The 72,089-nt window shown below is 34.1% G+C and overlaps 3 protein-coding genes and 1 pseudogene across 3 annotated transcripts; 3 read left to right on the top strand and 1 right to left on the bottom strand.

Moving 5' to 3' along the window:
• Window positions 1–3,966: 3,966 nt before the first annotated feature.
• On the top strand, window positions 3,967–8,320 carry LOC143531424 (tobamovirus multiplication protein 1-like). The gene is made up of 11 exons (XM_077026726.1): window positions 3,967–4,080; window positions 4,170–4,260; window positions 4,336–4,388; window positions 4,473–4,565; window positions 4,655–4,726; window positions 5,241–5,313; window positions 7,466–7,511; window positions 7,613–7,676; window positions 7,785–7,838; window positions 7,919–7,996; window positions 8,067–8,320. The coding sequence occupies exons 1-11, from the start codon at window positions 3,967–3,969 to the stop codon at window positions 8,157–8,159; spliced, it is 831 nt and encodes a 276-aa protein (XP_076882841.1). The 3' UTR covers window positions 8,160–8,320.
• A 271-nt stretch (window positions 8,321–8,591) lies between these two features.
• On the top strand, window positions 8,592–11,203 carry LOC143531434 (tobamovirus multiplication protein 1-like). The gene is made up of 11 exons (XM_077026734.1): window positions 8,592–8,684; window positions 9,038–9,128; window positions 9,205–9,258; window positions 9,299–9,369; window positions 9,458–9,529; window positions 10,067–10,139; window positions 10,264–10,309; window positions 10,406–10,469; window positions 10,606–10,659; window positions 10,964–11,041; window positions 11,120–11,203. The coding sequence occupies exons 1-11, from the start codon at window positions 8,592–8,594 to the stop codon at window positions 11,201–11,203; spliced, it is 780 nt and encodes a 259-aa protein (XP_076882849.1).
• Window positions 11,204–16,016: 4,813 nt separating this feature from the next.
• LOC143531423 (derlin-2.2-like) lies at window positions 16,017–19,040 on the bottom strand. Its single transcript, XM_077026725.1, has 6 exons — window positions 18,931–19,040; window positions 17,751–17,850; window positions 17,433–17,647; window positions 17,253–17,336; window positions 17,086–17,139; window positions 16,017–16,304 (listed from the first exon to the last, which is right to left on the bottom strand). Exons 1-6 carry the CDS (start codon window positions 19,027–19,029, stop codon window positions 16,122–16,124), a joined length of 735 nt encoding a protein of 244 aa, XP_076882840.1. The 5' UTR covers window positions 19,030–19,040; the 3' UTR covers window positions 16,017–16,121.
• Window positions 19,041–29,180: 10,140 nt separating this feature from the next.
• Window positions 29,181–50,910, top strand: LOC143531433 (BTB/POZ domain-containing protein POB1-like; annotated as a pseudogene).
• Window positions 50,911–72,089: the final 21,179 nt, after the last annotated feature.

Raw genomic sequence — 72,089 nt, 5'->3', positions numbered from 1 at the left:
AGTGCCGCTCCCCGATTTGTTGGAGCGAAGTGGGTGAAACTCAAATCACAGGACCCGAACTTGTTCAAGAGACAACCGATAAAATCGTCAAGATCCGTGATCATCTGCTGACTGCCAGAAGCCGACAGAAGAGTTACGCAGATCGTAGGCGAAAGCCTCTCGAATTTCAAGTTGGTGATCTTGTTCTCCTCAAAGTGTCGCCCTGGAAAGGTGTTGTCCGCTTTGGGAAGAAGGGTAAGCTTGCTCCTCGTTATGTTGGTCCATTCAAGATTCTCGCGCGTGTGGGAAAAGTTGCCTACAGACTTGACCTGCCGCCCGCGCTCAGTAATGTGCATCCAACGTTCCATGTATCCAATCTCAAGAAGTGTTTAGCTGACGAGAACCTTCACATTTCACTCGATGAAGTTCAAGTTGATGAATCTATGCATTTCGTTGAGAAGCCTGTTGAGATTATGGATCGCGAGGTTAAGCAAACCAAGCGCAGTCGTATCCCTATCGTGAAAGTTCGTTGGGAGTCCAAGCGCGGAGCCGAGTTTACATGGGAAAGGGAAGATCAAATGAAGATCAAGTACCCGCACCTGTTCTCTGCGCAACCTACTTCGAGATAAATTTCGGGACGAAATTTCTTAAAGTAGGGGAGACTGTGACATCTGCCCTGATCCGACCCGACCCAGGTACCCGTTTCTCTGACCCGATCTCTTTCTTTTATGACTTAATATTTATTTATACTTATATTTTACTTTTAATAAAAATATATATTTCCTTCCCGCCTTTTTCTCTTTCTTTCCGCCGTTCCCCCCCCTCTTCCTTCTCTCATTCCGCCTTCTTTTCCCTCTTGTCGCCGTCCCGCCCTTAAGCCTTGTTTCCCTCTAACTCCTTGCTTGTCCTTTGGTTCTTCCCGCCTAAGGATGTCTGCAGCTCCACGCGCCAGACTCCTTACATGGAAGCCCGCGTGAAGACATCTTGTTCCTGCGATGCGTGAAGAGGACTCTTCTCGCAGCGCGCTAAGAATGCATGTTCTTCCCGCAATACGCTAAGAATGTATGTTCTTCCCGCGATGCGCTTAGAATTCTAGTTCACGCAGCACGCTAAGGATGTGATTCTTCCCGCAGTGCGCTAAGGATTGTTGTGCCAGCCTTCGCGCTCGCGCACTCAGCCTTCCCGCGCTTAACCCTTGTATCTTCTGTTTAAATCTAGCCGTTTGCTTTTGTGTTGTCTTATCTTTTGAGCCGTTGACCTAACCCATCTAATGTCTGAATAGTTACTTTCGGCGCAGCATGCGCACCAACCCCATTGGTTGACAGATAAAGTGACTGACATAATCTTTTGAGATCTGCTTTTGCCATGCTTGACCAGTACCTTTATCTGATCCGCCCATGCTTTTTACTGTTCCCTGTCAGCTTTATCTTGCCCCCTGCAGCTGCCATATCTTTTGATATCTTTACTTTTCAGAACTTTTTACCGTTGATATCTTTTCTTTTACTTTTTGAGATCTTTTCCCCTTTTTCTAGGGTTTATGTCTCCTAGGGTTTCTCTATAAGTAATAATAATATTTTCTTAACACTTCACACACAAAACACTTAATCTCTCTTATTATCTCTTCCTCCCTTTTTGCTCTCTGCCGTTGTCCTCCTGCCGTCTCCTCTCTTGCCTCCGTCTTCCTCCTTGTTCTTCCCTGCTTTTCCGGTAATATATATATATTATATATAATAATTTACTTATTAATTATGCTAACTTATAATCAAGACTTAAAACAGATCATTAAAACAATAATCTTATTTATAGGTTAACTTGTGCTTGTTTAAAGTTGGTTCTTGCTTTATCTTACACCGCATCGTTTATCAAGTGAGTTATCTCGTATCTAATCCCTTTTTATTTTAAATGCTTTGGGATGTTCATGTGTTCATACAAAACTTGAGTCTTAAACTGTTTATGAACTTTAGTCGCGCAGTATCCCATGTGTTGAGGACGTAGACTTGGCTGTTTATTTGTATGTGTGGATCATTAACCGTATGGACGGTCTATTCCGCAGTTTTCATGGTACCATTAGATGAACACGGGAGAACATTCGTTTATGATTTTCTCTTTTGTTTACACATGCACAGTTAGTCTTGTTTGTGAGCTCAATTGTGAGCACTGGCAGTCTTGTCTCTTAGAGTTGGTCCCGATCAGATTACACCCTTGTTGAAAACCAGACATACACATGTTGCGCGCAGATTTATTGTTATCTATGTATTGTATTAAACTTGATTCCTCACCAACACGCAAGTGTTTGACGTTTATTTTAACACATGTTTAGGTTTGCAGTAGCTGTTTTGGAGCTTGTGGACACATAGGACGTTTTTACTTTTGGACCTAGATTAAAATGTATCAAGACAAGTTAATGTTGTTTGAATGTTATAATTTAAAATATATTGTTTTATGTTTGATTTATGTTCTATATTTTCCCCGCTGCGCGTGCGCGATAAAATGTGTATTAATAAATATTGACACCAATAGTGTCGCGAGTAATGAAGCAATATGTGGCGCCCCGATGTATAATCCGCCTTTGGTCAGGGTGTTACATGTATGTACACTCTCTTCTATAAATAAAGAAGAGATAAACATTTGTAACATTCATTCACACTCAATACAATACCCACTCCACACAACACACCTTTACCTTACATTGATCCCATTCTTGTGATCGTTAGGAACCTCCCCGGTCAGCCGGAATAGGATCCAATAGGAATGGAACGATTCATTACGTGGGAATGAAAAAACTGGTGTTTGGTTGCTCAATAGAATGGAATCATCCATTTCACATGGAATCTCATTCCATCAAAACAATTCATTCCCACCCCCTTCTTTTATTCATTCCATTCCTCCTTCACACTACTTTCTCAACAACAACACCACCTCCACTACCATCGGCACCACTGCCGCCGCCACCATTTTCATCGACGGAGCTACCACCGTCGCTATTGTAGAGGTTTTTTTTTTTTTTTTTTTTTTTTTTGTAATTAAAAAGTATTTTGAGATAGAAGTGTTTTTATTATTTCTATTTTATTTCTACAATTTTTTTTGGATGCCAAACAATAAAAATTAATAATTGATTTCATTCCTATAGCTTAACCAAATAAGACAAAGGAATGGTAATGATCTATTTCATTCCCTTGTCCATTCCATTCCTTCTCCCATTACATTCCCTCTTCATTCCATTGCCTCCAACCAAACATACCCAGGATAAATGTGTAACTATTTAATAAGATAACAAAGCTTATCCTTAAGTTTAAGGATCATTATTGTAAGTAACTTTCAAACTAAGTTGTTTAACAATTTAACCATACATTTACAAAGACTACATTATTCATATATTTTCAAAATTGTTTGCATTAGTGATTGTAATTTATACAATAATGATTGTACCTTTTAAAATATGAGAATAAAATATAAGAAGTACTTCACTCATGCATTATATATAGTATATAGATTATTAATACACAATATAAATGTCTTATGTAGTTGTTAATATAAATATAACAAGTGTTTTTACAAATAATACTTTTTTTTTTTCAAAAAAATAAGTATAAATATTGAAGTATTGCATGAGAAAAATAAAATAAGCATTAAACATTAGTCACATGATTTATCCAACCATGTACATCTTTTGACGAAGAAAATAATAAAAATATATTGTATTATAAATATAAATATAAATATTTGTAAGTAATGTAATGGTATTTATTTGTTTAGATACTGAGATCACATAAACAAGGGGATCTCATTTTCATTTTCATTGTCTTTTTCTTTATTATTATTATTATTATTATTAGTATTTGAATAATAATAATAGTATGTGAAGGTCGGTCGACATATCCAATGTTATGTTGTAGGTGAAGAAGAAGAAGAAGAATTTGATTTGATTGACGCGTTTGTAATTAATCGAACAACAAGAGCATCCCGTGGGCGGAGGAATATAGTTGGATGAAGATGATGTTCGGCAGCTGGTGGGATGAAATTAACGAATCCAGCAAGTGGCAAGACGGAATATTCTTCACCCTCTGTGCCTTTTATGCCCTTGTGTCCGCCATAGCTCTCGTAAGTCAAACTCACCCACCCGGGTTCAGGTTAATTGGGTGTTTGGAACTGTAGAACTAGTAATGATTGTTTTGAGTCTGTGATTACAGATTCAGTTAATTAGGATTGAAATCCGGGTCCCCGAATACGGTTGGACGACACAGAAGGTTTTCCACCTCATGAATTTCATTGTTAATGGAGGTATAAATATTTATTTATTATCTTAATATGTCTGCATCATGTATTATGTGATTATTATTATTATTATCTTTGCAGTGCGCGCCATTGTTTTTGGATTTCATATGCAAGTCTTCAATCTGCATCCACAGGTGATCATGCTCATTCAGATTCTATCTTCAAACAAATTGGATCATTAGTTTATTCAAACATTATTTACAAATATTTGTTGTTAGGTTTGCATATGGGTGCTACTCGAAGTTCCGGGACTGCTTTTCTTCTCGACATATACTCTCCTTGTCCTGTTTTGGGCCGAGATATATCATCAGGCATGTGAATCTGAAATTTGTATTATTCTCCTTAATCTTAAATATATCATTTTTTTGATTTGGTCTTGTTGTTTTCTTATAATAATCAGGCTAGAAGTTTACCAACAGATAAACTCAAGACTACTTACGTTTGTGTTAATGTGGGAGTTTATGTCATTCAGGTTAGCTACATGTACATTTTACACATTCTATGTTTTATTTGAGGTGTCAATTTTGATACATTTACCTATTAATCGGTCGATTTGGTTATGTTTTCCTTTAAAGAAAAAGAGGTAAAAGAAAGCCGGGGGTCTCACCGGAAGCAGCCTCTCTATCCCCATGGGGTAGAGGTAAGGCTGTCTACATCTTACCCTCCGCAGACCCTACCATAGCTTTGCTATTGGTGGGATATACTGAGTACGATGATGATGATGAGGTAAAAGAATAGCTCAAAAAGGAAATGAATACATATGTTTTCAAAGCATAAAGCCTTTAATCACTTTATTCAGGAAATTAGATCTTTGTTGAAATAATATGATTACGGTGTCATATTTGTAAAAAACTATGCTTTCATAAAACATCTAAAAGATTTCAAGACATTGCGTTTCTTGTAAAACCACCTCTAGAAAAGACCATTTGATGTGTCATTTTGGTTTATGTTTAATTATTTGTACTTAACATACTTGTTTGTGTCAGGCTTGTATTTGGATATACCTCTGGATAGATGACAACAGCACGGTTCAATTTGTGGGAAAAATATTTATTGCAGGTTAGTTAGTTTTAGCTATTGTTTAATATCTCAAGCTTGTGTTATAAAGATCTAAACTTGACCCTTTTACCTTTCCTTGAGCTTATAAAAAACGGAGCTAGTTTAATGAATAAATTACACTTTTCGTTCTTTAGTTATATAGGAAGTTACACAATTTTCTTCATTAATCACACGAATCATCCTTTTTGTATAGGGTTTGTCACATTTCTTCCTTTCTAGTTCTCACTAACTGACGTTAAATTTTTTGGTTAGTTTTATTTTAAATGACCGATGTACCCTTTCTAATAAATACACTTTTGACTACTCAAATTTTACACATTTTTATTTTTATTCACATGGACCATTTATATAGTTTGCTAACATATAGAATAAAATAAAAACCTTAATTTTTGTTTTACTAAATCTGTTAACATAAATAAAATAAATTTGTTTGTTTTTTGATTGTTATTTCTTTAAAACCTTACTATCAGTCACAGATTCATTCTGGTGTGTTTCGTGCGCCAAGTCTTCAACCACAGTTGTTTTTCATGCATTTGTGACATCGGATCCACCACTCTGCCCTCAATGCCATCTTTAATGTCATCAATTTGTCAAGAACTCATGCAATGTTAATTTTATATAGTTTATTGGTGAACGTAAATATGGTATTCATGGTAGAGTGGTGTCTAATGTCGCATGTGTGAGCGGCCACTGTGGTTGAAGACGTGGCACATGATATACACCAACAGTTATGTGTTGACAACTAACTGGAATGACGCTGTGGATGGTAATAAGGTTTTGAAGAAATACGCAATGAATTTCGATCTTCTTCACCTTCAATGATTTTTTTTTCAAGATTTCAACACCAATCGAAAATCAAACCCATGCTGCGTTAGAGAAAAATAAGATGTTGATTGAAACCCATTTATCCAAAGGGGCGGGGTTGGTTTTGGTCCGAACTTATTTGTATTTATGTAAGCATACTTAGCATACTTTGTAATTGAAATATTAAGGTTTTTGTTTTATTTTATGTTATTTTTTTTAGTATATTACATACATGGTTTAACACCAGTTAGTGGAAAGGATGAAACGCGTGACAAACCCTATACATAAAGGATGATTCGTGTAAAATGAAAAATTAAGGACGATATGTGCAATTTCTTATATACTTTTAGGACGAAAAAGTGTAATTTATTCTTATTTTTGAAAGCAACTTAGGCTATGTTTCAATTGATTACTTTGTGCTTCAATTCATTTCAAATGTAGCACTGACAGCTGAGTTTTTAATTGAATCAAAATTATCGGTTTCCAATGAATTTTAAACTGTTGCAAAACTGTGATATCCCAAAACTGAACGAGTTTGACTTCTTGATCTGTTTAGGGGTTTGAATTCACATTTTATAATTGATTATCGAAATATTGATACTTGTAGCCACAATAATCAGTTTTCAAGATTTGGATGAACAGATTTTGCTTCTGATTATCTCATTATTTACGGGTCAAATAATGAGTTTGATACGAACCCAACTTCTCTATGGGTGGGTGTTGAAAATAAAAATAAAAATGTGAGGATGCTAAGGGGTAGGATGAATTGATACGAACCCAACTTCTCTTTAAGGCCGGATCTAAGGGTGTTGAAAAGTCTCGACTTTGGGGAGATAAAAGGGTGAGGAGGCTAAAGAGTCTTAAGTAACCGCATTATTATTAATAGAATTAGGTCTATTTATAGGTTCGTGTTTTAGTTAATGGATCATCGATGTTTATGTATTAAAAATATTTGGGTTTATTAACCTTGTATTTGGAGAATTGCCATCTCGAATCGGCTAACCGGAGACTAACCCATCTCGAATCGGGTCAACTATCCTTTAATTTCCTGTTTAAGTTTAGGGGTTCTATCAGAGTTTCATACCAAGCTGCAACAAAACTATAAAATATTTTACTCTTTGCACAGAAAATGTCCTGTTTGGTTATCTTATTAGTTAGTTCCTTAAAGAATTAGAATTTACCAAATACTAGCATATGATAATCTGACAATTACAACTTCAAACGACACAAACACATCCAAACACTATTAACATGTATTAATATCACATTATCACTTTCAAACGATCATCCAAGCGCCCATCGTAGTCTCGTTATGTGGTTTTTAACTCATTCATATTGTATTCTGCAGTTGTATCATTTATGGCAGCGTTGGGATTTTTGATTTATGGAGGAAGGTAAATCTTATAGGCTCAGATAAACACACATTATTAATAAATCCATTACGATTTTATTTTCTTGTTAACCTCATGAATTGTTTTTATATTCAATGAGTTAGATTATTTTTCATGCTGAGACGTTTTCCCATTGAATCAAAAGGAAGAAGAAAGAAACTTCATGAGGTCGGTGCTTTGCGAATACATGCTTATTTCTTATATAAATGTTTTCCATGTATGTATGCTTTTAATGCTGTATCTGTTTACATAAGTCATAATATGCTCAATTTGCAGGTTGGTTCCGTGACAGCAATATGCTTTACCTGTTTCGTTGTAAGATGCTTTGTGGTAAGTTTCTATTATATTTCCTCATCTATAAAATATATTGTATCAATTGATACACTATTAAACTTAATATTGTTCTGCAGGATGTTTTATCAGCTTTTGATGCTGAGGTGTCACTAGATGTTCTTGATCATCCTGTTCTTAACTTGATCTTTTACATGGTAAGACTGACACCATAAATTACACGTTTCCCATTTGATTATGCGACTTTGACATTTTTTTGGTCAACAGCTAACGGAGATCCTCCCGTCAGCTCTGGTGCTGTTCATCCTAAGGAAGCTGCCACCCAAGAGAGTTTCCGCGCAGTATCACCCGATTCGTTAGGCAGCATATTCTTTGTATAATACATGAACGCACAAACATACGTTATTTGGATTTGGGGATTGCAAGAAACCTAAGTTTGTTGTAATATTTTTGTGGGAAGAACAAAAAAACATTATGGTTTTGCACTTGATTGGTTGATTTTTTTCATGGATAACTTAATAATTATGGGACATTTTCTGTGTTCATTTGGTTAGCTGGCAATTTTGCTATTGTTGAACAAGATAAAGTAATTAAAATTGCAATATGGTTGTTTTTAATTGGTGCAGTTAATAAATTAGTTGACTTATACCTTAGATCAGTAAAAATAACATTAGTATACAAATGTCCTCTTTCCTTTGCTCCTTACCACTCCTACTGCTAGTTTACTCATCATAAACAAGATTATAATCCAAATTTCAATCCTAAAGATTAATTTTTTTGCGTTGGTTGAAGATGTTTGACGCGTGGTTGCCTTCAAGCTGGTCAGAAGATGGGATCTTCTTCACTCTTTGTTGTTTCTATTTCCTTGTATCGGCCATAGCTCTTGTAAGCTTTCTGTCTCTATGTATCCGTAATGGTGTGTAAGATCATGTCCCATAGTCGGCTCAATACTTGTCGTATTTGTCCGGATACTTGACTTGTATTGGGAAGACCTGCTGGTTTGCTTACATATTGTGTTTCATATATTACATAATTACAGATCAAGTAACTTTATCACATGATAATTTAAAACCGGTGATGTTATATGTTACGTTCGGCCTTTACAAAAAAATTTTTTGGCATCCTAACCGAGACTTGTTCATCCTATCATAGACTTTATAAACCATATTTGCTATATGTTAAGTGACAACACTAGGAGAAGGCTTTAGTGATTTTTTTTTTAATCTTTGCTATCACAGATTCAACTAATTAGAGTTGAAATCGGATTGGCAGAATATGGTTGGACAACACAGAAGGTTTTCCACCTCATGCATTTCATTGTACATGGAGGTATAAAATAAAGAATTCATCAAACTATCATCATCATTATATTTGAGTAATATGCTTGACACTATTATTTCTGCAGCGCGCGCCATTGTTTTCGGATTTCATATGCAGGTGTTAAACCTGCACCCCAAGGTGAAAATGGATCATTAGCTTATTCAAACATTAAAACTGATTATTGCAAATGGAAGTCCAAACATTAAATAATATTTATAAATTTTGTTGTTGGGCTGAGATATATTACCAGGCATGTGAAATGTGTAATTTACCCTTCTTTCTTTTTATCTTGTATATGCAAATTTTTTGCAATTTTGTTATTTTCTTATAATAAGCAGGCTAGAAGCTGGCCAACAAATAACCTCAAGATTACTTACTCGCTTATTAATGTGGGAGTTTATGTCATTCAGGTTAGCAAATTTGATCCATGTATTTATTAATTGGTTATCGTTTACTTTGATGGGTAAAACAGGTAAAAAAAGAGAGGGGGGGGGGGGTGTTAAATTGGCCATTTTGACAAGAAAAAACCCTTTATTTTTTTCTTTTACAAAAACATCATTTGACTTTTCTTGTTTTATTTAAGAGACTGTTTTAGTCAACGAGACTCTTCCACATGGCACCCTAACTGCGCAACATATTTCCGTCTACATACAAGAATTAATTTATTAATCTATTTAAAAAGTAGATAATGGGTCTATTGTGCCAAGTGCCAACATTGAAATCTTTTGCGCTAAAGGACACTTGTCACACACCGGCTGTTTGGAAAGAAAAAATAAATTAAAGTCAAGGCTATGTTGTGAAACTTACTGATCAATTAAGAAGGCAATTTTGGTGATTTTCTCTAATAGCTTATAAGGAAATGGATTCAAAATGTTGATTGGAATTTTTTCAGGTACTATTTTGATTTTTTTACAATTATTGATATCTAATGTACTTGTTTATATCAGGTTTGTATCTGGATATACCTTTGGGTAGATGACAGCAGCATGGTTCATTTTGTGGGAAAACTATATATTGCAGGTTAGTTTAGTTCTAGTTACTGTTTAATATCGCAAACTTGTGTTTTAAAGATCGAAACTTGACCCTTTTTTCAAGCTCATAAAACCGAGTTTGTTTAATAAATAATTTGTGCTACATTCTGCAGTTGTATCATTCATGACAGCATTGGGATTCTTGTTTAATGGAGGAAGGTGAATATTGTAAATCCTATAGGCCTATATTAACATGTATTATTTATTTATTTATTTATTTATTTGTTCGTTATGATATTCTTTCAACCCCTTTAGATTATATCACATGCTGCTACGATTCCCTGTCGAATCTGAAGGGAGGAAGAGGAAACTTCATGAGGTGTGTTTCATTATGTGTATGGCATAATATTGTATATAAGTTATATACTTATATGAACAATGGAAAAACAAAATGTTTTTAATACAGTTAATTATCTAAATGTTTAATTTCATTATGAACTATGCTAATTTTGTAGGTTGGATCCGTGACAACAATATGTTTTACCTTCTTCCTTGTAAGATGCTTTGTGGTAAGTTTCTGCAGAAACTCGTCTTCTTTTAACACTTTTAAATGAAAATTAAGAACTTTTATAAATAAGTAGTGTCAGATATAATTATATTATTGCAATAATATCCTAGTTTCTTCAACAAAAATTGATTTAAGAGGATGCATATATTGAAAATTAACTTTTGGATACTTTCACTCATTTGACCAAATTAAAACCTGAACGCGCCCATTTAAAAAAAATAGGTCGAAATTGCCACCTCTTAAATATGATATTTATGTTGCGTCAAATGATAAACCATTACTAAACTTAATTTTGGTAACTGCAGGGTGTTTCATCAACTTTTGATTCAGAAATGTCATTAGATGTTTTTGATCATCCGGTTCTTAACTTGGTCTTTTACATGGTAAGACAACATAATTCCATGTATTACAGGTTTCCCATTTGACCTTTTGCTTTTGATGTACTTTTTTTCGGTCAACAGCTAACGGAGATTCTCCCTTCGGCTATGGTGTTGTTCATTCTAAGGAAGCTGCCACCCAAGAAGGTTTCGGCGCATGTTCATTAGGCATCATATTCTTTGTATAATGCATGGACATGGGAACTTATGCTATTTTGTTTGGGGATATAACCTCTATAATATTTCATGGATGCTAATAATTTTTATTCTTTTTTATCTCGGCCACATTGATGGATGTTTGTATCAATTTATCTTCCAAAGCGATTAAGTGACAGGTAAGTATTATATTAAATCTAAATCAACATTTGAATTATAACTAAGGGTGGTTTGGAACTTTGGATAATGATCTTGTGGGGCGGTGGTGGAGGTCAACAATAATAATTAGTTTATTATCTTAAACTTTGGCTTGTCATTTAAGTTTTGTTATTCTGTTTGTTACTTTGTTTTAGAATTTGAGTCCTATTTCAAGTTGAACTAGGATTTAGGACCCGCGTTTCGTGACGGGACCGTTAAATCAAACAAAAACATTTACGTAAAAAAGTTAAACTATAAACTCCGTGCCGAAACGAAGTCATTCTGTATCAAGTTACGACATCGAAGCTAAACAAAAGAAACAAAGCCGTCTATGCCAAAATACAACAAATTATATCATATGTAGAATCAAAAAAACCGGCGCGTTACAGCTGAGAACCAACACAAATTCGGTTAGTATCAGCGGTACCAACACAAATTCGTAAACATAACTTAGTAAGCAAAAAAAAAGTATTTTAAAGGCGATGTGTCAAACGTTGAAACTTGGGTATAAAACCATGCGAAGATGGGATATTTTTAAATCATGAAAAAATTTCGGTCATTGTAAAGGCAAACTATAAAAAATATAAAAGCAAAGTTTAAGAAAACCATTTAACCAAAAAATAAAACATGTAAAACCGACACTCACTTAAGTTTAGTGTTTAACAATATAGTTTGTTAAGTATTTTATTTAGTTTAAACAAAAAATAAAATAAAGAAAATAAAATCCATCATTTTAATTGGACAGAATTACAAATTTTGTCCTTTAAAAAAAGCCAAATTACGGTTCGTGTCCTTTGTTAAGTTTCCTTGCAGGCGGTGTACTTTAAACATTTTTTTCCTACACGTTATGTCCTTTACGCTAACTGGGTTAGAAAAACTCAGTTAAGTATGACATGTGCCAGACATGTGATGGGCATAATTGTAATTTTAGTGTATCTTTAAATTAAAAAAAAAAAGAAAATATATATAATCCCCTCCTTTCTCTCTTCTTTCTCTCTAAGCCACCACCATCACCGTAAACTCCGGCCACCATAAATTCCGGCCACCGCAAACGATCCCTATCACCCGAACCCGACCCATCCTTTTCCAAAACTCGTATCCCTATCACCCGAACCCGACCCATCCTTTTCCAAAACCCTCCACTGAGATCTGCCCGAATTTCGCACCGCCGACTGGGACGCCGTCGCCGAACACCTCGGCCGGTTGTTTCCCGGCGCCGTGCCGCCGAAAACCTCCGCGCAGTGCCGCCATAAGATGGAGAAGCTCCGGCAACGGTACCGTGCTGAGAAGCAACGTGCTCTTGCGTTCTTCGTTGGCCGGTTTTTGTCCACGTGGTTCTTCTTTCAAGCTATGGATTCTATGGAGAAAAACGGTACCGGATCTGGATCTAATAATAATAATGATGATGACGTCATCAATACCGGTAACGATGTAAGCAATTCGATTATTAATCATCAATTGAATATGAATATGAAGATGAATGTTGATTCGGTTTATGGAGGATTGAATCCTGGCTGTGGAATTAGATTTAAACCGGCTGCGGTTGCGACTGCGGTTGCTGTTGATAGTAATATGGTTAATGTAGCCTCTAGAGTTAGGGTTTCACAAAATTATGATGATAATAATAATAATAATACTGAAACCAAGAAACAAGAAACCCAGTAGTCACAGTCACAATGAAACACTAACCCACCATTTATTTTGCTCTCTATGTGGTGGTGGTTGTTTCCGGCGAGATTCGGGAAGATCTCGAACCACCAATGATTTTCCGGCGAGATTCGGGCAGATCTCAGTGGAGGGTTTTGGAAAAGGATGGGTCGGGTTCGGGTGATAGGGATACGGGTTTTGGAAAAGGATGGGTCGGGTTCGGGTGATAGGGATCGTTTGCGGTGGCCGGAATTTATGGTGGCCGGAGTTTATGGTGATGGTGGTGGCTTAGAGAGAAAGAAGAGAGAAAGGAGGGGATTATATATATTTTCTTTTTTTTTTTAATTTAAAGATACACTAAAATTACAATTATGCCCATCACATGTCTGGCACATGTCATACTTAACTGAGTGTTTCTAACCCAGTTAGCGTAAAGGACATAACGTGTAGGAAAAAAATGTTTAAAGTACACCGCCTGCAAGGAAACTTAACAAAGGACACGAACCATAATTTGGCTTTTTTTAAAGAACAAAATTTGTAATTCTGTCTTTTAATTGTGAAATTATGGATAATGATTTAATGGTTATAATTAATAAAATATTAAAATAATGCATAGTAGAAGTAATAGTAATTTAATATTAAAATAATGAATAGTAAAAGGAATAGTAAATTTGTGAGGGGGAGAGAATCCTCTATTTAATATATATATATAATAAATAGGTTTTGTGGTAGGTATATATACCCACGTAGACTTAGGTTATTATATATGTTTATTTTGAGTTAGCTGTTAATAAACAAAAGAGTCTCTTTTGAGTCTGAAGCATCTTTTTGTTTTTTCTGTTTGTCAAGGAGTCGAACATACAAGGATGAGCTTTTGTTTGGGTTTACGATTATCGCTTGTGAAACGTCAATTGTTTTGTCAAGTTACGCCACAAATAAAAAAAAAAAAACTGTACTCTCAATAATCATGCCCTCTAATAGGGTTTAACTAAGAACGTACGCCTCACAACTCACACCACATCCCTCTTTCTCACTCTCAATTTTCACTTATTTCTTCAAAAATTGTTTTTAATTAATTAACTTAAATAAATAAAAACTAAAGTAAAATTATTTTTAAAGATAAATCAACATTTAAATTCATTAACATTTAAATAAACCTAATTTAGAAAGACATTAAAATATAACTAGTTATGGTGACCACCTCTCGAAACTTTGTGATGAAGATGAACTAGAGGATGAACTTTTATAAAAGATACGTGGAATAAACCGGTGTAGAGATATACGTGTCTATTAACTGGTGTGAAAGAATAAAATTTGATGTGAATATTTATAGGGTAAATAAATTTGTTTTTTTTTTCTTTAAGATAATTGAACTGTTTGAAAAACAAATGGTATTTAAGTATTATAGTAAAAAGATAGTTTTTCGGGCAAAATTTTTTTTTTCACGACCGGAGATTAACAGAGTTCATTGGCTTATTGGGAACAAATAGGTTAAAAGATGGAATCGTTAGCAGCTAACTCATTAGTTGAGACTTGAGACTGTTATAATTTACCAATAATCCATAGTTGAGATTATTTAAATCCAAATTTCCTTTTATATATAACATAGTATATATTATTTAGTCATTTTTAATCAGTATATATATTAAATAAAACTATTATATATATAAATGATAGGCTCTCTTAGGCTCGCGAGTGGTACGATCTCGATAAGTGAAGCCCGAGATCGGTCTCGTTTATTAGACGAGCCTACTTTTAGGCTTGAGCTCGGGTTTGGGCTTGTTTAAGTTTGGCTTGATCGAGCCTTTTCAAGATGATGAGTTTAGATTTAGATGAATTTAAGATGAATTTAGATTTAGAGACAGGTAGGATAAGATGAATTTAGATTTAGAGACAGGTAGGATAAAACGATGGACACTAATATTTATATTCCTAGATACTATAAATGCGGGTTACGTTAAATACTAGTCGGAATTTATCAATATAATGTTGGTAAACCGTGTATTTGAATTAGCTCGTTAAAATTTTATAAAGCCTTAAATATAGAAATTTTTTAGGAAACGAACACGAACACCAAACACATTGTATTTAGAGGTTGAGGTTTAAACTTTATATAAAGGCAAACAAACACGTTGATACCGCTAAGGCGCATGCCCTTTGGTTTGAAAATCTATGTCCGGCCTGTTTCATTTTCAACCAAGGGTTGTTTGTTATTTAGACCCCATTAATTTGTTAGTGTTAGTGATGCTGCTGGGTTACATAACATAGTACATTAATTTTAGCCAAGTAAAGTATCAAATGGGATGGTTGGACAAGTCGAATGGCTCCAAAGTTGGCAGGTTCTTGATGAAGCAAATCAAACTGTTGATTCCGGTGATGTAGACACCTCCATATTTTTTTGTATACTACATGGACTGCACAGGGATAAAGCAAATGGTACATGCCGAACCGATAACGACGCTTCAATGCTGGTACCAACTTTGTTATGTTTCATGACCGGTATGGTACCCTACCCAGCACAATTCGGTTCGATATAGGTAAATATCAGTACCGGTACCAAACCAAGCATTTTCTGTATTTTCTGAATACATGGGGTTGTGCATGAGCAAACGGTACCAAGTACTTGTATCGAACCGGTAACGTTTCAGTACCAGCTATTTGGTGTTTCAAGATCAGTACGGCCATAACTAGCACAATTCGGTTCGTTTCAGTACCGGTATTTCATTTTTGGTACCGGTACCTAGTTTTTAAAAAAATCAGGAACGGGAAATTTGGTATCAGCATCGATCGATACCAAGCTCATCCCTAAAATAAGTTATTATGTTTGGTGACTAGAAAATCAGAAACCTTTGTTCACTTGTAATATTTCATGTACAACTAAAATTAAACAAGACAATTGCACCATGTTTTTTTTTTTGACAAACCAAAAAGGCTGTTACGCCTTTGCACATGGATGAAAGTTATATAATATTGTAAATCTATACTAGCTGTTAGTAACATAAACATCCTAAATACTTGATGTCTTAAACCATACTCATAATATGTGCATATTTAAACTTCATGACAATAATATTACTATTACTATTTAGTCACGTCTCATTTCATTAATGGCCAGGGCAGCAAATCTCACTTCTGCAGCACGTGCCACCACGACTGGTTCATCAGCGAAAAGTGACTTGATAAATGACGGTGTTTTTAGAGGTCGTCTACCCGTCATTTTTGGATAAACATCTTCAAAAAAATAGTAAACATGCCCCGCCACCATTCCCTATCACATCAAACACTTTTTAATACATACAGAATAATATAGACACGCGCGCGCACTTGTATATAATACAAAAGAAGTTTTAATAAGAGAGCTGCAAGAACAGCATACCCACTTGTCCCTTACAAAGTTAATATGATTGTAAACAAACTGAACGTTTAGTGAATTGTGTGGCAGAAAGTTAAACAAACGAACAAGCATAAGCAATTTTTTTTCTGAATTGTGTGGCAGAAAGTTAAACAAACGAACAAGCATAATCAGTTTTTTTTCCTTTAGTTAACAAACGAACATGAACACATGTCTCGTTCGTTCGTTCATTCAAGTTTGTTGGCGTTCATTTATGTTCGTAAGTTTATATTTGTATAAGTTCTTCGTTTACATTCGTTAATACATAATTAAATTTTTTAGGAGCATTACAATTTAGTGCAGTTTTGGTAACTTTTTAAGACAAACATGTTGTTCACATTAACTTTTAATTGGTTTTAGCTCAGTTATTTACTGTTCATCTATGTTCAGTTTTGTTCGTTCGTTTATGTTCGTGAATCGTTGGTTTATACTGTTAACGAACTAACATGAACACATTCATTTTGTTAGCGTATGAACACGAACAAGTAAACCCTGTTCGTTTAGCTGTTCGTGTTCGCTCGGTTCATTTACAAGCCTAACAGATAAAGCAACATGCAAAAGTGTATACGCAGTTCTCTACTAAATATTGGTTCTGTATGATGACCCTCTATATACACATATAAATTATATTTTATATTTATATCTTTCACGGACTTACAAGTAGATCGGCCCAAGCACTTGCACCAACAAGGACAGAGAAGCCCAACAAAACCTGTGACCAATTTGGGTTAACTTAGATCACAAATTCACAATAGGGTCAAACAGAAGATTAAGGCTTGGAATGAAACAAATCAAACGGTTCAAACTTCGGTCAACATGACTAACCCATGGAAGATAAGCTGCAGTAAAGGTAAAAAGACCCAAGAAGCTCATATGAATATATGGATTTCGCTTACTCCAAACATAAACCTGAAAAATATAGAAAAGATCAAAACTTTACAATTTCGATATATTGATATCGCCATTAAATACAAAATGTTGGACAAATGCGACACAATTGCATACCATCATAAATGTCAACGAGTTGCTGAGAAAAATGATTTTGGCAAAAGATTCCGAAACATAAGGTATCATCCCACCAACAAGCACAATGCTTGTCAAAACCGTTGCACCGAATAATAACATGTAAAAGAAATCTGCAGTTCTTCCTCTAAACGAGTTTTCTTCTAGAAGCTTGCAGTATCGAGCCAGAAAGAACATGTGAAAAAGGAAATCCAAATCTGCAACACAAAATGTTACATTTGTTAGAAAGCTAACTGATTATTTATGTAACAGTGCCTTTTTGGTCGATTTACCCAATTAGATTCTTCGATAATTACTTACCCATCTTGCGAAAATAGAGAAAATTAGTAATAAGCCGCCAAATTTGGTATTGTTTAACAACAAGCCTCGGGTTGAGATACAAGTTGTAAGGTGAAATTATCTGTCAAAACACATCATATAACCAACTTTAATAGCTAGTTTAATAACATTATATGCATTTATTCAAACTTTGACTATATGCATAACTCAAACCTAATAAAGCAATTTAGATAAATAAAAGTTACAAAACCTATAGAAAACTGGCCAACTGTAAAAGAATAGTATGCAAAGAAAACCCTATAGATAACATTCTATTGTTTTGAAGATGCAAGAGTAAATCAAAGAACCAATTGGAAACCAATCATAATTTAAGTTTCGCAATCATTCATATTTTCAATCGCCTGTACGATAAACAATCAAAATTACAAAAATCTCGCATATGGAAATGCCCTAACGTAAGTAAATTTCATTCAATTACATAATCAATCGAAAAATCAAATTTTGAAGCTATTACGATTAATAACAAATTCCTTTAGATATCTAATATGTAAACAATCAATATCCGGTTTACCTAAATTCTCAAAATTGTTTTTATTTTAAACGTAAACGATTTTATATTTACTTTAGCTGGATGCCGGAATCTGTGTCAGAGCGTTGTGTTCCCCGCCACATCACTCCTCTAGTATGTATTAAATTCAAACTATTGTACTGATTCATTAACAGACCCCATAAAAATGAAAGAACATATGCGCAAATCAAACCTAATAAAGCAATTTAGATAAATAAAAGTTATAAAACCTACTTCACGATACGGTTTAACCTTCTTACTTTATTCGTTGCAACATTCTTCTTTATCACTAAAACTTCAATCGGTTATTTTTAACCACGATCATCATATGTTTCATGTACAAGTCATCTAAACTACTTTATAATTTTGAGTGTCCTTGATAATTTTACGCATTGCAGCATTCATCTTTTTAAGACTACTCATTAGATGTAAATGAAAGAATATATGCACAAATCAAACCTAATAAAGAAACTTAACATTGAAATTATTAATAATCAAAGAAAGCCGTAGAGATAACATTAACATTGAAATCAAAAGTAGATGAAATAAACGTATGACAAACGATCAAACAAAATTAAAACAATAGAATAATAACGTAAATGGTGAATGAAATTAGGGCAAATGATGATATACCTCAAGGGAGCATCCGACGGTGGTGAGAACAGCAGCTGTGAGGTAGGAACGAGTAATCACAGGCATCTGTTTGTACCAATCTTCAACAACTTGTGCCATTGAAACCCTAATTCTTCTATTCAACAACGATCTACAATCAATAATAATATGAACACAAAACAGATCAAGAATCTAGAGAGAGAAATAAACCTGTCAACGGTAGATAGAGACGTACAAGCAGACATGCATTTGGTACAACCGCTGATTTTTTTTATACGCAACATGTAGGACAGCACAGTTTGCATAACGTGGACCAATAAAAATGCGCCACGTAGGATTGAGTTTTAAATTTTTACTTCTGTTATATTGTGTTAAATTTAAATGAATTTAAATTTAATCCCTCGAAATCATTTATATTCTGGTTCATAAAAATGCCACCCCTGGCTTGTAATTCAGCAGGTGCTCAGGATGATTATGAGATTGACTAATATTATTATAATCGTTTACTATAGGGACTAGTAAACGAGTCAAAACAACTGCGAACTTACATTGTACCGTTGTGTTGATTGTCTTCTAAACCGTGAGTTTCATGACCCCATTTTTAAACTGTTTTTGCGAACTTTCGTGCTGAAAAACATGTTGATACATATCTGTATACTCTGAATTGTTTGATTATGGGAATTATTTAAGTGCTAACACACGAAAGTCCCTACGAACACAGTGATTAACTTTGAGCCGGTGGCTTGTGAATAGTACTATTGGTTTGACAAACCAAAACGGAATCGGCCTGGTTGCCGTGTCACATAGTGCCGTTTGCACATGGCCATACTTATACAAACAAGCTATGTAGTGTTAGACATAGCTACCGGGCATGTTGTGGGTGAAAGGGGAGCCACGGTGGTTGATTGGGCGTGGGAAATAGATGCACACAGCACAGGCAGTCAAGGCTTTACTGTTGCTTAGTATAATTACATCATAAACATACAAACAAACATACTTGTGAACGTACATACATACATACTTGCGTATTTACAAATTATGATTGTTATACGCACAACTGATTTCTTGAAACTCGTGAGACTCACCAACTGTTTGTAGTTGATCCGTGTTAACATGTTTTTCAGGTATACCGGACTTGGACTAGAAAGTCAATGTGCTACGTGTTTGACTTGCGATCAATGCTAGGTGAATTGATGCAAGTATGCTAGTAAGAAGTAAAGCCGCTTAACGGGCTGAATTTAGTTTATATCACCTAGTTGTAAACGAAGCTAGATCAATGTAAAATATTGTAAACTAGTTTGTATTGTTCTTTATAAACAATGTGGTTGATACCAGAGGTGTCTGTTACATTTCCGTTTTACGCTTTCGCGATTTGCTAATGGGGTGTGACAGAAATTGGTATCGTTACAAACGAGAGCTGCTATCAACACAAAAGCCGGGAGATTGTTGGGCCATTTTTTGTTATGTTATTATTAGACTTGTGTATTAGATAGCACATCTATACTGTATAATAAATAAAGGTTTACCAATGCCACATGGTTATCACACAACATAGATTCTTACAAATTTCCCCACCCTCTCTCTCTCTATCTCTCTTATTAAATACATTTCTATTTCTTATTAATAGTTTTATTATATTTAACTTTTTTTTCTTTTTAATCTATTATTTTCTTTTTTTAATAATTCTTTTTTAATTTAAAAATTTACTACCAACATAAATATATTATATAGTTTTATATAAAATATTGTATTTATTAAGCTTTTATAAGTAACGATTTTCACGTTATTTAGATAAAATAATTAATTTCAAATTTCAAAGAATAAATTTTTACTATTGTTTGTTTTTCAATGAAGATTAATAAAAGCTAAAGCCTATCACTATAGATGTTTGATTAGTTTTTGAGGCAACATGTTTTAACGCATGGTAAGTTATTTGTTTCATTATCTAAAGTTGAAAGAAAAAACAAAGTGAAACTACTAATTTTGATATAGAGGTTAAAATTATAAATAAAGTTAAAAATATTGTATACAAAAAATTATTTATAGATATACGAATTTTCAACAACATTTTATTTTCATATTGTGTAATGTATAATTTATTCTATCATATATTATATCTTTATATCTTTTAAACATTTTTGTTTCACATTGTGTTATTATTTAAATAAATTAATTTATTCTAACTTGTGATTTACACGGGTATCTTAATGTCATATGCCATTACACATGAGTGATTCTTACAAATTTATTCCCACCCCTCTCTCTCTCATATAAAATATATATTTCTTTTTCTTATTAATAGTTTTATATTTTATTCTTTTTTTCTTTTAATCTGTTATTTTTTCTTTTCAACAATTATTTCCTGATTTAAAAAATTTACTACCAACATAAATATATTAGTTTCTTTTATATAAATATATTGTATTAGTATTAGTATTAAGCTTTTATAAGTAACAAATTTTCACGTTAATTTAGAAGAACAAATTTTAAAGAAGAAAATTTTCTTTTTATATTTGTTTTACAATGAAGATTATAAAAATTAATGCCAATCAATTTAGATGACTTGTTTGTTTTTGTGACAATCTATTTTAACACATTGTTAGATATGTGTTCCATTATCTAGAATTAAAACAAAAAACAAAGTGAAACTACTAATTTTAATATGGAGGATAAAGTTGCAAATAAAATTAAAAATATTATATACAAAGAAATATTCAAAAATTTATGAATTTTCAACTTTTTATTTTTATATTGTGTACTGTGTAATAAATATTATATCTTAATATAATATTTTTATAAAGAAATATTTTAATTTTATATTGTGTATTGTTTTTATTTTTATTTCCATGTTTTCAACTTTTCAAAGAAATATTTTTATTGTGTATATTTTAATATTCAACCATATATTATATCTTTATATATGTACGTTGAACATAGTTTTTATATTTTACATTGTGTTATTATTTAAATAAATTTAGTTATTTTAACCTGTGTTCTGCACGGGTATCTAACCTAGTCTATATATATATAAGAAATATTGTTTTTCCTATTTCTATTGGTTCAAATACTCATTTTCATATACTAGTAGGAGTGCCCGCGCGTTGCGGCGGGGGTAGCAACGGAAATTCGGTTTGTAGTGTTCAGTTTGTTATGGGGCCAATATCACTTGTGCATCGCAACGGGATTTTTTTCAGCATATAATGAATGTCTGAAGTGATGTTCTTGGTCATGTTTGGTTTAGAGAAAAATGAAAACAATTGAAGATAAATTATTGAACCCAATAGTATTAGGGTTTAGTAAGAGGCCAGGTGCTCGATTTAGGTCGATAGTAAACCCTAAATACTATCGGGGCTAATATCCTAAGACGTTAAATACGGATGAGCTCAGTACTATAGCAGAACCTATCCCAAATTTGGCAATCCCAGTTTTCTTAAAATCTTGGCACTGGTATAAAAGAAGCTCGGTTCGATGCCATCCGCATTTCGCGATCTTGATTACCATAAAAACTTGTCCTGACATTTGTTCCAAAATGCTCATTCGATATCGAGACCACTTGATCATCCTTATTGGTACGAGTGATTAGTTATCTAGTTAGTAATTCTACTTGTTAAGCATGTACACAAGTAGTAGTTTAGTTAGGGAAAGATACCATGTGTCATATGTTTAGTTAATATAATATGTTTTTTATTCCATGTAAATAATATGTTTTCCGACCAAAAAATAGTCTCTAATCATCATCATCATCATCATCATCATCATCATCATCATCATCATCATAGCCAAGATATGATTGAATACATGATGATTAAACAGAAAAAATAATTTAATACAAGTATTGATTAAACAGACAAATATAATTCAATAAAACTGTGGATTAAACAGAAAACATAAATGAATGAGTGCTGATCAAATAGAAATCCAGAAAAGTTAGGGTGTAAGTGCTGATTTAACATAAAACATAGGATGCGGTGAACATGGAATAATGAACAGGGGTTAACAGTCGTTAAAATCAAAACAGCAATTGTAGACTGATTCTAATGGCTAATGCAACATAAATCAATAAATCTGATATGCAGTAAATAGTGATTAAAAAAAGCAATTGCAAACTAATAGTATATTATAAATCCAACAAAAAAACCACAAATCACACACACACACACATATATATATATATCCTATAATACTAATCAACCAGGCAACATCAAATTGACCAGTGAGAATGATTATAAGCTAATGCATACAAGGAAACTTCTAACTACATACAACAGGCAAAAATAATATTAATGGTAAATCTTTTTAGTTGCTTAAAAAGAAATATGCAATACATTTTACTTGGAAGTGATTAAAATAACATTTTGCTACATATTAGAATGCCAATATTAACACCTAAAGTTTCAAACATAGTGGCTTACAATTGTGTACTTCACCAATGTCTTCTCAGCTAAAATGGATGGGAGCTTCTTTTTTATAGCAATTACAACCCAATTAGAAGCTGCAATAAATCAATAACCAAAACAAATAGTAGATTTTTAGATAAACAAAAAATAACAACCGTCACAACAAACATCTAGACCATATGCAAACATAAGAACATGCATATAAAAACCAAAATTTCGGATCAGCTTCAACTGTGCATCTGATTAAAACAAAAAAGTCCCGACCCGAATATATATTGATTCTCCTAAAAACTGAATCAGATGAACCGCACCAAACCGAAACCAACGATTTTGATTTACGTTTTAGTAAAAACCTTGCTTCAGTTTCTGTTTGCATCTAATTAAAACTGAAACAATATAACTAAAACCAACATTTTTGTTTTATGCTTATTTAAAAACCAAATTCCGGTTCTGTTTCAGTGTTGCGTCTGATTAAAACAGAGAAATCCCGACCCGAATTTATAGGTTCTCATTTTTTTTATTTTGAAGGTTAAGTTATAAGATTATTTATTTTTTTTTTAATTTTGAACATATAACAAGCCGTGTGTTTTTGTCTAACTTTGGTGTTCACGAAATTACTTAAAAACCAAACCGACCCGAACATTTGGAATTTGATCAAAAAGAATAAGATGATGGTCATACCTACAAATAGTCGCAGCACCAAACGAATTATTATCCAACTCGGCTCAAATCGTTTACGCGAATATGAGCTTCATCCAAACCCAATAAAATTAAAATGTAAAAAATATCATATGAACCCATTTCAGAATTTAGATGAATAGTTAATTCCATATTAATATTTGCATTATTTGGCTATAATATCCTGTTAATAAATAATATCCATATTTAGTTACATTATCCATTTTTCAAAGTTAAATATTTGTTTACTTAGCTATATCTTCCTGCTGGAGTTAAATAATAGTTAACAATTATAAAGAACACTTGGGGTGTTCAGTACCAAAATCAATCACACTGTTTCTTTGTAGTGATGATAATGGATAAATAAGTAAAATTTCAAATTTCAAAGTTTGGTATAAAGAACATATCTAGTGCATAATAGAAGCATAAAGGACAAAAAAAATAGATATAATGAAACAAAAATATAAAAGAATGCCAATTTTTATTTCTAATATCATACTTCAGATTACATCAATGTACAAGATGAGGGTCAATGCTTGACTTTGGTGGTCAAACTTGAAACTTTTAGACCAATCAACAATCATTTTGTGTCATAAAAGCAACATGAAGAAATTATGCAAACAGCACCTGATTCATCAAGATCGTAACAGTTTTCATTCCAATGGGCATGCGCCGAATACAATTTTTTCACATTTTTTTCCGATTACTTTCTAAGTTACATTTCTTTAAGGATCCATTTACATTATCCTAACTTAAGGTAATGCAGATATAGAACATATATTTAAATTTACCATACACCATGTGCCAAATGAAACATACCAGAAAACAATTATTTGGTTATAAATTGTAAACAAAAATCATCTATACATATTATGCCAAAGATATTGATTACCACAAGGTAAACATACCAGAAAAACAACAGGAGGGGAAGAAACGATACTTTGTTGTAGTTTTGAAATTTGACGTTGCAAGGCAGCTATGCCATTGCTTTTTAAATTGACAAGTGTCACTTCATCCTTAACCGATTTATCTTCACCTGATGTTGATAAGTTACCAGATGCTTCAAGAAAAAAGATCTGGATATTTGTTCTCTCTTCCAAATTTGGTATCTTTTGTTGAATCCTGACTGTGGTTTAAGCCCAAATGCATTTGTTGAAACCTGATGCTTCAAAAGAAAAAGGAAAAATGGTTTTTATTGGTCCCAACTTTTTCATTTTTACCGGCGCTGGTCCCAACTTTCATTTTGGCTGGCAACGGTCCCAACTTCAACATTCGTTGCTTCCACCAGTCCGCGACTGACGGAGCACTAACTCCGTTATGTTTTTGCTTACGTGTCAATCTGAGTTGTCAAAAACATATTACGTGGCAGCCAACGTGGATTATTGGTTTATTACGTGGCAGCCACCAGAACCCTAACTCTTCAACGCTCACTCAAAACCACCGGATCCGCCCTCTCCGTCGTCGCTTCCGGCGAACCCCTCGCTGTCACCGACAAACTCCCGCCGTCCTCCTCCCCACCCTTTCCTCCACCTCCACCAAACCCCCTTCACACACAAACACCACTGAGTCGCCACACAACACACAGAGAAAAAGAGAATGACGAAGTTCGATCCATGGCCCGTATTCTTCAAGCGAGAGTTCAACCGGAACTGGCCGTTCCTCGTTGGATTCGCCATCACCGGCACCATCATCACCAAATTCTCCCTTGGTCTTACCGGTACGCATCCAATTCCTCTTCAAATCAGATTCGATTTAAAACAGGTTCATTGATGGAGGTTAACGGCGGCTGCCAGAATCGATCTGGGTTTTGAGCTGATGGAGACCGGGTCGGCGGCGGCGGCGGTTGGTGGCGGTGGAATGAAGGGGGTTTGGTGGAGGTGGAGGAAGGGGTGGGGAGGAGGACGGCGGGAGTTTGGTCGGCGACAGCGAGGGGTTCGCCGGAAGCGAAGACGGAGAGGGCGGATCCGGTGGTTTTGAGTGAGCATTGAAGAGTTAGGGTTCTGGTGGCTGCCACGTAATAAACCAATAATCCACGGTGGCTGCCACGTAATATGTTTTTAACAACTCAGATTGACACGTAAGCAAAAACATAACGGAGTTAGTGCTCCGTCAGTCGCGGACTGGTGGAAGCAACGAATGTTGAAGTTGGGACCGTTGCCAGCCAAAATGAAAGTTGGGACCAGCGTCGGCAAAAATGAAAAAGTTGGGACCAAAAAAAACCATTTTTCCAAAGAAAAAATAAACAATAGAAGCCAGAATTAAAAACTACTAAAAACAAACTTAACGTGAAAACAGACAAACAGTAACAAAACATAGTAAATGAACGATTAAGGTCGTATTAAGTTGTTCAACACCTTGCTTACGTCCATGATTATTGCCGGGAACTTTTTTATGTTGTAAAGAATTTAAGTAGCATAATGGAACAAAAAAGAATGACCCGTGTCATTATAAGAGTCATGGTAGTCATGCATGAAAGCTTAAGTTTGCACATGCATAACTTAAAAGAGAGTGCAGTATGCATATTGTTTAAAAAAATATTTTTGTAACCAAGTTTCTTAAATGTTCAACTAAATCACTCATAGTTTTTGTGTTTCTCTATTGGTAATTAACTTCCATCAGGTATTCCAGTAATGTTGGTGCAGTTCTAGCCTCGCCAGCAGCTGCTCCTTCATCAAATACAGCAACCTGAAGAGCCTGCAAACCACATACGATCATGATTTAATCTAATTACAAAATTTTCATCAAATATAATTCAAAATTATAATCATAATCAAGTAAAGATGGTACCTTTCCACTGAAATGTCAATACGACTTTGGATCAATGGTATCAAGAAGCCGTTGCATCTTAGTACACGTCATACTGACTTCTAAACTGTCAGCTTAATCCATTGGACTTGTTAGATGTAAGCATATATGATACGTTCCCGGTAGTTCAGGGGCGGTTGTGGCAAATAACCGTTTGTAGCAATATTAAATTAGAGTTTACATTCATTTGTGAGATGTCGATGCTATTATTATAAAATTTGGGTTTCTTTAACCTTGTATTTGGAGAATTGCCATCTCGAATGTCGCTAGTTATGTTAGTTTCAGTACTTTAGATTTCCGGTTTCTATCATTATATTAGTTGAAAAAAATACCTTTTTTTAGATGATTTGAATCTCCTATTAAAATCACGAGTAAAATATAAGCCTTGCTTCCTTGTTGTGGCGGTAAATGCTAGAGGTGGCAAGATGGGTGGGATGAATGAGTGAGGTAACGGGTCAAAACGAACCTGGTCGGGTTCACGGGCTGGGCTTACAAACACTGTTGTCTGTTTTTATAAATAATTAATGAAGTATTAGTAATTACACTAAACTAATAGGGTTATGATAATTATCTAAATCATTTTGACCTGTTTGATCCGTTCAACTGATTCAGCCCATTAAATGTCACCTCTAGCAAATTAAAAATCAAGTGGCGGTGTACTAACCGAATACATCAAATAAATGAACCTACTGTTTATAACGTCACCACCCGCAAAGAGAAGTCGCGACACCAGCACCAACTCATCCAGTGATGACCCCGGTGGCACTATTGCCTATCAAAATAACATGTCACCCAAACCATTATGTAGAGCTTTTGATCATCCAATATCTATAAGCTCATTACTTAATATTAAGGCATATATGATATGTCAATTAGTATCTCAATACTCAATATGCATCACCCAAAAAGTTTTCTACTAACTTTTTCTAAACTAAAAAAAATGAGAAACTTGAAACATAAAAAGGTTTAATCACTAAAAAAAATAGAATAAAAAATCACATAAGCAAATTTTAGTTTTCAGAACATCTCAAAGAGGGTAAACATATGGCCTGCAGCCTGTTTTTTCATATATATTTCCATAGCAAATATGTGTGCATACATTTTTAACAGAACAGCTATGAGAGCTTATTGCTACTAAACTTCAAAAAATCAACTGAAGGTTCAAGTAATGCACAATTCTGATTTCTGATTTCCAACAAACATTGCAGCTTCTGGCAAATCAATAGTCAATAAAAGCATTCACATCAGCAATAATATATGATAAAAGTAAAAAAAAAAATAATAAGGAACTAAACTGAACAACTAAGGATGCTCTCATATAAAACACACACACACAAAAAGCTATTAATTTGCTTTGGGTAAAAAAGGGTTGATATCTTTGTGTGACCTTAAATTGAGATCCAGCGACAAACATGTACTACACGTAACTAATTTCGGCCCGAAGCCCGATCTTCCCATCTAGTAAAATGTCAACAACAATGAGAAGGGAATCATTATTTAACCAAACAGATGTTAGTGAACTAACCTTGAAACACAAGTTCCTTTGAGAAGGGAAACATTGACCATGATCCTTACAACATAAAGATGCGTTCAACCCACGACGATATGCATACCCCTAGAAGCAATCGAACATGGCCCATTGAGTATTAATTGATTATATATTCAGTATAACAATAACTGCAATTGTCGGTATGATAAAAAATAATAATCTTTTCCTCCAAAATAGAGTATTTATAAAATAACAAAAAATGAAATCAATACATATTGACAAATTGATTATAGCATCTTTGTCATCGTGAGTTATGAAAAGAATTTAGCACTTGAATTATGCAATTTGGGATGAAGTTCTCACCCTAACAAAGTAGAGTATTTGATTAGCTAAAAGCAAATTGAGAAATCACAGAGATTATTTCTAATTGCAAACCTAAAACAATAATAAAATAAAAAATTAAAGTTAGAATTCTATTAAAACAAACATGAAGGGTGGAGATATTAGACAGACCAAAAGCATCAAATCTATCTGTATCATTAATCCATCCAAAGGACCAACCCAAATCGAACTTCAAATCTAGCAGCCTACACTCTATACACAACATTATAGCTAACTAACATAAAGCATGAACATGAACAATTACAATCAACAGAAATTTGGAATAATATACAAAACATACCTGGACAAGTGTAGCATTTAGGTAGCAGCAGGCTCAGGTTGGAATGAAACGTACAATTACCTGTGGAATACGATAAACCCCATATTTTATGTATTGGATTGGGTCACATGCTTTGCATAAATCATCAAATTGGCAAACCTTAATATGAGTTTATAAATAAAATTACAAAATTGAAACTGTTACTAACCAAATTCATGAACACGATAACCCATTTCGAACAATGATGCGGCAATCGCCCTCAGAAAGTTCCACCACCAAAATACCACCCCAGCAACAATCGACGATGATGGTGACTTCCCCACAGTGGAGCGCTGCCATCAGCAGACGGCTGCCGCCTAGGGTTCTTAAATTGAACCCGGCAACAACCGACGATGAAGCAGACAATCGGAGGTAAGCCACCGCTGACGGTTCATAAATTGAACCCACCCTACAACCACCAACTGGGATTACATTTAAATAGAGAAGAGATAGGAATAGTAACCGATCAGCATTCAAGCCTTGTAAAGCCTAATTGCGTAATAATGGAATGGGGTCGGTTTGAGGCTGTAACGTATAGAGAGAGAAGAAGAGGTCGACGGTTGGATTGAAGTGGCCGGCAGGGATGGTTTGTGTGGGAGTTGGAAGCCGGAGTCTGAAGCATGAGGTTAGGGCGATTAATATTACGGCGTCTGAACGTGAGAGAGTAAAGACGTGGAAGGTTGTCTATTTGTTTTATAACGTAATAAGATAACAATCATTCTCATAATTTTATTGTAATTTAATAAATAAAAAATAAAATTGAATATTTATGACCCTTTCTATATGATTTTTTTAGTATTTAATAGTTTCTGCATTTTAATAATACAAGTTAATTGGTTATTTAGAGAAAATTTTGAACTTTCAACCATATTACATATTATAAATTTATACCACTCCTTAATTATATTAAAAAGATAAAATAAAAATGTGAAATCATTGGTATTATTCTTCTTCTAAGTTTCTGTAACTTATTAACAATTTTAACACGTAACTATTCCGTTCACCCATTAATATCAATACATAATTTCGATTTTCATCAAATATACAACATATATATCTTAAATGGACCTTTGATTTCTATAATTATTGGAAGAGCTCATGTTATTCCTTATCCTTTCAATGAAGCCTACTGTTTAGATTCTTTTAAACAAGGTGAAAGGTACTATATGCTTGTAAGCTCAATGGACAAGCCCATTTGGGCTCATAATGGAAACCCTAGGAAGATATGGGGTGTCCTATAAAAGGGGCACGGTCCATCATGTCTTCATTGAACCTTTTTCATTCTCTCTCTTTCTCTCTCTATGATTTGTTCCAAGATCCAACCGTTATTAGTGATTTCCGCTCACTATCAACACGGATTGAACCGATTATAGTCGTAAGATCCATTCCGGGAACCTACGACCCCCCCCCCTCCCACCACACACACCACAAATAGGGGTTTCACACATAGCATTGGAATTCACTTTGAAGGAGTTTCAATGACCTATTATTTGTAGCTAAATCTTTCATCGTAACCTGTTTGCGATAGAAATGAGTGAGCAAAAAATATGCAAACATTATTATTATTATTATTATTATTATTATTATTATTTCTTAAAAAAATAGCCAAATCAACGACAATTGGTGTTTTAAAGTGACTCTATCATACACAACCATTAATGGTGTTAATTGTGACGTGGACCAAAATAATTAATCATCATCTCGCTTTTCATATATTTGTAAAAGTTTAATAATAATAATAATAATAATAATAATAATAATAATAATAATAATAATAATAATAATAATAATGGTGCTTAGATAGTACAAAATATCAAATAATGTTAATTTCTAGTACAATATTTGGTATGGACGGGTTGGCTCGACATTAATCTTTTCTTTTTCTTCATTTAATGGCATGGTAAAGGTTGCAAATAATGAAGGGATCTTTATTTATTGTGAGAAGAGAAAGCCAAATTTAGATGTATATATGTTTGTTGATTAAGATTGAAAACTATCTCTCGCTGAAGAAACACTAAGTGACCCCGACAGATTACGGATAATCTTAGGGTTAAGTAGATGTTTCCCACGAGGGTTAGGTCCGGCAAAGATGGTTATTCTTCTGATGACCTGCAAAACAGACACCGTGAGCTCGTCACTAAGAAGGGGGGGGTACCTCCTTGTGACCACCCTCCGGCGTGAGAATCAGACTAGATTGCTCTGAATATAAATGTATATTAAGAGAAATAGCTAGAGCAGATAAGATATGTGATGGTATAAGATAGTCTATGATACCGTTCCAAGGTGTTAGAGTATTTATAGCCGAAGGTAGGTTTCCAAGCAGGTACAGCCAGCTGTATAATATTCCTTTTCTACTAACTGTGGGCTACGCACGTGCCATGCTGGTGGTTGGTGGGTAGGCAGCGGCTGATAGTGACATGGCCGGCTGTGTACTATTCTTTTTCCACCAACTGTAGGCTATGTACGTGCCACGACAAGGGTTGGTGAGTAGGCAGCGGCTGATAGTGACATTTTGTACTAGAGCGTGCTCCTCGTCGTACTGTTGTCAGTGAGCTGTCACCCTGTGATTGGTTCATGAGCTGCTTTGGTCAGATCTTGTCTATTTTGTCCATACCTTGGCATGTATAGTACAAAAGATCCTCCAGAAGCGTACGGACTGGCTCATTTGGGCGGGAGTATTCCCGCCTTGCTCATTCCTTCTTCAGGTGACACTGAATTATTGAGAGTTAGTGCCTTGTGCGTGTAGCCTTGCTATTAGTGCGGGTAGCCTTCCCTGATGGCTTGTATCCGCAGCTGCGGGAACAGGCGGGGTACTTCACCATTGGGAGGCTTTTCCTGCGGGAACAGCTGGCGTACTGCGCGTAAGGTCTTCATCTCTCTGAGCATGGTGGGTCCTGCGGAACCAGTTGGTCTTTGCGCAGACGTCCCTCTTCAAGGTGAGTCTTGCGGGTCCAACTGGGCCCTGCTGGGACCTACCTCTTCAAGTCCCCCCAGTCCAATGTTCTTCTCATGAATTGTTAATAAGTGAGGTGAACTTTTGGACTTAAGCAAAGGGTTTTGAAAAGGGTTTTTAGTTTTTAGGTTTTCCGTGGGGATTCTTCCCGCGGTTTTCCTAATGTCACGTGCAGAAATTCCCGACTTTTCTGCTTGATCTTTGGGTATGATGCGGGTAGGTGTGTAACCTCCTCGCAAGTCAGGAGCGTTGAGTTTCACTTGTGTAGATTCTCCACGAGGTTTTGGTAGTTTTAGACATAGTGATCAATTATGTTAAACAACCAATTCCATCTTGGAGCTTCAATCTAGTTGTCAACGTTCCCGCTATGCGGGGATGTTATTTCCCTTTCCACAAGCATGGCCCAGAAGATCCTTCTTGGTTTCAATTCCCTGCAAGTGCTAAGTATGTGAAGGGTTTCGCCTTGACACTGTACCCGCACTCGTCTTATAGTTACTTGATTTCCAAGGTATTCTTGGCTTCAATTCCCTGCAGGTGCTAAGTATGTGAAGGGTTTCACCTTGACACTGTACCCGCACTTGTCTTACGGTTTGTTGGTTACCAAGGTATTCTTGGCTTCAATTCCCTGCAGGTGCTAAGTATGTGAAGGGTTTCGCCTTGACACTGTACCCGCACTTGTCTTACGGTTTCTTGGTTACCAAGGTAAAGGGGTATATTCCCTCTTTTTTTTGAATCTTTGTTTCACACATATTTTAGTTTAACTTAGCAATTTCTTGAGTAGTTTGGATAAGTTAACCTTTCAACGTGGCAGATGATAGGTTAAAGTTTTGCTCTCTTTCGTGATTGTGCGGGTAAGACCGTCACTTTCACTTGGCTAAACTTTACCTATATCTGACCTGCGTGAAGGTTTTCCTCATCTTTTCCTTAGAAATTTTCTAAGTGTTTTAAATAAGTTAACCTTTCAACGCGCGGTTGTCAATAGGTTGATGTTCAGTTTCCTCTATCATGATTGTGCGGGTAGGACCGTCACTTTCATTTAGTGGGATGACCAAACTTTACCTATAACTGACCTGCGTGAAGGTTTTCCTCATCTTTTCCTTAGAAATTTTTGCCGTTTCTTATGTTTATGCGGGTTTTGCCGCCTTCCACACGCAACGACTTACTTCCCCACTTATTTATGCGGTGAATACCGGCATATAAGTGTTTTGAATAAGTATAAAGGTAAGGCTATCAACACAATGTGATAAAGGAGAATCATTTCCATTAGAAGTGGCTCTAGGCCTTTTCTTTATAAGTTTGGAATTGATCTACATGTAACATTTGCGTAATTGAGCTCCATTCCATGTTCTTGGGATGAGGGTGCCATCGAGCCTTTCGAGCCGGTATGCGCCCTTTCCCAAAACTTCTTTGATAATGTATGGCCCTTCCCAGACCGGGGCCAGCTTTCCTGGGCGTTCTTGGTTCGAAGCCTCGTTGTTACGCAGTATGTAGTCTCCGACATTGAAGTTGCAAGGTTTTACCCGCGTGTTGTAGTACTTTTGCATTTGTCGCTTGTAGTTCTCTTCACGCGCTGCGGCTAAGTTTCTGCGTTCTTCGGTTAGCATAAGGTCTAACCGTCTTTCCGCATCATTGTCTTCTGGCTGAATCAAGACCCTTGGTGAGGGTAAACCAATTTCGACCGGGACCATGGCTTCAGTGCCATAAGTGAGGCTGAACGGGGTTTCTCCCGTACTGGCCTTTTTCAGCGTTCTGTTTGCCCAAAGGACGTGTGGAACTTCGTCCACCCAGCCGGATCTGTGTTCCAAGAGTCTTTTCTTTATGCCGTCGACGATGCTCTTATTTGCTCTTTCCACCTCACCATTACCCTGCGGGTGCGCCACTGAGGTAAAGGTGTGGATGATTTGAAGTTCTTCCAGCCACTTTTGTAGCTTCTTGTCAGCAAAGTTGGTGCCGTTATCGCTCACCAAATTCTGGGGAAGTCCAAAACGACAAATAATAAATTCCCAAATAAATTTTTTGATATGTTTTACGGTTGTTTGGGCTAAGGGTTTTGCTTCTATCCACTTGGTGAAGTAGTCGATGGCTACCACCAGAAACTGAACGTTCCTTGCTGCTGTGGGAAATGGGCCTGTCACATCGATGGCCCACTTCTGAAATGGCCATGAAGAGGTGACTGGAACAAGTTCATTCTTCGGGCGATGCATGTTGGGTGCGTAGAGTTGGCAAGACCTACACTTTCTGATGTATGCCAGCGCATCTGTATGCATCCCCGGCCAAAAGTATCCCGCGTTATTTAGCCTAGCTACAACAGCGCGTGGACCTGCGTGTACTCCACAGATGCCCTCGTGCACTTCCCTTAGGAGGTAGCCAGCATCTTGGTTGTCCACGCATCTTAGGAGTGGGCCAAGAAAATTACGCCTGTAAAGGATGTCATCGATGAGTTGATAGTTCAGTGCTTTACAGCGTATTTTTCTTCACTCGCATAGAGTTGTTTAAAAAGCTCATTACTCATTTTTGTAACTGATTCAAACTTGGTTCGATCATAGGCTCGTTTAATTTCAAGCTCAAGCCCAAGCTGCTCTGACTTGTTTAATTTCGAGCTCGAGCTAGAACCCACCCTGACTTGACTCGGGCTCGACTTGTGAACAACCATACTCTGACAAGTGTCTACTTTCTTGACTGATACAGTAGATGAGGAAAATCAATTGGTGACTTGTTGGTTTTCAATAAACATTTATTCCTTGATGATTTTCATGGATTAATATCACATTGGGAAATTATTTGCCACAAGATTTGGAATAGATTATTGTCGTGCTCACGTAACTGGTATACTATATCAACAAAATGTACAAATCAAAACAACAGCAGAAACAAGGAGTGAAACGATTGATGCTCTTTATTTGTATCGTAATTGTCGAGTGAGTTTATAATCGACATTATTATCATTCTTTTGGAAAACGATGTATAATCAATCATGTACCAGCAAAATTACATCGAAATTCCTTAATGGAATTGGATGTGTGTTGTTAAAATTTTAAACATATCATCTGAAATAAAACAAAACTAGCCGAATAAAAAAAAACGGATGACATTTCATCAACCAAGAAAGAGTAAAATTATTTCGCTTCAATAAACACTTGAGTGGCAAACAATCAGGCACAAAGCTCACTGATGCCGTGGTAAATTCTCTTATCGAAGAAATCGCCAAAGATGTAAAGGATAGCTGTCAGTGGATAAGGAAGCGGTGTTTTACTAAGAAAACTTCGACTGAACTCGTTCGCATCAACCGGAAACTAGATATGATCTTAGCACACCTCAATTTACCCGTGGACACTGTAAGTTTATTGGATAATCGAGTTTGTGTCGTGTTAATACAAATTACTGATTGTTTGATTTTGTAAAATTGTAGTCGTATGAGAGTGTCGGGGAGAGGGATTGAGTGTGAATGACTTACCTAGATACGCTTTGGATTTTGCGCTCACTGATGAGAAGGTCCAACTCCTAATTGATCATTTCAACTTAGGTATTGCTGTTTCCTTGTAGATAATTAAGAATTAACAATAATAATGTGTGTAATTGATATTTAATTATTTTCAGGTGCATGATCGATATTTGAGGAGGATGTTTACATTGTGTTTGGATCAGTGAGGTTTATTAATTACCAAAGTTTTCGAATACATACATGTAATTGGATTATGCATTGATTTTGTGTTAAACTGGATTGTGCATTGATTTGGTTTTCACTAAGTTTTAGTTAATTGTGTTAAACTGGATAGTTATAGTTAACTGATTAGTTGACTTTTGAAGTCAAACTATGACCTTGCAAAACCTAAATTGAATGAGATTCACTGGTAACAAAGCATCAAGGTATTCTCTAGTTGTAGCAAATGTTCTAACTTTCTACAGTTCGTATTTAAATTATATTTTGAAGTTTGTTGTGACATTTTAGCCAAAACCAGGTACACCTCAGTACGTAGTTACCGATTTAACGATTAAACACTTATTACGTAACGATCAAACGATTAACCGAACGGGTCTGGTTATGACCCAGATATCCCGGGGGGCCATCTATAAGTGGTATACGATTAATATAAGCTAATATATTAGTATTATGGCCTTAGTTCGATAGCAAACAAGTTAAACGAAAACATGCTCGTTAAACTACCCGCTTTAGATTTAAACGCGAAAGATAGTTACAAACCAAGAATTGTATCATCCGTTAAGCCGAAAAGACTTACCAAACACTTATTTGAAATATTTTAAGTGATCTGTGAAAATATTTTCAATTTTTACAAACGTATACTATGTTTTTATAAATTTACACAAAAATAGCCGAAAAACACTCGTTTTCGTACTGTTTGACGCATCCGATGTATTTTTCGCGCCAAAAACCGAACCCGATATAAATTTGAAATTGGGATTTCTCGTATGGGCTTATAACTTCAGTTTATTGGGTCAAAATGGGCCAAGGGGGGGGGGGCAAACCCACTTCCGGCCGCCAAGGGAAAACCCCCCCCCCCCTTGGGTTTCTTTCTTTTTTTTTTTTATTTATTTAAACCAAGCATTAGATATTTTACATCAATCTTTGCAAAATCTGGTCTTCATCTCGTTCTCCAGCCAAAAACTCCAAGAAACTTTAGGTGACTTCATATTTTCATCATTTTTTAACATGTTTAATTAGGTATAATACCATATAAACCTAGTTTAATTGCCTAAAATCATTCCTAACAATGTAAAAATCCTAAAAATGATACATAAACATGTTTTGATCATTTACATGGTTAAGAACCTGGTTTGATAGTTTTTTTGGCCATAAACACGGATTAGAGGGTTTAAACACCGTTTTTACGGTTCAAAAGTTCGGTTTTATACCCTAACCGAAACCCTAAGTTAAGGGATGTTTTTTTATGAAACTTGCTTGGTTTGTGATGTAGGACTTTTATCTAGCCTTCATATAAGCACAAGAGCTTGAAAATTTGATTAGAAAGGCGAAAACAAACCAAAATCGCTAAGGTAATGCCGAATCACTCGTTTACGGGCTGTTTAGTTTAAGGTTGTTATTTGCATATTTTTAGGTCATGAAAATTTTCAGGGACAACAGGGACCATATCAGAGTCTCTGTTCAAATTTGATAATTTTTCGACCATCCGAGAATATTTGGCGAATTTATTACCGAATTGGGACGTTTATTTGGGAAAAATAGTTAAAATGATTGAAAAATTATTAAAATTTTTGGGGAACTCAGGTTTGGTATATTTTGATCACATATGAAATTTAGGAGCATTTGGAAAAGCCTAAGTAGGTTTTGTGCATTCGCGTTTAATTGAATTTTTATAGTCGTTTTTGTCTCGGAAATGATATTTGGCAAAATTGTTAGAGTTTGGGATTTTTCCAGGTTGTGTTGGGACATACTCTGATCACTTAGAAATTTTGGTGTAATTTTTGGAGATCATTTGGTATAAACGGACGTTTTTAGGCTAAATATAGCAGATTAAGTAAAATTTTTATAAATTAATAAATCAGTAAATAATTCCAGAAATATTTTTATAAAAATCTACATATTTTAATTAATAATTGGCTAAATTTTCATAAATTAAGGATTAATGGATAATTAATTGTGCTAATTTAAATATTAAACAAGTTCAATTATGATAAAAACCGACAAGTTCGTGATTAACGAACCTTTTGGAATATCATAACACCAAGAGTGATAAAAAATAATATTTTTGGATTAATTAAGTAAAAGCAAACTTTTTATGAGAAACCCGTACAATTTTGGTAGATTGTGCGCGTTTTTCTCCAAATTAAACTAAATAAACGGAAACGAGCCCCGTAGCGATCCAGAACCCCAACGTGTGATCTTTCTTTATAACTTAATCATTTTATCGACCAACACATTTACTCAAGCTTACTTCCCCATAACTGTTTTCTGAACGCATAAACGAATAACTTGGCCCAGCTGGGAAAACGGGGAAACTGAGCATGTTCAATTTTAAGTATTGGACATGGAACAACATCACAACCTAAGCCTATTGACACTTTCTGGGGGTTCCAGCTATACCCAGATTAGATATACAGCCAAGTTTAGTATTGAGATTATAATAATATTAAAATATTAATATTATTATAATATTGATTATAGGAACTAGTGATAGCGAATCAAACAAACCACGAGCTGATTCAATGTTGATTATCTACTAAACAGTGAGTTTCATGACCCCTCTCTTTAAACAGTTTTACAAACTTTTGGGGTGAAAAGCATGTTTGATTACATATACATACCTGAAACATGTATTAATGTGAATTATCTAAGTGCTAACACATGAAAGTCCCCACTAACACAGTGATTAACTTTGAGCCGGTGGCTTGTGAATAGTACTATTGGTTTGACAAACCCAAACGGAGCCGGCATGTGTTGCTGAGACTTTACCCCGTATGCACATGGCCATAAATATACAAACACGCTATGTAGTGTTAGACATAGCTACTTGGGGCATATTGTGGGCGGAAAGGGGGCCACAGTGGTTGATTGGACGTGGGAAATAGATGCACGCAGCACAAACAGTTAAGGCTTCACTGTAGCTTAGCATAATTACATTATTTACATACATACATACTTATATCATAATTACAAGTGTTAACTTGTGAATATTCATAACTGTTTTCTTGAAACTCATGAAACTCACCAACTTTAGTAGTTGACCCGTTTTAAACTGCTTTTCAGGTGTACCTAAATTGGAATAACTTGGTGATCTGCTACGTGTTCAGGTGTGGTTGATGCTATGTGAATAGAAGCAAGGGTGTTAGTAGTAAGATCATATAGTTTAACGAACTAGTTTTGTTTGTATCACCTAGACTGTAAAACAATGATAGAATAATGTAATGTAATATATTGTAAATTAGTTTGTAATGTTTCTTTATAAACAATGTGGTTGATACCAGAAGTGCCTGTTACATTGCCGTTTTACGCTTCCGCATTGTGCTAGTCGGGGTGTGACATTTGTATTATTATTCATAAACACATTTGTTAAATAAATAGTTGAATAATTGGATTTTTCAATATGTGTGATAGTTGCATCGTGAGACTCGCAAACATTTATCGCCCATTTTACCTTACAAAAAAGAACCTCTGCAGGTAGACAAACGAACCGGAACATGAAAGACATTGTACACAAATGCGCCAAACTTGCCATTTTCATTTTGTAAGTACATTTGTATGCTATTAGTTGTTTGATTTGAAACATTGTGTTTAGTTGTTACATAATGTTCTACTAATTTAGTTACTTCAGAGACCCCAAAACTTTGTTATAGATAGAATGTTTAAAGATGCACCAGGTGCATGGCACATGACATTAAATCTTACAAATAAGCAAATAAAACTAAAAGATGGATATTTATATAAAATAAAGAAATAGAAACTTGTGAGCAGATGCTACACTCCGAGTCAATCCATACACATTGTGTTTCCAAAGCGTCTTCTTTCCTATTGCAAACATGTAGATAGGTTTACGCCATGCTTAACGAGCAGAACCGGGCCGGGCCTGTTCGGGCTCCGGCTCGGCTCATTTATCTTACTAAGATGAAATTTTGAGCTTGAGCTCGACTCGTAAACAGTTCGTGGCTCATTGATCCAACTCGTTTATTTCAAAGAAATTTATTTTCAAACATATATTGATAAATGTAAGAAAACAAAAGATATATAAGATACATATAATTTATAATAAATAAACTACAAAATTATAATTTATACATATTAAAACTTGGGTCACCGTTTACACTTATTAAAATTTTAGCTTTTCTCGAAACGAGAAGACAAACGGGTCAATGAGCCAGCTAAACGAGCCTGATGAGCGAGCCAACGAACCGAGCTTTACCTTGGCTCGGGATCAACTTGTTTACAAACCAAGGAAGCTTGGCTCAGTTAAAACCGAACAGATTTCAAGCGAGTCACAAGCCCTGAACTTTTTGAACAGCTTTAGGGACTCGCAATCACTTATTCAGTCTCCTCACATCATAAATGTGGGACGCACAAAATGAAAAAGCCATTTTGAACATTATCAAGTATTAACATATTATTATATTATACTATAGTCAATAGCCTCTGCTTCTTGGATACTTCCTGACAAAGATTATCACTAAAATGAGCAAGAATTCTAATATCTGATAGCCTCTACAATTAAAAGAACATCAAACACTATTAAATCTCCCAAGATATTATACAGAGGTTTAATGTCTTCACAATTATGACATTTCTATAAGACTCCATAACCAATTATTTGGAGATGTGGTTCTTTGTTCTGTCACGGACTCACGGTTTTGGTCAAGTTATCATGCAATTCCTTACTGCAATTAAACACACATAAACGGCTCTAAACGATGATGTAAACTCTTTGAGAATAGATTTGAATTGCGCGTACCAGTGGGACCAACATCTTTCGTGACAGCATCTGTAGAGTAAAATGATCTTGACAGAATCATATCATTGGGCATGTTGGATGTTGAATTTAGAGTTCTTGATTGTTGAAAGCACGGTGAGGTGACCTGCACTCTATCCAAACTTTTGGGAAGTATGATAAGAACATGATAACAAGTTTTTAGCCGACATCAGCCGTGAGTTCTGTGATTTGTTGTAAAACACACTTATTTTCTGTGCCTTTTATCTACGTTATTATATTATATTTTATGTATTTTAGCTTGTTTTATGTAGGTTTTACATAGTTTTAATTATCTTGTAGGCTAAGGGTTAAAGAATGAAGAAACCGGACTTTTCGAGGAGCTTACGGGTCTTTTACGCATACGATTTCAAGACAAAACTCAAAGCCCAGCCCGATTACATGTTATACAAGCCCAAGCCTACTACATATTATAATATATAAAAAAAATAAAAACCCTAACAGCCCCTATTAGCTGCGATTGGAAGTCAGCAAGAAGAAAGAAAAGAGAAAAAAGCTTTTGCGTGCTAGGGTTTGAGACTTGTGGCGGCTAAGGAAGGAAGAAGGAGTCAAGAACAAGCCTCGGGATCATTCACCATTATTCGTTGCAGCCGAGAACAGCCCCAAAACATCTTATATCCTTTCATTCATTACTTTGTTCAATCACTTTATTTTTCTTGTTCAATTGATACATAGTTTTGCAATTGATTAAGAGATTAAATTGTTTATGATTAGAATTGATTGTTGAATGATTATTATAATGATTGGTATGAGTTATTTGGTGATTTTATTGATTAATAGCTGCTGTCCAAAAATGATTAGAGACTAATCTTGTCGGTTCTACCTAGGAATGATGATAATTGCTAGTGTTTGATGAGTTTTATGGATTGTTTAATTAATAGACTTTAATTGTTATTGTAAAGTTTGATTTAGACATGAAATAGGTTGTGTTTAAGGGTTGGAAATTTTGGGTAATTCATTGCTTAAACTCCTTGCGTTGGTTGATTAGTTTTGTATTGATTGATGATGCTTGTTTAATTCTAGACTTTGTGTTTAGGGTTTATTTGTGGTAGGTACAACCGTAGGGTTTTGTTGCATGAATTTGTGGTTAAAGTACAGCGGTTAGACACCTTCTTAGAGACCGAGAGGTGATAAGAAGTTAGGGTTGTCTCATTGTCTTTGCATGTTAGAATAAGAATTGCGCGAGAGCGAGTTTGTTTCTTGTCAGGTTTAGGTGTTTTGAGCGACTAGTTGATCTATTTTGGTTTAAGTTGAATTGTTCCTCTATCCTTGGTTGTGTAGTATTCATTACCATTAGGGTCGAGTGTTGATGAGACCGAAAGGTGAGTCAACATTAGAACACGTTAACAATTGTTTTCCGGTTTGGTCGTTTTAGCCGATTAAGAGTAGTTAAGGTTTGTTGAGTGAGACCGAGAGGTGATCCAGTGAGGCCGAGCGATCCTTAGTCGTGTCATCTTTTGGAATCGGTGTCTAGATATCATCTAATCCATTTGCTTGTTAAGCCTACAGTTTGATTCAGACCTAAGTAGACGTTTTTCTCCATCCTAAGTTAACACGGTTAGTTCTCCGTTAAGTTTTCTATTTTTGGTAACTTTTGTCAGTCAGTCCGGTTAGTCCAGTTAAGTCATAAAAAAATCAAAAGTCAATTAAATATTATTCGTAGGTAGGTCTTGTCTAGGGTTAGTGATCATTAGCGTTCTTACGTGTCCTCGTGTTCGATACTCGGACTTCCTAGGTTTATACTACTTGCGATCGGTACACTTGCCGGTTGTGTGTGGTTTTAGGATTTTCGTTTTAAATTTAAAGCTTAGTTGTGAGAGTCATTCTTTTAGACATATCCGACGCACATCATTCTGCCTTGACTCCTGTAAAAGAAACAAAGTGTGACACGAATATTATAGGATAATCACAATGAGGCATGAAGCTTATAGCAAGAAAAAGAATTGATAAAATACTTTAAAGAAAGTCACTTGACTGCAGAAACTTCTGGTAACAAACACTCTATAGCATCTTTGTGTTTAGCGATTGTTAACCGTTTACCCCATTTTACCATAATCATGAGCATTAGATAACAAACTCAAACATGTTACTACTTGCAGCCTAAAAGTAAGTCCACCTTTCAACCTCCGTTTATACTAAAATAAGTAAGTGCATTACAATAATCAAACTTTCTTGAAAGATTAAATAGATAGTCATTTTGTTGGCTTGAAACATCTTCTTTAAATACATCAAGTAGGCGCTTTTGAAACATCTTCTTTAAATACATCAAGTAGGCGTTTTTGAAACATCTACAGGGTCAATATTTACAGATTTGATCCAATATTGAATATGAAACCAGCTATGAGCCCAATGTTGATTATATTCAGGACGGTCAGTCCGCACCAAGAACTCTAAAAAAGATATGCAACTTTGAAATCTAATAAAATAGTTGTTAACAATATCAAAAGGGTGTGAACTATATCGATTGATTTACAATTTTAGATAGTAGAAGTCTAAAGTGTGCGTAAAGTTCTAATGTTTGTTAAACAGTGGTTACATCCGTTAAGTTTAGATGGTTAAGTCGTTAGTGCTCTGCGCGCGTGCCGTAAATGAGAAATCCTCATCTTCAACCTTTTAAGCAATTCGTTCAATAAAGTTTTCTGTAATTCTTCGATCCTGTCTGGAGTGATTTCCATGTGACAAAATGCAAGAGCTAAGCAATGGGTAATCTCATTGTTGCAACATATTTAATAATTTGAAGAGACATTGGGATGACTAAAATGCTTTTGGAGATAAGAGAGTTGCACTAAGCTAACTGGTTCATTTGTTGGGAAACTATTGACTATTGACTAAAACAATAGTGTTGGTTGTCTAATAACTTATAGAATGACTTCCATCCCTTTTGAAGCAATTCACTCGACAAAGTTTTCTTTGAACAGTATGTGTTTCATTTCAGTTAGTATTTTAACTCAAAAAGTTCAAAATATTATATTCATAATAATGAACAGAACAATGAAATAAATCTCCTTCCATCAATGAGCAAAATATCAATAAAAGTCTCTGTCAAAGTTTTAAGCACCTAATAATTTAGTTCTTAGGAAAAGAAAAATGGGAGCAAAATGAACAATTTTATATTCTAAATTACACAGAATAAGGCAAACCTGCCAAGAACCCATTTGGATTTAGGATTTCTGTTGTATCGATGTAAGATGACGGCCGGGTTCAGTTGTATTATTGTGATTTGTGATGGCCTATTTGGGCTTTTTTGTTCAGGCCCAATATTAAGAAAAACCCATATTTTATTTATTCATTTAAAAAAAAAAAGGAAAAAATAATTCAAATGCTATTTTTCTTTTTAGAACGACTTTCTTGTATTTAGGCTACCGCATTCTTCATTGGAGAGTCTCAATGCCCCACTCTGGCCAGACTATGCTGTTTTAACCGGGCCCATGCTGGCTTCAGAGTTTGGTTTGGGTGTTCCCCCGGGAAATGATACCTGCCACACCCCGATCAAAGACGGCGAAACATGTTGGGGCGTAACGTATTGATTGGAAAGTAGCTCAAAAGACACTAATTAAAGCGCCAATAATTATTTAATTTCATTAACATCCATCATGTACACAAATTCAATGAGTAGAACTAATATACATCATAACTGGTAATTTGAATTAAATATCCTAAGGCCAACTAACTATCTTCGATCTTGAATACATCAAATACTTGAACTTGTAGCATGTATAAAAATAAAGTTTGTCAACACGAAATTTGGTGAGAATACATAAGTTTGAGTTTAGATATATATATATATATATAGATAAAATCACAATTCATATGTCAATGATGAGATTACAATTCATATGAAAATGTAAACAACTAAATAGATACGAGCATGTTCCTATTAATACGAAATCAATGTACTTGGGTACATGTATGATCATACTAGATGAGAATAGATGAGGATGAGATACCAACCACCAAACATAAAATAAACACTTAAGCATATAAAGCATAATCATAGAGCATGAAATAATCACACATAAACATAATTTGAATTGTGTTTTGAATAGATGCAGTAAAAACATGAGTAAAAGTGAATAAGGTATACATACTACCTCCAAAATATAAAAAGATGGAAAAATGGGGTATGTAAACTCACATGAATGGTAGGGAGGTATCGAATAGTAGTCTAGAAAAGTTGGATGAAGAGGCGGAAAGTTACGGCGGATTATCCTTAATTTGTCGAGTAACAATGTAAGGCCCCGTTCTCGGTGACCCTACTTTGGTGTTGGATTTACTTATAAACACAGTTCTAAAATCAGAGTTAATTAAAAACTTTCGCGGAATACTAAAACATCAACCATCATATTACAAAACAACAAAATCTTGTCTTAACAAAAGTTGAATTGTCTTAACATAACATCATACTTCATAACATTTCTTCCCCGAGATGCCAGTCTTCCGGTCCCTACCATGTGATATCCTCAAGCCAGCTCCTTTAACCTATTTTCCTGCGTGCATACTAAAAGTCAGCTACGCTGAGTGAGTTCTAGTTTAACAGTTTACAGGATTATTCTTACCCATTCTTTCGTTTACATACAAATATTATTTGTACTACCCTTACATTATTCTTACACATTCTTACAAACACACAATTATACATACATTCTTGCACAGATATTATAAGGGTCTACCACCCGACTTCTTGCACAAATATTATAAAGGGTCTGCCACCCGACTTCTTGCACCGATATCGTAGAGTCGGCCACTCTATTCTTGCCCAGGTATTAGAAGGGCCCGCCACCCGACTTCTTGCACCGATATCGTAGAGTCGGCCACTCTATTCTTGCCCAGGTATTAGAAGGGCCCGCCACCCTGACTCTTACTATTCTTGCCCAGGTATTAGAAGGGCCTGTACTTCACATTACTTCTATATTCTTACAATCATGTTAAGTTAAACAACTAACATATACAAGTTCTAACCTCTTTCTTTCATTCTTACATTAATCATTTGCATTAATCACATAAATATATATCTTTCTTTCATTCTTGCATTAATCATTCACGTTAAGCACATAAGTATATATGTTACTATTCTTACAAGTATGCACATAGCCCCGAAACCATCTCAAAGAGAAATGGGGCTAGAACTCACCTGGAGACGATTTCTCTCACCGTTAATGGTAATGCCCTTCCTTAGTTGTGCACGGCTAACTGTACAATACATTACACACGAGTATCAATTATCTAGAAATCCTACTTCTCACATCTAAATTTCACATGATTAATTTCGCATGGTAGAATTTCGCTTCGTATGTAATTTTCGCTTCGCATGGGAATTTCGCTTCACATGGAGGTATTTCGCTTCGCATGGAAGTATTTCGCTTCGCATGCTTTTTCGCTTCGCATGCTTTTTTTTCACTTCGCATGCTTTTTCGCTTCGCATGGCCATGCGATGCGAAATTCTTGGATTTTGCATGGCACGCGATGCGAAGCCATTTTTCATGCAATTAAGACCCGATTACCTTATTTTGTCGTTTTAGAGCCATCTTACCCCGAGACTCTTCCTTAGAATCCGTATTGGCCCTTTTTATGGGTCTCTGGTTGTACCAACTTCGTATACCCGAACCGAACCAACTAACCCATTTACTAAAAATTCATTACTTTATCTCTTATCGTGGCCCAATCCTTCATCCTACCAAGTTTCATGCAAATCTGTTCACGAAAAGTAAACATTTTTAATAAAAACGCACATTTGAGGTTTATGTTCGAAATCACTCGAATAGACCAAAACCATATCAAACGAACTCGGAATTGAGTGATTCAAGCAGCCACGCGACCGGGTCACCGAGCTCTTTCAGCGCCATCTGCTTCCGCCGCCACCTTCGCCGGAAAACCCAAACAGTTGCCGGAAAACTTCAATTCCCACTGTTTCGGGTTTGCTGATAAAAACTGTGCTTCCCGACCTCTGATCGAAGATCCGTCCGGTGGAAATCTTTGTTTATATCTTATGCACACTCGGTTAAAATTTGAGAACGATACGACGGCTAGATCTCCGGGAATCGCCGGATCTTTGAGGGTTGCTCTCTCAAAAACGGGAATTGGTAAGGAAGGAGGCTAGAGTGAAGATTGTTATAAGATGGGATGTTCGCTATATATATATATATATAGGAAGGGGTAGGGTTTCATATTTATCTTTTCATCTAATGACACTAAACCCCCTGTACTATAGATAATTTCATTTATCTTCCATAATTCATTTAAACTCGATTCTTTTAAATACCTCATGAAATTTGGGATGTTACAAACAGTAACCAAATAGAATCCTTACGCGAAAAGTAAATGGCGCGGAACTTACAAACATTAACGTGACTTAAGTTCGAAGGTACATGGTGTTCACTCATAATACACATGTTTGTTAAACAGTAGCCCTTTTTTTTGGTTTAAAATCATAATTTAAATTCTAAACCATTGTTCGGACTTTATAAAGATGGAACCGTTTACATAACATTATACATAGATATTGTCATTATTTTAAATAATCTGAAAAGCGAATAATTTCACATTAAATAAACACTTATATACATCTAATCTAACTAATATATTAAAGCAAAACCAATTTGTCCACTTGGCCTTCTCCTAGGGTGTCCACCTAATGTTTCATGTCATCCACTTTTCGTACTTATAATTTTCACATAATTAATCAATTAATTTTAATCATAATGCTAATCTTCTTACTATACTATTAAAGCAAAACAAGATATCCACATGACCTTCAAATAGGATGTCTACATAAGCTTAAAAGGTTTCCATCTCTAGAATTGCCACATAATTCACTAATTAATATTTTCTAGAATCATAACCTCACTAATTAATGTTTTTTATAATCATAACCAACTATTTCTTTTCAAATGATTTAAAAACCGATTTATAATTATTTATAACTAATTTTTGCTACCTTTTTTAGTATGACTATTACTTTAGCAATTCAATGATTTCTATATTTATACAGTTTCTCATTCACACCATATATACATATTTTTCCTACATCTTGTGATTTTGCAGAAAACAATGTAAAGAATTCTTATGATAGCTATATATATATATAGGGGTGGGTTCTAATGAAGACTTCTCTTAAAAGAGAAAACTTAAAAACTCCTAAAAAACTATTTTTAATTATTTTTAAATTTTTTTTGAGGTTTCTTTTTTTTCATTATTCTTATATGTTGTTATTGGTTAAAAAAAAAACTTGTCGGTAACCTCGTCGGTATAGTGCGCATGTGTGATAGTATGCATTGCATATATGCAAAAGCGTTTGTATTGCATAGAATACAACACTATTGCACATATTTGATATACACTATTGTATATATGCAATATAAGACTAATACACACATCGAATACATATTAGTACGTATGTGTAATACAACATTAACGCACATGTGCACCACATCGACTTTTATTTTATTATTAGTTTTTTTTTCCATATAATACAACACTACTACACATATACAATACACAAATATTAAATATATGCAATAAAAAACTATTAAACTCAAAAATACATAGTTATACACATGTGTAATACAACGGTATCGCACAGTAATACGTATGTGCATTACAGCGTTTTTTTTTTGTTTTTTTTTATATTTTTCGAGTGAAATATAAGAAAATATAAGAATAATTGCTAAAACCGAATTTTGAAAATATTTTTTTATTTTTAATTAAAAATAATTATTTAAGAGTTTTTAGGAGTTTTTTAGTTTTCTCTCTAAAGGTGAGTTTTCTCTTGATCCTTTCCCTATATATATATATATATATATGGTTTGAAATTTTTTCCACCCGTGTGTAACACATGCCACTATCCTAGTTTATTCATAAAAAAGTATTTGGTAACTCTGTTTGGACTAGAATCACAAAACCAATAACATTAACTTAATAAAAAGTCTATAATTTTAGCAAGCGTAGCAAAATATAATAACATTATTAACTTAATAAAAAGTCTATAATTTTAGCAAGCGTAGCAAAATATGTCCAGTTGTTGTTGAACTATAGTTTTGTAAATTATATAAAATTATAAAATAAAAAGAAAAAAAAGCAAATATATATATATATATATATATATATATATATATATATATATTTGTTTAGGTAGATTACCCGTTTAAATTAAAAAATAAAAATAAATTAATATTTGTGATTGATTAAATTTTCTATTTATTATATGTATCGAAATCTACATTTACATATTTAGTTTCAAAAGATATCCAAAACTTGGCATCGTCTTAATATATTGTTTCGTTGGACAGGGTTTTGCGAAAAACAATTGGTTGAATCACTTATATGAGATGAGAGAGTCGAATTTTGATGTGTTCGATCCTAGAACGGTGGTCGTGGATTGTCCTGAAGATGTCTGCCACCATCATGACTTCGTTTTTGCGTTCGACGATACCAATTACTCTGATCGTGTTCTTAGCATCTGTATTATTTCTGACTATATGCACTCCACCTCGGGTATTCATCACCTACTGCAATCACTTATATAAGTAACACTATTGCTTCTATACTTTTATCACAATACAATGTCAGCCTTTTATTTGATTTTTAGAAACACTTGAATTTTAAAGAAGGTTGAAATAATAATCAGCTTTTGGGTCGCGTTAGGCCGGCTACTTGGTGGGGACTGGGGAAGGGATGGGCTACCGCTAGGCGCTAGGGCCCGTTCAAGGAGGGGGGGGGGGTTAGGGTTTCAAAAATTTTGAAAATTATATATACGTGTGTGTATATAAATAGAATATGGTTATGGGAAGAATGCCTAGTTTTTCAATAAGCTTAAGAGTAGATCTATGACTTTGAACCAAGGCAGTAGAGGTTTAGATCTATAGTATATGCTAACCGTATATCTTCCTACAAAAATATTAATTTTTAATTAAACCCTTATCTCTCTCTCTCTCTATATATATGTGTATCTCAAAATAATAACATTTAAACAATTTACAAAACATATGTATCAATTTTTAAATTGTTCTTTTCATATATGTGTATTTTTAGTACTCGGTTGATGGCATTCAAAATCTCAGGGTTAGTAACTAGCAATAGCCCGTTCAGTTATAATATTTGTTCAAATATTGGCTGTATTTTATCTGATTCAAATTGGAATATGGATTGTGGACAGTAAGAATAAAAACGCTGAACGTTAGCTCTCCAATTTTAGCGGCAAGAAGTCCATTTTTCTACAAGGTGAGATTTCATACTTGATGATTTCATTATTTTATTCATTTTTCTCATTGTTTCTTTATGCAGCTCTTTTCAAACGGGTCAAAACATGCAAACTTGCGAATTAATGCCTCAGGTTATTAGTAATGTTTTATTTGTGTTTTACATATGTGTATAATTTATAGCCGCGGTTTTTGAACAGAGGAAGCTGGTCTCATGGAACTATTGAAGTTTATGTATAGCAACAGTTTGAGGGTTACAACTGTTCCTGCTGTGCTTGATGTACTAATGGCTGCTAACAAGTTTGATGTTGCTTCATGCATGAGAGCTTGTAGTCTTCTATTAAGGACATCTGCCGACAATGACACCAGAATATGTACTAGATTATCTTGGCCTTCCTTCCACTATTTTAATGGCCAAAACATTTCAGTTGCTAACTGTTGTTGCCAAGCAGTTGTATGCTGTCCATTACAAAGACATAAGCATGTAATTAACCTTCCTAAAAACAAATGTTTAATTATTAATATTACTAAAATAACTTAATTTTATTTTCTAACAATGGCAGGTTTGAAGATGAGCTTCTTGGCTTGCCACTTGCTGGTGTTGAGGCAATTATAGCTAGTGATGATCTAAAGGTGACATCAGAAGATGCAGTTTATTGGTTTGTTCTCAAATGGGCCCGGGCCCATTATCCAAAAATGGAGGACCGGCGTGAAATCATCACGAAACGCCTTGGAAAGTTTATCCGCTACCCTTACATGACGCGTGGAGAGCTTCAAAAAGTCAGATGTAACCAGGAGTTCGACGGTGTTTTTGCTATTTATGTAATGCTGGAAGCAAGTTATTTCAAATCTAATACCCTACGCCCGGAACATTCCAAGGTTATTTCACGGGGTATCAAGGATGAAAACTCCCGTAGGTTGGTGGAACGAGGCTCCTATAAGTACTTGGATTTAAAACATGATGCATGTGCCAGTATTTTTCCATCGGGCATGGTTCGTTCTGAACCATTTAGCTTGAAGGGTCATGGGTTTTACCTGATGGCCGAATGTAACAACGAGCAACTAGGTTTTGGGATTATTCTGGAAAAGGAAAAAGTTTCTTCATGGTTTCACCTTGACTTTTCAGTGTTTGACTATGAGTTTGCAGTACAGTTAAAGGCAGGTGAAGAGTTTGTTAGCAAGTTCAAAGGAAGATATACATATAAGTGTGGTAAGAAGGTTGGGTGCCCGAATCTGTTTGGAATCCCGTGGGGTTTGTTTATTGGGGAGGATAGTGTTTATTTCGTTGATGGGGTTCTTCATCTTAGGTTGAGCTTAAAAAGAACACCGTGATAATTTAATGAAAATTGAACGAGGGAATGCTAATGGGACTTGATTTTAGAACGCAGTTTTTGAAATTAGAAAAGTAACTCATGTGACAGTTAAAAGTCATGTTGATCTTTTTATTAGTAAGCTTAGTAGAAACTGTGTGCTGATTTGTTTTGATTATTTTTAAAAACAAAGTTCTTAAATATATCTTTCATTAGAACATTCACATAGAAGATTTGTTGTCAACGCTATAACTCTATAAACCATCACATCAGATTATAAATTTTTCTCATAAACTTCTATTTTCTTTCACAAGACTATAAAACCAATCCTTTGCAAACCGTCACATCGTCGCCTACCCTCACAATTAATTAATCAAATAACTTTTATAGCATATATTGTTTTAGGGGAAATTGAATATATATGAGGTTGTTTGAGCATTCTCATCCCACCCTCTATCACTAAATCAAAAATTACACTAAAACTTATTACATTTTCTCTCCCTATTTCAATTAAATAATACTTTTTATACCTTTTATCATTATATTTTCTCTTTCCTTCACTCACAACCACTCTCAAAATATATTAAAAAATTATAGGGGATGAACAGTAACTTTTTCAAATATACAGAAAAACCACTAATTTTTTCTAAAATATAAAAACTTTTCACTCAAAACACCCTGAATCACTTTCTAAATTATAAAAACACCCCTCACATTAAATCAAGGGTTGGATGAGAATGCTCTTATAAGCCTAAGTTTGGTGTGAAACCTATCAAAAGTAAAAAATACGTAGTTTTGATTAAAACCTAATTAAATCCCTATTATTCCATCCATCGATCATGTCCTACTTTATGTTCTATTAAGCTACGCTCTGCAACAATGTTTTGTAACTGCCATTGATTTCTTGCTCTCCAACGAGTTCATTAGGTTCCTCCTAATTTCAATCTTCTCCATCAGTTTCTTCACGCTGGTATTTCTTCCTTACCTTTCCAAATCGAATTTGATGAATCATAGCAACCACTAAACATTAAAAAAAAATCATTTAATCCTCATCCAATCATCGGTTTTCTTTTGGGAATCATTAATTAGAAAAATTACCCATGTATATATGAATTATTTATATCTCCATGCCCATGGATGGTGGAAACGCGAGACTATTGAGCGTCATTGCTAATCATACATTTGAGTAATTAGAGCTTTCACATTCAAACTATTAAATTTTATGAGTGGGCTTTTATAATTTAAGGAATGGTTTAGGGTGTTTTGAGTAGCAGAGTAGATGAGAGAGAAAATAAAGCGATTTTTCTGTATATTTGAAAAGTACTGTTCACTCCTTATAATTTTTTTTTAATATTCGTTGAAAGTAGTTGTGGGTATAGGAAAAAGAAAAGGTAATGATAAAGATATGAAAAAGTATTATTTGATTTAAAATGAGAGAAAAAATTTAGTGTTTTTAGTATAATTTTGGATTTAGAGATATTAGAGAGGATGAGAATGCTCTTAGAGCCAAAATGAATTGTTTAAACTGCAACTTATTGTTCCTTAAAACCAACTAATCGATTTGGAGAGGTAGGAAAAATGATTGGTGCCCATCAATTTAAAGAACTCAAATATGCAGAGAAATAAAAGGAATGAAATTATATTTTAGTTAGATTTAATCAAAACTGTGTAGTTTTGATGGGTTTCATATCTAAATTAGCCCGTCCTCCATCTCCATATCTATAATTACACTAAAGAACACTACATTTCTCTCTCATGTCTAATTAAATAATATATTTTATGCATTTATCATTACAGTTTTCGCTCTCCTCTACTCACAACCACTTCAACAAATATTAAAAAATAAATAGAGGCAAACAAAGTTTCCATAAATTTACAAAAAAATCACTACATTTTCTCTCTACATCCTATAATTTGCATTTACAACTCCACCCTATAATTTACAAATTCCACTTACATAATTATAGGGGATGGGTTGATAATTCTTTAACAACCCTATATTCACTTTCCCCTTCTTTTTATATATGATACTAGATTTTATCCCCCGTATTACGGGGGTTATTTTACATTATTCGTTTTTAATATTTATATATGTATATTTGGATTTTAATTTTATTTATTGTAAGAAAGTTAATAATTAATATACTTGAGGTTTGATGATGAAATGGTTTAACAAATAAATGATATGTTATAATCCGGTTTAAAAGCTATCTGGGTTTGATGATACCCATTACCCATTTATTTCTTTATCATAAAATTGTTTCTTAATTATAAATAATATCTTTTTTTTTAAAATAAAATAGGATATTAAGTTTTAGTATATTCCTATTTTATAGGATTTTCATACCAAATATTTGATGGGATTATTTTTTAATATAATGAGATGTTATAACCCGTTTAAGAGCTATCTGGGTTTGGTGAGACATTTACCCGTGAATTCGGGTCAAATGCGTGAGAAGCTTTCATTTACAAATAAAGTAATCTGATGGCTTGAGAGAATGGTTGTTTTACAATTTTCATTTTTTAATATTTATTTTTTGGATTTTAATTTTCTTTTTTGTAAGAAAGTTAATAATATACTTAGGGTTTGATGATGAAAGGGTTTCATAAATAAATGATACGCTATAACCCGTTTAAAAGCTATCTGGATTTGGTGACCCATGACCCGCTTATGTTTTTTTACTATAAAATTGTTTATTAATTATAAATAATATCTTTTTATTTTTAAATTGGATATTAAATTTTAGTATATTCCTATTTTGTATGATTTTCATATCAAATAATTGGTAAGATTAATTTTTAATTTAATGGGATGTTATAACCCGTTTAAGAGCTATCTGGTTTTGGTAAGATTCATACCCATGAATTTGGGTTAAATCAATGAGAGACCTCTATTTAAAAATCAAGAAATCTGGTGGCTTCCATTAAAGGGGGGAACGACCACATCGCGACACATAGGATTTTTGGGTTTTCATTTATATATATATTATAGATAAAATTAAATATTAAGACACGCATTTAAAACAAAATAGAAATATAAAATTAAAAAATAAAAAATACACTAAACTTAAAAAATATACATTAAACTTAAAAGAAAAAACTACATTAAATTGAAACTTACAATTAAAAATTACATTAAACTTAAAAAAAACAGTTACATTAAACCTATTGTTTGATTGACCATAGATGGATAGTTTGCGGACACATCGTTCACAATTCTCATGAATAGTGGACAGTGCAGCGGACACCAACTTCTGATACAAACCCATGGCAACACTAATCATTTGGGATTCGATCGTCAAAGAAATAACAAGAGGTAGAGGCTGAGATTGTTGGACTTCATCAATATATATCAATAGAACTCATTCTTATTTTAGAGAGATTGCATTGTGATTTTTTAAAATAATTTTAAGTAAATTTTAAGTAGGTTGGAGCGTAAATTTGTAGGTGTTTTTTTAATTTTAAATTTAAAAATATTTTGTTATTTGTTTTTTTAGCCATAGGGCTATTTTATTTATTTTAACATTTTTTTAAATGTCAGGAGGTGAAGGTTGCTAAAAAGTTAAATTAGTTTATTTATTTATTTAATCTTGCTCACGTGGAATAGGTGGGCAAGTCCTTTGTCGTGGCCCAAAGTCAACATACTTCATGCCGCAACGCCGCCCCACCATTTTTCTCTTGTATGTCTGGCTCCAACTCGATCAGCACAAACCTCGGCACCCACACCACTTTGTGGGTGCTCTTAAGCTTTTGTGTTGATACAGCAGATTGTCAAACATTTTTAATCTTTTATTAGAAAATACAGTCCATGACGTCAATTTTACTCTTGTCCTCGATCGACAAGAACTTCATCTTCTAATATATTTGAGACTCACATGTTGATTTATCTGTTTCGTACACAAATGGTAAAAGAAGTAATAAGAAAATTAAAAAAACATGAGTTTAGAATTAACCACTAGAAAGCTCAAATTTGATGGTATACTATTATATGTTACACGTTATTTTACATGTAAAACAAATCAATTTTATTAAGTTCGGTTTTATTCATTTAAAATGTTGTGTTCTATGTTCCGATTTTGAAGATGAAAGAGGTGTGTAAAAAATTCATTGTAACATGATTTTACATAACTGAATTAGAAAATAACAATATGTTATGTTTTTTGAACAATTATACGCTGCTGTTAATAGCATCCCTTAAATTATGCACATCAGTTAATGTATTGAATGTAATTGTTTGTTCTTTTAGGATAGAGATTGACCTCCATGATTTATGTTATGTCAATCTCTATTTATACTTGTACCAATTTTATTGTAAATTAATCTTAATTATTATAACATGGTATCAACCTAACTTGGCGATCCATCCCTTTTTACACAGCCGGTTTTCATCTTTTTTTTTTCGGTAACCTCAATGGCCGACACCACCTCTCCTTCATCATCTGTCCTTCCCATCCCCACTCTTCTCCATCTCATCTCCATGAAACTAACCTCCACAAACTACTTGATGTGGAAAAATCAAATTCTTCCACTCTTAACCTTTCAGAATCTCACTAGCTATATAGATGGATCCTTATCGCCTCCACCAGAAACTATCACCGAAGATGACAAAACCACCCCAAATCCAGCCTTTATCACGTGGAAAGAGTCTGATCAAGAGACTCTACTACTTGTTCAGTCTACCCTATCTGAAAAAGCTATGGCAGAGGTGATTGGTCTACAATCTGCCCGTCAAGTATGGCAAGCTCTAGAGGCAGCCTACAGCAATCATTCTTTGGAGCGCATTCATATCCTTCGGGATACTCTCAGACAATTGAAAAAGGGCTCTTCCACTGTTTCGGAATACGGACGGAAGTTCAAACTCCTTTGCGACCAACTCGCCGCCATTGGGGAACCCGTGACTGAAAGTGAAAAGTGTCACTGGTTCTTTTGCGGGCTTGGATCAGCCTTTGAGAACTTCTCTACTACCCATCGGGCCTTACCGGGTTAATCTACCTTTCGTGATATTCTGTCCAAGGCAGAAAGTCATGAGCTTTTCATGCAAACCATTCATTCCTCTTCAACACCTCAAGCCGCCTTTGTTGCTCACCAAAACCGATCACACAATTCAAACAAACCCTCACGTGGCGCCTCCTATCCGAATAGGGGACGGTCACACGGATCCAACTATGGTCGGGGTCGTGGTCGGCGTCCACCAAAATGCCAACTATGCCAAAAAGAGGGTCACTTTGCCTCTTCATGCCCCACCCTTTCGTCATATGCTCAACGAGCTCCCCCGCTTGATGCAAATCTTGCACAAGCTTTTCAAGCTCAATGCCACGACAATGGAAACTATCCAGATTGGACTGCCGACTCTGGCGCCACTGCCCATATGACACCAAATCCAAATGACATTCATCCTCCTTTCACAAATCCGGGTAATAATTTTGTTACCTTTGGTAATGGACAATCTTTACCGGTTAACAAAATCGGTAATACTATTCTAAAAAATCGTCTGCCATTGCAAAATGTCCTTGTTGTTCCACATTTAACCAAAAGTCTACTTTCCATTAGCCAACTTACAAATGATTCCCCTGTTGATGTCCTTTTTTCTAATCATTTCTTTAACATTCAGGATCGGAACACTAAGGAAGTTCTAGCACGGGGAACGTGTGAAAATGGGTTCTATATCCTTCGGGAGGGACAGGGAGCACTTGTCGCCTCTATATCGTCACACCATCTTAAAGCTTCTTTTGATAGATGGCATAGCAGGCTTGGTCATGTTTCATTTGATGTTATTTCCAAATTACATAAAACTGGTCATTTATGTGTTACTTCTTTGTTACCCAAACCGGGACTTTGTTCGTCGTGTCAATTTTCTAAGTCACATCGATTACCTTATGATATAAATCCTAAACGCTCATTGCATGTTTTAGATTTAGTTCATTGTGATCTTTTGGGACCCGCTCCTATTATGTCTAAAGACGGTTATTGGTATTATATAATATTCATTGATGATTATTCCCGGTTCACGTGGTTCTACCCATTAAAAACTAAAGCAGAATTTTACAATGCCTTAATGGTTTTTTTACCATTCGTTCAAAACCAATTTTCGTGCAATGTTAAAATATTTCAAAGTGACGGTGGCACTGAATTCACAAACAATTGTGTGCAAAAAATTTTCCAACAAGAAGGAATTCATCATCGGCTCTCGTGCCCACACACACCCTCGCAAAATGGGCGAGCTGAAAGGAAACATCGGCATATCACCGAAACCGGGTTGGCTATGTTATTTAACTCTCATGCCCCGGCAAACTTATGGGTAGATGCATCCACCTCAGCCACTTATATTATAAATCGGCTACCAACCCCACTACTTGAATTCAAGTCACTGTTTGAAGTGCTTTTCGGTCGAACACCAACCTATGCAAATTTTAGAATTTTTTGGTGTCGAGTTTTCCCTTATTTACGCGACTATGCCAAACATAAACTTTCTCCAAAAAGTGCTTCATGTATCTTCATTGGCTATAGTCCTAAATATAAAGGGTATAGGTGTTTGGACCCAATTACCTCCCGAATTTATATTACTCGTCATGCTCAGTTTGACGAAGATGTGTTTCCATTTGGTGGGAATATTCCACCAGTTGACGAGGCAAAATTGGTATTTTCTAACTTTGACGAGTCCATTCCATCTTTATCACTCATGAAACCTAACCCACCCACACCTACTACCACATTGAACCAAGCAGATCACACCTCCACATGTGTGTTATGCCAAATTCCTACACAGCATCAAATACAAACACCCACTTTCACACCTTTGCAACATCCTACACAAGCCCACCAGTCCATTACACCAGCCCACTATAACTCCCTTACACAATTCAACTTCTCCACCAGCCCAAAACACTAGCCCAGCCCACCAACCCTCCCATTCACCTCCACCACACACCCAATCTGCTTCCTCAAGCCCATCAGCCCCTTCTCCAAGTTCCTTCACTCACTCAAGCCCGATTTCCACCCAATCCAGTCCATCATCTTCACCTTCTATCACAGATTCATCTGCTCCATCGGCCCAACCATCAAACACATCCCTTCATCCCATGAAAACTAGATCAAAATCTGGCATATACAAGCCTAAACACTATGCTGATCTTTCAATTTTTTCAGCTCTTATTCATCATGCTCTTTTTGTAGCACATGATCCTAAAGGGTACAAATCGCCTACTAAACACGAAAAATGAGTCAATGCAATACAAGAAGAAATGGAAGCTTTGAACCATAACAAAACTTGGGAACCTGTGCCTTGTCCGGTAGATTCCAATGTTGTCGGTTCCAAATGGATCTATCGTACTAAATACAAAGCTGATGGAACTGTTGATCGTTACAAGGCTCGTCTAGTAGCTCAAGGTTTTACCCAAATTCCCGGTTTAGATTTTTCTCACACCTTTAGTCCGGTCGTTAAAGCCTCAACAGTTCGCGTGGTTCTTGCTCTTGCCACTATATATGAATGGCCCTTACATCAATCGGATGTTAAAAATGCCTTCCTAAATGGAAATCTCACTGAAACAGTGTATATGGAGCAACCACCCGGTTTCATCAATAAACATTATCCCGATCGTGTATGTCATCTTTGGAAAGCTATTTATGGGTTAAAGCAAGCACCACGAGCCTGGTTTCAAAGACTTAGTACATTCTTAATCAACCATGGTTTTGATTGCAGTCAAGCAGATACGTCTCTCTTTATTTATAAGCGAAATAACGTGCTTATTTATCTCCTAGTTTATGTTGATGACATCGTTCTGACCGGTAATAATGTCTCTTTCATTCAAGCATTTATTTCTCAACTTCACAAGGAATTTTCTATTAAAGATTTGGGAACCTTGGGTTATTTTTTGGGTCTTGAGGTGACGCATACTAACTCGGGCTTATTTTTAGGCCAATCGAAGTATGCCTATGATATTTTGTCTCGTGCTGGTCTCTTGGACACCAAACCGGTTGTCACTCCACTTGCTACCACCGACACCTTTGTGTCTGAAGGTGTGCCTTTTCATGATCCCACCCTCTACAGGTCTTTAGTTGGTGCCCTTCAATATCTCACCATTACTCATCCGGACCTCTCGTATGCGGTTAACCAAGCCAGCTAACACTTACAGTTACCTACTATAGCCCATTTTCAATCAGTCAAACGTATTTTGTGTTATGTCAAAGGGACCATCTCATTTGGTTTAACTTTTGATAAACCCACTACCACTACTCTCGTTGGCTACTATGATGCTAATTGGGCTAGGTGCATTGAAACACGGCGTTCAACATATGGCTATTCTATTTATCTTGGTGGTAATCTCGTGTCCTGGAGTGCTAAGAAACAACCAACCGTTTCTGGATCAAGTTGTGAATCGGAATATCGGACAATGGCAAATACAACAGCTGAAATCATATGGCTTACACATATCCTACGTGAGCTCCATGCCTTACCTCCCGATCGTCCAACTCTGTTATGTGATAACAAAAGTTCCATCTTCTTAAGTCAAAATCCCGTGTCACATAAACGAGCAAAACACATTGACATAGACTATCATTTTGTTCGAGAACTGGTTTCCTCTGGTTGGCTATATACTAAATTTGTTCCTACCAATCTCCACGTAGCGGACATTTTTACGAAGAGCTTACTTGGACCGTTGTTTGAACGCTTCCGTGCTATGCTACGTGTTGGTCCACCACCTGTTAGATTGAAGGGGGTAATAGCATCCCTTAAATTATGCACTAATAGCATCCCTTAAATTATGCACATCAGTTAATGTATTGAATGTAATTGTTTGTTATTTTAGGATAGAGATTGACCTCCATGATTTATGTTATCTCAATCTCTATTTATACTTGTACCAATTTTATTGTAAATTAATCTCAATCATTATAACAGCTGTTATTTTGATTATTTTACAGGTCCAATTATGCTTTGCAACCTTTATTGGATACTGGAAGGATTTTCTTCTTGCAGAGCAAGGCTGGACACACTCCATGCTCTACTGAGGATATGCTTATGCTTAACAGTTAATTTGTAAAAACACGCTCCATGCTCTAATGAAGGCTTATTATATGGGCGAAATCTGTATTACAAACTTGATTTGATCTAGTGCCATCTGATAAAGTGGTGTGAAGAAGCGTCATGTGTCACCTAGGCTAAGATGGAGAATGTTGATTAAGCTAGGATTACTGATATTGCTTTTGATACAAAGAAGTTAAATTATCAGAGTTTTGTCTGTGAAGGGTGTGATGAATTGCCTATGGAAGGGGAGCATGTAATGGAATTATGAAAGGTGCTGAAGGAAGTTTCTCATGTGATTGATAGTAAATATTGTGTTCATTTATACAAACTTCCATATTAATTGAGTGAATTTTGTTGTTTTTACATGTAATATTATGCAAAAATAAATTTATGTACTTATAAAATAGTATTATAGTGAGTTTTTACATGTAAATTATGTAAATAGTGACTTTGAAAATTTTACAATGTTATTTTTTCATTAGCAATCTTGTTTGATGTGAAAAATAGTAATGTTGTTTTACATGTAAAACATGTAACACAAGGAATTTTCTAAATACATTTAAAAAATATGTACATAATAATTTTAGGGTGAACTCTCAAAATAGGCCAGATTAAGAGAATCTCAAAATAATCCCATTTTTGAAAATTTTTTAAAAGTAATCCAACGAAAACTGTCGGCACCGATGCATTTGGTTTCGCGTCGACGGTTTTCGCCCACCACTAAATCGTTGAAACGTGTAAAGAGGCTGACACAATCCGATAATTTTACTTTCAAAACAATTTGTTCCGATTTTGTTGGTATGAAAAACGTCTCCTCGAAAACCATCTCCTCAGTGATTTTTGTCCATATTTCATCTCCTCCGATAGTTTTCAAAAAACGTTGAAATTCGTGTTTTTTTGACATTTGTCTGATCAGACGAATTTCACGTGAATTTCGTATTCAGAGACGAATTTAAAAAAACATGCAAAAAAAACACCATTATTTGTCTCTTAAGTTTAATTAGTCTCCTAATGTTTTGTTTTTGGATTGATAACATTAAAATTCAATCTTCTAATACGATCTTGAAATCCCATGTTCAAATCCCTTAAATGGATTCATCAACTGCTGCTAAAGTATTCCCGGATAACATCAGCTTCCTGGCCCAAACGTTTTAGCAAATGCAAAATTTAGATTCTGATTGTTGGTCTCCAAACATTGATAAGTTCTATAATAATGGAGACCGTTTGTTTTGTTCTTATGAATTACTTAACGGAATGATCAGTTTCAAGCAGGGTACGGAATTGAACGATGTAGGTCTTCTTCCCAACCAGTAAGATTATGCTACCATCATAAAGCGTATCGAGGAAACCAGGACCCATATCAACCACTTCAATCCGATCACCTCTCTTAAATTTCATTATTCTAGTTGAGAGCAACCAAAGATTTTTCTTGTCAATTTATGAGAATTGCAACTAATTAAGAAGGATGCTGAAAGAAGAGAGAAATAATAGAAACAATCATGTTTTTTTGAAATTCGTCTCCGAAGACGAAATTCACGTGAAATTCGTCTGGTCAGACGAATTTAAAAAAAACATGATTTTCGAAGTTTTTGAAAACTATCGGAGGAGATGGTTTTTGCGGAGACGTTTGTCATACCAAAATTATCTTGAAAGTAAAAATTATCGCATTGTGTCTTTACACGTGTCAACAATTTAGTGGTGGGCTAAAATCCTTAGCGCAAAACCAAATGCATTAGTGTCGACGGTTTTGATTGGATTATTTTTGAAAATTTTTCAAAAATTAAATTATTTTGGTATTCTCTTTCTTAATTTGGTTTATTTTGGGAATTCTCCCATTTTACATGTTAAGTAAAGTAATATTTTAGGTTACTAATAAAATTTAAATTGTTCCCCTTTGTAACATCACAGTTTACATGTAAAACATTTTTCTTTCACATTTAAAATATTGAAACAATTAAAATAACACACTAACAATTTAGCAACTATACAAAAATAGAGAAAAGTTAAAATACAAATTGATAAAAAATGAGAAGCATGAGAAGAATTTTTATGACACAAAATCCCCTTAAAAAGAATTCAATTATTAATAATAAAAAAAACCGTAAATCAAAATATAAATGGAAACCGAAAAAATTTTAAAAACTAAAATGTTTCCCCCATCAATCTAGTTAAAAAAAAAAACGCCGAAAAGACACAATACAAAATGAACAAAAGACAAAATTATAACTAAAAAAGACACAATAGATCGCAAAATATAACACAATGTCGAACAAAATATAACACAATATCAAGAAAAAAAGACACAATGTCAAGGAAAAATACACATTCAGTGACGAAAATAAACACAAAACACAATTATAAACAAAAAGACACAATGATCTTTTTCCCTCGATTTTTTTTAAGAAAGAGGAAGAACATTTTTGTGTTTTTACTTTTTTTTTTTGTTTTTTTATTAAATTTTGAGTTATGATTTTTTAAACTTTTTTTATTTTTTTTGCTATAAATACTTCTGATTCTTCACATTTTTATCCCCTTCATATAACTAACTTATATAATAACTTGACCCAAACAATATATTGACACCAAACACAACCACCATTTAAACCCAATACATCAAAAAGAAAATTAAACTTCAGGCCGGGAATATATACCAAGCTAAAACCCAAAGAGAGTGTCCTTAAAACGACTATTCTTTCCAAAAAAAAATAAAAAAATGGTATAATTGCCAATTAAACCAGTACATTTTCAACCTTCGTGGAGTGACATTGTAATTAAGCTCTTGTAGTAGAGACACTAGGCTCGAATTGGATTGTAATTCTGCATTGTACTCTTGAAGGCACATGTCGAGGAAAGAAACACTTTCATTTCTGAAAGTATCTTGACACATGCCCACACAATCTTAATCTTTCTTTGTAACGTCTCGATTTCAGATCATTTATGTATTAACCATAGATGAAGCAAACCATTAAGATAAGTTAACTTTGGGGGCAATACAACCGGCTATGTTTGTAGCCATTCGATGCAAGGACCAAGCAAGACGATCGATCTCAACCTACCCTCCTAGTGAGATTAGGGTCTGGTTCCTTAATTATAAAGTTTTGGATATCTAAGATGCTTTGTATTATTTTTTCATCAAAAGGTTACATCCATTATACAGAATAAAAAATGCATAAACTGCTCCACTAAAAATGCCTTATAAAATAGGAAGTAAATAATGGTGGAATAATGCGTTAGTCATGGAACTGTAAATGTGGAAACCGGAATTAAGGCAATAATTTAGATAATTTGACAATGAGCTCTTGACTTCGCAGGCCAGCTTAATTTTCGACCTTCTCTCGTCTCCAGCTAAGTTCAGGTAGACAAATTTCTGTTTTATTTTAGTAGGCACCGATCTCACGTGCATGTATATATGAACTCTTTGCTAGGTCTGTGCGTTTTCGTTAGTGAGTTCTCAAACCGCGGCTTCCTGTGAAGATTGGTTCTTGACGATTCATGATTGCCTTTGATCGGTTATGATTGTTCTCGTGATTAGGGTTATCGGTTCCTTCACCTATGTCATTTGTGTGCATGGTCGGTCTCATAGCAGCCCTTGGTTATCGTTTCCATTGTTTTGTAGGGCGATCGATTCACACCAATAGCATTTCGTGATCTGTATCACATCTCTGTCATCATCTTCGGTTGTTAATTAAAAGGCTTCGTTTTGCTTTTGGGTTTTCTTGCTTCTCAAATTCGCACGTGTTATGTGAAGGTAAGTTCTATAAGCCCACTTGAAGATGTTTTACTATTTTTAGGGCTCGCATATATGCTTAAATGATGGTATGCTTTCAAAGAATATGAAAAAGGCTTCACAATGCACGAACTTATGTTATATGCATTGTGTCTAATTCTTCTATATGGTAAAGTTAAAATAGAAAGGACAACAAAAATAAGCAGGGTGAGAAGGAATTTAATCCATTGATCTTAAATTTGAATGGTTGAGATTAATTTAAGAGAATAAATTGATCAGAAGGGTAAAAAGGTAATAGCACAATTTTGTAGACTTTCTCCTTTCATATGTAAGGCACATGTCAATTTTTCAATCATTTTAAAGCATCCATAACTTTTTCATGCAACATTCTTTAAAAAAATATTCACCATAATACCAATCTTTTTTATCTTTAATATGAGATCATATTGTTATATAAAAAAAAATAAAAAATAGTGGGTTTTTTATATTGTGTTATTGGTTATTCATTGTGTTTTTTAATTGGGATTTTCTATGCATTGTTTTACAGATTTTTATCAATGTGTTACCAATTGATATCATATTAAAGATAACAATTAAAACAAAGATTACGTCATTGTGTCTTTTTGTTTGTCATTGTATCTTTCTATTTATCATTGTGTTTTAGTCACTGTGGAGAAAAAAGTATTTATGTTCATTGTGTATTATGTTCATGTTATCGTGTAATGTAGTTTCCATTGTGTTTTACGTTTCAGGTCATTGCGTTATATGTATTCACCATTGTGTTTACGTTTTAGGTTATTGTGTCATATGTATTAATCATTGTGTTTTACGTTTCAGGTCATCGTGTTATATGTATTCACCATTGTGTTTTACGTTTCAAGTCATCGTGTTATATGCATTCATCATTGTGTTTTACGTTTCAAGTAATTGTGTAATATGTATTCATCATTATGCTTTATGTATTATATAACTTGTTGTTATTTTATCATTATATTTACGTATTATGATTACACAACGGTGTTATTAGCATTAAAAAAAATACACACAATGATGATTTGAAAGACACAATGACGAAAAAACACAATGACAAGTAGAAAGACACAACGACGAAAAAAGACACAATGACAAACAAAAAGACACAATGACGTAATTTTTGTTTTAATTTTTATATAACAAATCATACTCATATTAAATATAAAAAAAACACTTGTTATTATAATAATTTTTTTTTAAAATATCATATGAAAAACGTTTTAAAATGATTGTAGGATTGACATTTGACTTGCATGTGAAAAGAGAAAATATGTAGTATTACTTTTATACCTTTTTTTCTTTGGTCCCCACTTAACACATGCCAATTAATTATGGCTTCTCACACTTCTCATTTTTGTTGGTCTTTGTAGAATAACTCAACCCTTCTTTTATATACCTATATGAAAACGTTTTATTTTTTGCATATATAAGTTATGTTTATTCCTTACTAGGTTAGGTACCTGTGTAAAACATGGTTATAATATATAAATTTACTTAAATAATAATGTAATGTAAAATATAAAAAAATATGTTCAACATATATAAAGATATAATATATGGTAGATTAAATTACACAATACATAATATGGAAATAAAAAGTTGAAAATCATAAATCTCTAAATATATCTTTGTATACAATATTTATAATTTTATTTGTAACTTTATCCTCCACATTAAAATCAGTAGTTTCACTTTGTTTTGGTTTCAACTCTAGATAATGGAACACATAACTGACTATTATCTCAAAAATAAACAAACTATATAAAGCGATTGGCCTTAACTTTTATTAATCTTCATTGCGAAACAAACATAAAGTGAAAATTTCCTTCTTTTAAATTTGGAATTAGTTATTTTATCTACAAATCAACATCGTTGTTTATAAAAGCTTAATATTAATAGCTAATAAATTATATTTATATAAAACAAAATAATATATTTATATTTTATTTAAACTAGGAAACATTTATTAAAAAGAGAAAATAATAGATTAAAAGAAAAAGAATATAATATAAAAATATTAAGAAGAAAAAGAAATATATATATTTAATATGAGACAGAGGTGGGAAAATTTTGTAAGGATCACTCATGTGTTCAAAAAATCACTTATGTGTTCCAAAGATGACATATGACATTAAGAAACCCGTGCCAACACGGGTTATAATAAATATAAATAAATTTATTTAAACAATAAAACAATGTGAAATACAAAAAAAAATGTTCAAAAGATATAAGGATATAATATATGGTATATTAAATTACACATTACACAATATGAAAATAAAATGTTGTTAAAAATTCATAAATCTCTAAATATTTTTTTGTATACAATATTTGTAGCTTTAACCTCCATATTAAAATTAATAGTTTCAGTTTCTTTTTACTTTCAACTTTAGATAATGTAACACATAACTTATCACATGCTAAAACAGGATATCTCAAAAACAAATCAACCATCTATATTGGTTGGTCTTAATTTTTATTAATCTTTATTGCAAAACAAAACAAAAAGTAAAAATTTCCTTTTTTAAAATTTGAAATCAAATATTTTATATAAATCAACATGAAAAATCGTTACCTGTAAAAGCTTAATATTAATAACTAATACAATAAATTTATATATAACTAAAAAATATATTTATCTTACAATAAATTTATATAAAACTAGATATGTTACAATAAATTTATATAAAACTAGATAATATATTTATGTTGGTATTAGTTTTTTTTAATTAAAAAGTAATTATTAAAAAGAAAAGATAAGTTGTATAAGCCCACTTGAAGATGCTTTATTATTTTTAGGACTAGCATATATGCGTAATGAAAATGATGGCATGCTTTCCAAGAATATGAAAAAGGCTTCACAAATGCATGAACTTATGTTATATACGTTGTCTAATTATTTTATATACCTACTAGGTTATAAACCCGTGTATTACACAGGTTTGAAAAATAAAATCTCATTCATTATCTTATTATATGATTCTAGTTATTCAAATTGTAATAATCATGTACAAAAAAACACATCAAAACTCAGTCACAAGAGCTGAAAATGTAAACAAATGCTTCTAAGTATATTGTTATGTTAATTTCAACATATCTTGCTACTGAACTAACAGTTGCAAGAGTTTCTACCGGTAAAAAAAATTACCAAATGATTCAAATTGAGGGTTTAATGATATTAAATTATTAATCATCCATAACCAACAAAAAATAAACATGCGTGGCTTACTTCATATCTTTTTTTTTTTCTAATTCATGCGTTAGGTTATAAAATTAGAAGCAAGGGCAACTTCAAATCTGGTAATATCGGCAAATAAAGTGTAATATTAATAAAGCTATAGACATTTTATCACTGTTTTTTTTCGGTTTCAAATACTAACCTTTTAATTTTAGATGATCTTGACACATTTTACTCAACTCCAACAACACACAAGAAACTAAACAGTTATAGTGAGTTTTATATTTGCGTGTAAAAGTAAAAAAAAAAGTGTAAAGAAAACATATTATGAACAAAAAATAATATTTTTCTTAAAATGACCCGTTTTGACCTTAACTTGTACCAACTAAACCGGTTCTTATGTGTTGCACCGACTGACACGACCCGTCCATTTTGCCAACTATAAGAAAACACAAGTAGCAAAACTCGTTTACTTAAAATGTTGAATACAAGTTGAACTTGCCCGAAATGCTCCAAGCTATACTAAAACTGGTCTGTTTCAAATGGAACTTGTTGTGGCCTATTACATAAATCATAATAGAAAAAATGTTGCAAATGTTTTATTCAAAACAAATAAGTATCTCATTGCAAACAAAATCATCATTCCTCCCATATATCAAACAACTTTGAGATTCTTGTATAGAAGATATAACACAAACAAATCATAATAATAAACAACCAACTTAAAAGAAACAAATTAGTATTTCGAACATCTTGCTCATGATCTTACTTCTTACAATGATTTTGTATAAATTTGGTTTGCAACACCCATAGTTACAACAATTTTCTTATCATTTATAATAGTCAAGTTTACTTTATAGCCTTAACTTGCAAGATTTAAAATAAAAAAATGAGTGTTGTACTTATAACAGACAACACAATGTCATCACCACCAGAACAATCTTTCAAAAAGATATGAATTTTACTTCATGAATATAAACATATCAAGGAAACAAAACTCATCATGACACCACTATATTTTAGGGATCAAAACAACTCATTTTCTATATCGGCTTGGCCCGAAACTTTAGTTGATGCAAGTTTGTGAAGTTTTTTTCTCAAAAGAGTGTTGTGAGTAAAATTATTTACCAAAATGGTGTTGCTTTAAAAATAATTACCAAAATAGTGTTGTTTTGACTTTGTTTTCTCAAACTTGGTTTTTTCGCCCTCTAATTTTATTAGATAGCATATGTTTTTTCAATAAAATATATCTTTTTTAAAGCTTTCATATAATGCTTTATTACAATTTCAAAAAAAAAACAAATTAAAATATATACTAAATATACAAGTTGATTTGGTAAAAATATAAAACATATTTGTTCTTTTTAAAAATATTAAAATGCAACATGCTTTTGTTAGTGTCTATTTTTATTTACTTTCAAAATATACTTTATTTATGAATAATATAGGAAATCAATTAGATTAGGAGTGTAAAAGTTACAATTTATTCTAAAAGCACCATTTTGGTAATTATTATTCAAGTAACATTATTTTGGTAAATACTTTTAACCGCAACACTCTTTTTGAAAAAAAAACCTTCAAGTTTGTAATAATGAATAAACACAATGAATTTCACTATTAGTTAACATGTGAAAAAAATACATATAATTATTAGATCTGAAAGAAAGAGTACTGATATGTGTCATCATCAATCTATTATTCTCCTTGTGTGCTAAATTATGTCACTTTAGCAAAAGTTATCAATACATATAAAAAAGGTTATCATATATAATTAATAGTAAAAAATAATCAGATGAGATGAGCCAATTTCGTATTGTTCAGAGTAAAAACGAATCATAACATCGGTCACTTATAAACTAAAAACATACAATTATAAATGAGTTTCAAGTTTTATTTGTATTTTTTTTACTTTATTTACTACTGTAAAATTCTAGATAGAACGTTTAAAATATTTATTAATTGTTTTAATTAGATAGTTATGACTTTGAAGTTGAACAATAATGATGCCACTTGACAAAAAATGAGAGAATTAGATGCCATGTGACACAACAATGATTTTTGTTTATTATAATAATAGATATGAAAACGTCTTATTGTTTGCATATATAAGTTATGTTTATTCATTATCTGTATGATGCTTTGTATAAGCCTTTTGATCATATGATTGGACGTATGAATATGTATGTTTATGAGAGTATATGCTATGGTTTTATGGGTTATGCACGATCAACTCAATGAATTCGATGTATAGCAAGATGCTCTTTTTGGTTGTAGTTGAATTTTTAATTTTGGAGTATTAATTTACAAATAATAATAATAATAATAATAAAATTTCCGGGTTAAAGATGTCATATTCTAGGAAAATAAATCTTTATTTTGATAAATAGGTTCTGGGAACTTTATTGATAACGACAATTTCTTGACGCTTTTAACATGATATGTCAGATCCTGAATTTAGGGCCTAAAAGTTTGGAATAGTTGGTACATGTTTTGTAAGTATCAGAGTTGTGGTTTTGATTTAGTAGAAGACTTCTTTAAAATATAATATTATTTTACTTAGAAAATATATTTGGGAATTAAATACTTGCATATAAGATTTACAATCATGTTTCGTCTAATTTAAATAATACTTTAAGATTAAGTCATCTTCATATAGCAAACATCCAACTCCACAAATGACTCTTATCCTTGCTACTTATACTAAACTTGATTTCCTAAAATGTATGTGTGTGGGGGGGGGGAGGGGGGATATGTCAGCTATATGCTGGTGAAACGTTGGCGACCGGAAGGTAGTTTAGTTTATTGTTAGAAAGCGAGAGTAGCTGTCTTTAAGGTGCTAGTTCCCTTTCTAACAAGCTGACCGGAATAGCGGCCCTCGCTTCTAGATCTCCTTATATCACCAGACACCTAAGAAAAGAACATTTGCTGGCATCATCAATCTCACTATACACTCCAAAGCATCTTACGGCTGTGGAAGATTGCAGCATCAAATTCCCATTTCAAGATTATAATAGTTGGTGCTTTAACGAGTCTTTAAACAAGGAAGAAAACCGTGGTTCAGAATCTTTTCTGTTTCTGATTCAGTCACCTGCCAGTGACTTTTAAAACATTTAACAAATCTATAAATGACAAGATAATTTTATTGAACAAACTTAACAGTAATGTCTTGTATTCCTGGGATTGTCTCATTGCCATACACACACAATTCAAAGGTTGTTCAAGCCAAGTAGGCCATTAGAGAACTGGTTATGACTGACGTTCAGCATGTCTGCTTGACATTCAACATGCCTGTTTGGTCAGTTATGTTTGGATACAGGCACATGTATAATTGGTCTGAGTTGTTTTTATTTTCTATCTTGTATATTAGAGATCACGTAATCTTATAAATGTTTGACTGACTCTTTGAGACAAACTGCCCATCGAGTAGTAACTCTTTTGACGGTTTGCAAAGGTTTAATGTATTAACCTGTGATTGTCTGCTCTATATGATGTGGTGATTCCGTTTGAAAACATTTGTGAATGAATGATTCTTAACCTATAATTAAATAGGTTTACATAAATACCCGGATCGTCTCTTGATCGGCTATAGACCTTTAGTCTTGTTTTGATAGCTTTAAACCTTGATAGATCATTTGTTTGAATAAAACATTTAAACATATAGTCTTCATGTCTATTTACCAATTATGTGCTACGCTTCTTTTTTCATAAAGAAACATTTATGATAGGTTTTCTCAAGAATAAACGTCAGTTGATGTCACACCCCAACCTAGGACAGAATATGTCGGGGCGCGAACTGTTGGTTCACAGCTCACAAGACACTAACATAACAATATTAGTGACAATATCTAATTATTTATTAAGTTCAAACAAGTACACATCATCTCAAACAATTACAATTAAAATAAACAAATAATACAAAAGCATCATGTCTTTATTTTATTAAATATCCTAAAGCCCATTCTATATGATCTTCGACCTTCACTTCAAACCATAAGATAACATGCAATATGTGTACAAAAGAGATATATTTGTCAACACGAGGTTGAGTAAGTAATCACCAGCTTTTGACACTAACTATAATATATGAGAAAAACTGCAAATCAATATTGTGAGTATCAACAATTAAATAATGAGCAAATATTTGGTGTAGTTTGACCATTGCCTAGCAAATTGGGCTTTGGCTACTAAGACGAAATAAATACAACCAAGGCAGCATCCTCATCAAGATCAATATGATCGACATTAGTGGAGCTAGGGACATGAGTCACCTTAACCCTCTTACTGCTTCTTTGAGAGATAGAAGCAGCCTTTCTAGCGGCACCTTTCAAGGAAGGAGCAGCAGAAGTTGGTAGTCACGAAATCCACCGATTGGTGAAATTCCTTGGTATTTTCAACAATATTGGGCTAACCAGGAACAACTTCGGTAGAAATGAAAGTTGCGGATGAAAAATCTTCAAGGTCAAGAAAGTCTAGAGCACTAATTTCAGCAAAAAGGAAGGTGAAAGTGAAACCCAAGCTACATAAGAAGCTTAAAAAAAATCTAACATACCTTTTTCATCACTAAAGATCTTTTGCTCAGTATGAGGGCTAGGCCACTTGATGCTAAGACCTAAATACACAAAAAACTCCTCAGAAAAGGTCCAAAGCTTGAAGACAAGGATTGAAGGTTCTTAAGAAAGTTAGCATCAAGCTCCTCAATCTTGGGTTTCGTAGGGTTCAAGGCAACATGTTTCCTCCACACCAAAGAAAAGGGCAAAATAGAATCTGACACGAAGAAAACTTATCTTTCCAAGCAGACGCCAAGCCAACCGTGCTCGAAACCAGCCTAGCTTCACAACAATTTTTCTCTACGGTAGATCAGTTCCCCTTCTTGGCAAGTTGGAAGAATCTCCGGTACATCAGTAAGTTGGGATCATAACAAAGGGAGCGGCAAATAACTTCAAAATTGAGTATTCTAGCAACTCCAGCGGTTGCTAATTGCCCAAGAGAAACTTGATGATACTCCAAAACACTGAGGAAAAACTTGGTAAAAGGGTATCGAAGATTTTGGCAATTCCGGTTGAAGAGCAGCCTCGATCCCATACTCTGAACAAAATCAATCAAGCTCCAATTGGGTCAATTTAGAAAACTGGGCAACCATATTGCCTTTCGAACCCATGATTAGGAAAGTTGAAGGGAACGAGCGGTTGTTATTTTCTTAAAGAGAAGAACGAAAGAAACCGCCAAGCAAGGAAATTA

Source organism: Bidens hawaiensis, unplaced genomic scaffold, assembly GCF_021521415.1.
Source record: "Bidens hawaiensis isolate Kalapana, Puna unplaced genomic scaffold, B.hawaiensis_p1.1 tig00009161_1, whole genome shotgun sequence".
In the NCBI taxonomy this organism is placed as follows: domain Eukaryota; kingdom Viridiplantae; phylum Streptophyta; class Magnoliopsida; order Asterales; family Asteraceae; genus Bidens; species Bidens hawaiensis.
Note: the sequence above shows the minus strand (reverse complement) of the source record. Positions and strands in the feature narration are given on the sequence as shown.

Excerpts from the sequence above, each read along its gene's own strand:
- LOC143531424 (XM_077026726.1), top strand. The coding sequence starts at position 3,967 with ATGAAGATGATGTTCGGCAGCTGGTGGGATGAAATTAACGAATCCAGC. Across the intron at positions 4,727-5,240 it reads TGGGAGTTTATGTCATTCAG|GCTTGTATTTGGATATACCT; the intron begins GTTAGCTACATG and ends TGTTTGTGTCAG. Across the intron at positions 7,997-8,066 it reads TTAACTTGATCTTTTACATG|CTAACGGAGATCCTCCCGTC; the intron begins GTAAGACTGACA and ends TTTGGTCAACAG.
- LOC143531434 (XM_077026734.1), top strand. The coding sequence starts at position 8,592 with ATGTTTGACGCGTGGTTGCCTTCAAGCTGGTCAGAAGATGGGATCTTC. Across the intron at positions 9,129-9,204 it reads GCATTTCATTGTACATGGAG|CGCGCGCCATTGTTTTCGGA; the intron begins GTATAAAATAAA and ends TTATTTCTGCAG. Across the intron at positions 10,140-10,263 it reads GGGAAAACTATATATTGCAG|TTGTATCATTCATGACAGCA; the intron begins GTTAGTTTAGTT and ends TACATTCTGCAG.
- LOC143531423 (XM_077026725.1), bottom strand. The coding sequence starts at position 19,029 with ATGGCACAAGTTGTTGAAGATTGGTACAAACAGATGCCTGTGATTACT. Across the intron at positions 17,140-17,252 it reads CTGCAGCTTATCTTCCATGG|GTTTTGTTGGGCTTCTCTGT; the intron begins GTTAGTCATGTT and ends AATTGGTCACAG. Across the intron at positions 16,305-17,085 it reads GTGCTTGGGCCGATCTACTT|GGAATGGTGGCGGGGCATGT; the intron begins GTAAGTCCGTGA and ends TTGATGTGATAG.